Below are 72,089 nucleotides of genomic sequence, written 5' to 3'. Positions count from 1 at the left end.
ACTTCATTGGCATTCTTTCAAAGAAGCTTCGCACCTTTAAAATAGCTTCAGAAAGCACAAGTTTGGGAAAACTGATGTATTACAATTTTCTTTGCTGGCATGTGCACCCCTCAAAATGGCAGTTTCTTTGAAACATCTACAATACACTGCAAAACTAGAACACTCAAAATGCTCCTTTAAAGCAGGCCTTCACAGAGGTGTGATGCACCAAGCTGAATGTTGCCCACCATGGCAAAAGTGAAGAACCATTTTCATCCCAAAGGCCACATTCCTTTCTTGGCATCCTTCTGAGGGCCACATGCCAGTGGTGGGTGGAGCCAGAGACAAAAAGAGGGGAAGCAATGAAAGTAAGTTTTACTTTGTACAGTAGGGCAATTTCTACACACATTCACACACCCGTCTCTACCCTCCATCGGGCAGGCAAGTGGCATTGCTGGAGTTCAAGGACACATTCAGCCAGGCAAAAATACTCAAGGGGAGGGGCTGTAAAACAGGGATCATGAGCCTTGTGGCTGGGGACAGAATGTAGTACGGCAAGGATCTGAAGGGCCAGGTAGAGAGATTGGAGGGCTGCATTGGACCCCAGACTTGAGGCTCCACTCCTTCACCAGAAGTTCAGTGAGCCTCCTGTTGCCTGTCAAGAGGTGGCAAAAATAGTGGGGCCAGGTGGCATAGAGGGGCTCTCAGGCTGTTGGCAAGCTACCAAACATGGTTGGTTGCCTTTGTTCAGGTTGGTAGTCATAACGTGCTGTAAGGTGACAAAGGGCCATTCCTTTCAGGGCCATTCCTATAGGCAGCAGGCAGAATCCCAGATGTTCTCTAACACTAGGACTCTAAACCCACCTTGCATGTGGTCCTAGCTGGGTGGATTGATCTGTAAGGGGGTAGTTGTGGTTGGTTTTAGTTTGGTTCCTTCCTTCTAGCTTTCCGATTATTTAAGAGCAGCTCTCACTTGCTTTTTCTGACCTCACAATACTGCATTTTGTTGTAGAGAGGTTAAGGAACTCAAACTTATACTGGATCTAGACAAAATACTGACTGCTTCAGTGTTCCATTATCTGGTTCCTTTGAAGCAGGTAACATAATTTTTTATTAAACAATTAATTACTGTATTTGTTTATTTTAAACTTAGCAGGACTTTTCCACCCACCAGTGGCACCACATAGGATGGTCCAATTAAAGCTGCAGGACCAATTTCCTGCTCACTTTTGACATCTCTGGATAACCCTGGGCATGTTGCAAATCTCCTAGCATCAATTCACGATGAGAATAATTGTGCCTTACAGAATTGTGAAGACAAAGAGACTTGCTGAAAAGCATTTCCTACATTACAAGAGAGGCATAAATGGCTTATGGTTATGACAAAAATTATCTGTTTTGATTATGATTGTATACTCCAACTTTATAAGCAGAAGGGCTGGGCAAAGCCATCACAAAGGATGAAAATAATTTAAGAAGAAAATGAAAGAGAGTTGAAAGAGAATGTTTCAGATAGAAGTGAAGCAGGAAAATGGCTGTTTTAAAAAAGAAAGGAACAGCTGTTTCACATACATTCAATAGACAAGTTCCTTCTCTCAATTATTATAGTCAGGTTTTTTTCCTCATTTGCCATAGTGAATACCTTTTAACACATCAATTTTCCTAGAAACACAAATACTTATTTACAACCCAAGCCTATGCATGTCTACTCAGTAAGACCCATTGAATTCAATGTAGGGACGGACAAATCAGTCTATTTCAGTCTTTTCTGGTCCATATCAGTTTCATATGTGTACTCATAAATCTGTTCCATCCCATCCCATTCCATTCTGTGGTTTTTAAAAAAATAATACACACAAAACCCCACATTAAAATTGTACACATTTCCTCTAAAATATGTACTTTTGGATGCGTTTTTGAGTTGAGAACTGCCTTGCAAAAAAATGGAGAAGTGTACAGTCTGGAGGATAACTGCTTTCTAATCTGAATATTATACGGCCACGAGAGTGGCTGTATACTATAGCCAGCATGGATTTTTCACATTCCACAATATTAAATTGAAAATACACCCCTATGCCATTCTGATCCTTCCCATAAACTCAATTCAAAACCAAACTTAAAAAATTTATAGTCCTGAACTCAGAAGCGCTTGTTTACCAACCGTGTAAATTTTCATGGCGATACACAGAACAGTCAGAGAGAATTGAGAATTCGAAGTCTAAAAAGAGGGGGGAAGCCCAGACCTCTTTTGGACTTTTTTCTGTCAGAGTTCTCATAATCTGTTGAAATTCATTAAAAATCAGCCATGTTCACAGAGTACCTGTAATCCTAATACTGACCTTGCCCCGTACTCTGACCTTCATCTTCTGCAGTTTAAAAGTTAAAAAAAATGCCTGGCTGATTTTTAATTAATTTAAGAAATTTTGGCTTGAACTCAATGACAAGGTCGGGCATGCTCAGTAAGAACCAACTGTCAAGAGTTCTAAAAGCCAGACCCACAGCTGCTGGGCTTGGCTAATCAGAGGGCCACACACACACCAGACTTCTGTGAATTTCTGTGAATATGTGAAATACAGCAACACTTTGCAAAATTTACACTAAACAAACTCCAACTAATTGTGGAATAATGGCACTGATTATTCTGCAGAATAGTCTCCATTGGACATCAGGAGTGTCTCAGTTTGCACAAGATAAAACAGTGGGAGGTGAAATATATTCTAGCAAAATTCTAGGTGTGCTCTATGTTTTTAATTGACCGTGCCCACCATGCCTTAAATGAAGGCATTTGTTCAGAAGCACATGCTACCAAATTCTTCCAAGCTACACAGGAAGTGGATTGGACTGTGAATGACGAACCCAAATTGTGTTTGCATTTTGACAGATTTGTAGGGCAGTACAATATCTCTGAGAGGAGGTCAGGTCTCCTGCTTCCCTGGTGCATTCACTATAGCTGCCCAATTTCCCTGCTTTTTAAAGTTTGATAAAAATATCTGTTGGCTATAGGTACATTCTTAAACCTCAAGGTTTTTTGCCTATTAGTGAATTAATCTGGGATGTGCAACTTAGGTTGGTTTGCTTGAAAATACATACCAAACAAATGTTTCCTCTATTCCTAGTTCAACGAGACCTTCTTTCAGGTAAGGGTGTATAGGACTGACACCTTAGTTACATTTGTGTTTTTCACAATAAAAATAATTTTATCTTGCTTTTCAGTCACTTATTGTCTCTCAAAGTATGGCCCACATCAATAAAAGAGAGAGCAGTAGCAGAGGGACTTCAGTTCTTCAAGACCAGGACAGAGTAGAGAGCTATAGAGACCATTTATAACTAGTTTAGTCTAGGCCAATCTTTCATGACTTGTATTCTTGCTTGTGTAGCAATTGGTGGCTCTTCTTCCTTAGGCTGATGGCTGGGGCCAGAGTGTTCATTTCCTTTCGCTTTGGGAGTCTGTTGGAACTGAGTGTTCTTTCAGGGATGGGGAAAACAATCTCTTTCTCTAGTCAGTGGTTGAGCCTAGGTTGGTCTCCTTCTTGATTTGATGTTATGCCATGTCAGTAGCAAGGCAGTGGCAAGGTCAGTGTGGTGCAAACACATCAGCAGGAGTGCTGCATTGGCTCCACTGGTAAGTTTGCACTATGCCAGCCTTGCCACCACTTTGCCCCTCCCTCTCTACCTCCCAGCAGGCAGCAGCAACACAACCAACCAGAGGTCTGCTGAAGAGCACCACCACTACTGCCCAATAGGTAAAAACATATATTAAACTCCCTCCCCTATACCATGATCCTGATTCATACATGGAGAGTAGGGCCTACTGGTATATTAAGAAATAGATTTAAAGTGAAGGAGGAGCATTTCTATCTCTGTCACAATATCCAGTTTGGCCCTTGGTGATTATGGCGTTAAAGCCCCTTGATACGTTGCCACAATGGAATTGCTTCTTTGCTGATACTTCATACACAGACATTTAATGTTTGAAAGTCCAGGAAAGGCCAATCATGCTGCTCCTCTTTACTTAATTGTCATCTTCCCTTCTTGTCAATTTATTCCCCACACACACACACAGCCATCCTTGGATTTCAAATGGATGTTCTAGCGGAATGGACCCCATGTGACTATAGCAGCATATGAAGACTACAGCAAGATAAGAAGGGTCCCTTAGCCACAGCAAAAAGCTGCATCTTGTCAAAGAGGGATTCAAGCAAGGAGCTGGTCAAAGATGCATAAGTAAAATCTGAAGAAAGATTGTGCACGTTTCCTGACAGATTTCATTCGCTTTATCCAAACTCTTTTGGCTTTCCTTGAAGCTCTTCAGATGTTTTTGCCTGAAAGGAAAACGCAAATTTGTTTTTAATTTGCCTTAAGAAAAATTTTAAGGAGCTGAATCTTGTTTGGCCATGGGGAGAGTACCTTTCCCTCAATATGGGCTACTCACAATTAGTTAATAGAAGAACAGGAAAGGCATCTGGGTCAGAGGATGCAGCTTCAACTTCAGCCCTTATGATGTAGAAATTCATGGTAGCAGCCTAGTAGCAGTGCAAGAAGTCTGTCCAGGGCTCTAGGGTTTTTCCTTTAGTCTGAAAGCTTGGTTACTCCCACTTTTCCGCCAGGGCTTCAGATCCTTGATTGCAGACAGTTTATTTCAATAAATAATAAATTCTTGTAGTTATTTATTTATTTAAATAATAACACACAAGTAGACCCCCAAGGCAACTGACAACACATTAAAAAGGGAAACAGAACAGTCCTAAAAGCTAAAACAAGGATGGGGAACTTGTGGCCTTCCAGATGTTGTTGAACTCCCATTCCCATCAGCCTCTCTTATGTCTTTCAAATCCCACCCCCAATCCCACCTCTCCTGTAAAGACTTTGGCACACACCTCAGTCCTGATATATTGTAACTAAGGCTAATTATGTGTAACTTAAATAACTGTGGCTTCTTCTCTTATTTGTCTCCGCCCACATTTCCAGCCCCTTCATCTGTTGTATCCCTTGTGTGTCTATTCTTAAATTATCCCTCGAGGCAGGGACCTGTGCTGTCATTCTTGGCAAAGTAGCATGAGCATAACAGTGGTGGTGGTCAAATTTGGATGCAATAAACCAAAATTAAAACTATGTAAGAAAATAAATGTGTACATATGGATACACTGGGAAGAGTTTTGTTCCTTCTGTCTTTTGCAACATCTTACATTTTCAGAGACATGGTGTACAGGATGCTGATGTCTTTATTACCCCTTTGGTTCCATGTCATTCTTATATTCTCCTCCATTTCCCTGCTCCATTTCCCCCCTTTCTTATCTCTTGGAACTCAAGCCTTGAATTCAGAACCTGATCCAGTTGAGATTCTCATTTCCTGGAACAAAACTATCAGCTGTTCTCTCTGTAGATACATGTTGATAATATATGTATCAAAAGGACCAGACTTTTTTTATGTAGAAGCATGCACAGAGTTGGGCATCCCATTTATAACCCACATATGGACCTGAGGTCTAATAAGGCTCCTGAATTCTCTCTTTTCCCTATTATGTCGAACAGCTTTCTACACTGACTCCTGCTTGCCAGACAATGAGGACAGTCACCCCAGACCTCATATGCAGAAGGGTCTCTGCATCATTACTGAAGTATACTCCAATGCTGATGAGAGATGGATAGATCAATCTACTTTCAGTCTGTGTTAGTTTTGCATGTATTAGTTTATGGGCCCATTCCATCCAATTTCTGAATAAATATGAAATTTTTATTTTAAAAAATCTGCATAAATATTCATACTTAAATGTGTATTTAAATATAATTTTTAGCTTAAAATGTATATTTAAATTAGTATTTTATCTCAATGTACACATTTCTAAATGTACTTTATCTTTATATATGCATTTTAATGAATTTTGTTTGATACAGTTTTGAACTATATGTACAGTTCAGAACTGTATTGCAAAACTTATGTGCAAAATCTGAAGCATAATTGGCAGCAAAGAGCAAAATACTAAAAACATCTTAAAAACAAAACATCTTAAAAGCATTTTAAAAATAAAAGCATCTTAAAAAGCAACTCCAACACAGACGCAAACTGGGATAAGGTCTCTACTTAAAAGGCTTGTTGAAAGAGGAAGGTCTTCAGTAGGTGCTGAAAAGTTAACAGAGATGGCACCTATCTAATATTTTAGAGGAAGGAATTCCAAAGGGTAGCTGCCAGAACACTAAAAGTCTGCTTCCTATGTTGTGCGGAATGGGCCTCCTGATAAGATGGGATCTGCAGGAGGCCCTCACCTGCAGCCCACAGTGATCGACTGGGTATATAAGGGGTAAGACAATTTTTTAGGTATCCTGGTCCCAAGCTGCATAGGGCTTTGTACACCAAAACTAGCACACTGAACTTGGCCTGACAGCTAATGGGTAGCTAGTGCTTTCAGCAGCAGGGTAGCATGTTGGTGATATTCTGCCCAGGGAACAGTCGCACTGCCACATTTTGCATCAGCTGCATCTTCTGGACCAACCTCAAGGGCAGCCCCACATAGAGTGCATGACAGTAATTCTGCCTGGAGGTTACCAGTGCATGGACAAGAGTGCTACTCTGGTCCAGAAATGGCTGCAGCTATCTTACCAGCTAAAGCTGGTAAAAGGCACTTGTATTGTTGTTGTTGTTGTTGTTGTTATCTTTATTTTTATCCTGCCCTTTTCCCAAAACTGGAACTCAAGGCGGCTTCCAGATAAACATATAGTTACAAACATACAAAACTACCTTAAAAGCAGACTATTTGCAATATTAAAACCAATTAAACATACAGTTAAAATGAATCAAACTCAGTTAAACAGTAAACAACAACAACAACAAAACACTTGTAGCCACTGAGGTCACCTGGGCCTCTAGCAACAAAGATAGATCCAGGGGCACCCTCAGACTATGAACCTGTGGTTGTAGAGGGAGTATGACCCTATTTGAAGAATGCAATTGACAAATTATCTGAACTCAGGAGCCACCTATCCACAGTGTCTCCGTCTTGCTAGGATTCAGAGTCAGTTTATTGGTGCTCATCCAGCCCACCATCAGTAGATGTTCCAAGCCAATCCAAGACTTATCTCAGACATTTTTCCTACTCCAAGATATTAATGGAACCATTTGTTTGTATAGGGATTGGGGGGGGCACTATCGACTAAAGTGTGTGTGGGGACCAAAAGGTAGAACCATTCCATTAATAACCCATAGGGAGGTGGCTTTTAGCCTCGTATCTGATTTTGTCCCCTCCCCAAATGTCGGTTTCCTATCTGCATAGGCCCTATTCCATAGGAGTGGATGGAGGCATTCATTCCTAAGGGATTGCTGGGGAAAACACTGCAGGAGTAAAATCCATGCAATCTAACAGATCTGCATTAGGGTTGCCAGATCCTGTATCTTTAGGAGAAGAGAAAGTCAGCCAAGTGCAGGTGTTTTTGCAACGCTGTAATGGGAAAAACTACAAGGTGGAATTCTCCCTTCCCCCTGCACAACTTTTAAAGATACAGACTGCATTGCTTCATTTGTTTGAATAGGAGTGTGGGTAGGGTGGATCAATGTCGGATGAAATGGATTTTGCTCCTATAGTTCTTCTCTCCCCAACCAATGGAAACTAAAGAAGCAAAGTCACTCTAGGGGGCAGGGGGAACCTATTTTATCTATTGAAAGATCTGTTGGTCTGGAAGCCACTATTTAATATTTAGGTATAACGGAATGCCCATTCCATAAGGGGTGGTGGTGGAGTAGCAACCCGCACTGGGAGCCACCATTTTTATCTGGCAGCTTCCGCAAAAATGTCCTTCACAGAAATCTAAAATGGTTGCTGCCATCATACTTCATCCCCTCTTGAAAAAAATCTCACCCAAACTTATCAGTCTTTTGAAAGTGCAACCCAGCTCTAGTGTGAATACTCTCCATACATTACATTGAACTTTGCTGTATCTATAAGACTATCTATTGGATTTATGGCTGTATTGTGCCATGAAAGGTTAAATTGGTCCTCAAAGGAGCCAGGTTTTAGCTCATTACCCCAAATTTAAAGAAAGAGGGGCTAGTACACTTTTCTATCAAATGACAGCACTCTGAAGGAATGCCACTGGCTAAAGTTTTTGGAGGGAAATAAAGCAATTGCATTTCACTGGAGTTTCCATGGCAGCAAATGACTACATTTATGTTGTTTAAATGTGAACAAGAGTAACAATGGTGAGAGGAGCTCGGTGAGGGTGAGCAGCAGAAATTGATTTCAACCTCTTCCCCCGCAACAGAGAAAGAGAGCACAAAAAGGCAAGAAACTGTTGAATGGTTTGCAAAAAAAAGGGGGGATGGGGAGATGAAAGAACACGGTTCTCTTGTTTTTGTGTCCCATTTAGCATTGTGCATGTTAATCTACAGGGTGAGGGAGGTCATTCCCTAAGACAGGGGTAGTTTGCCTGTGTAACAGTTCCCAGTTAAAAGCAGTTTAGAAATTATCATTATCATTATCATCATCATGATCATCAACCCAAATTAAACCTCTCATCCACAGTCCAGATTTAGCCTAGCATGGGTCTCAATTTGGTCTGCTAAGCTGTTTTCTAGACACAGTAAAGAGACACTGATGAGAAATAGACAGATTCACCCATTCCCAGGCTTAAATGTCCCTTCACCACACCACAAGTGGGTTTGTTTATTTGTTGTATTGAACTCCTTGGATATCAAATGGAATACAAATGCAATTAATTCATCACAAACAATGTGGGAAAACCCTTTGTAAAAAATCTGGATTTGTCTTTAGTAGTGAAGTTTACCTATGGCCTTGGTTAAGTCACACTTTTGTTGTGAGTATAAATAAGGTGTGAATTGTAAAACACTTTATACTTTTTAAAGTCCTACAGAAGTGACCAGCTCTCCTAATCTGATTCATTGTGTGCATCAGCAAGGAATAAATGTGAGTCTATCACACGTTTAACCTCTGGCAATAAAGGAAGGTCTGCTTTGATAGAGACAGCAAGTTGTTTGTGAGCTCAAGGCACATGGGCCTGCACAAGGGCATCTGAAAATTAATGATGTGTTATCTTGAGTATTCCTGCAGCGATATACAAAATAACTGAAACATACTACTAAGCTGAGACCACAGTCATTCATATCCACTTTAAACTCAGTTTGCCTGGTTCAGACTACTTCGCAGGATTAAGAATAACAAGCACATTGGTTTCATTACAGATATAAGGACTAAAATGTTATCATGTTTGGTAAAGTTAATGAATGGGGCACGCAAATTCTGCCAAATATCATGCTATTTGGCAAAATCAGCAGAGTTTCAGCCAGTAGGGTTGTGTGTGAACACTGAGAGAAATAGAAATCTTTTTCAGATTCTGTTGAATTTCCTCCCATTTTTTCCTCCTAGGGAAGAATAGCTCACATTCATTTTCAATTTTATTTTTGGCAAACTTTTGGTGGTGGCAAATAAGGAAATTTTATTTATTCATTCATTTTTTTGTTTTTTTTAAGTATTGTCCTCCCTTCGAAGGTTCCAGGGAAGGTTCCAGTAAAGCATCCTCTAAAACACTAAGCAGCAATAAAATGGATAAGCAGACAAAACACCTCATATGAGCACAACATGAAATTATATAACATAATATCCTTTACAGTTGAAACGTTAAGGTCTGGCATAATTCCTGCTTGTCGCCAGGAACAATGCGCTCTGGGGACAGAGGGCCTTTGCGGCCATTCCATAAAGGGAGCCATGACCGGAGCTGCGTTGCCTGCCAGCACATGCAATGTGGCACTGGGGGGTGGGGGGTGGCTCCCAGGCTCTATTTAAGGGTAGTACACCCTTCCTCCCGGCTTCTTCAGTTTTGAGCAGCTCCTGCCCACCCTCCCTGAGCACAGTGCAGGTCTGTCTGGTTGCCTTTAGAGGGGCCAAGTAGGAATGCTTTGCTAAACTGCGCCTTAGCAGATCAGTTGTTTTGTTTACTCTGAAATGCTTTCTCTTAAATTGGTTTGATTAGGCTTATCTGGCTGTTTAAATAGGTTGTCACATTTTGGTTGGTATATGTGGGAATTGGTCATGTTAGGGTTGGATGAGAACCTTTTGACACCTTTCAGGTGATTGGTGAGACCCAAGACCTGCCTTCCGGGTATGTGTGGCTTGTTGGTAGGGTATGGTTCACCTTTGGGGCTAACCTGTGACACCAACCTGGAGTTGTGGGGGCCCGGGAGAGGGGTAGAGCTGGAAAGCCTCCCAAACCACCCTTTAGGTGTGGGGCTGGAGAGAAGGGGTGGGGTTTTATACCCCCCTTTTACTGGGCAGGGTAGTCCTTGCCCGTGTTGTTAGGATCCATTTTCCAGCATATCCGCACTGCAGATAATTGGCTTTAATCCAAACTAACATGGCCCATGTTTCTCCCAAATCTTACCTGTGTCATGCCTCATTATTTCATGGCTGTGGCTGCAAATAACCATGCTTTTATCTGGTGCCTAAATGAGAATAGTGTATGGTGCCAGTCAAATTTCAGAGGGGAATATCATGTTGATGATGTTAACAGCAATAATTGTTAGTGTTATTGTTGTTACTGTTATGATATACACCATCATTGTTCATAACACTTTACAGAATATGAAAGGTCTAGGCTAGATCTCTGTCCTGAGGAGTTTACACTCTAAAATTCAACACAAGGGGAAACAGCAGAGGCAAAGAAGGAAAATGGTGTCATGGATAAACAGGGGAAAATATGTCATTGCTTAATTTATTTAGACTTCGTTACAGTAAGGTATGGGAGAGGAGGGTTATTCCCAAGCTTTCACAGAATAGGTGGCTTTTCAGGAAGGTCGTGAAGATATGGAGAGAGGTGAAATAATGCAAGTGGTCTAGGAGGCACTCCCAAATGTATAGAGTAGCAAGGAATGGGAGAAAGGGAGCAGGAGAGCTTTGAACAGGTGAAAGTAGATGAGCAAAGCGAGGGACATAGAAACCTGCCTTGTGAGTAGGGATGGGGGATAAATTTGACTGTTTACATTTAAAGGCAGACTGATCTAATCCACACTTTCTGAAACAATAGGCAAACCAAAATTCACACTTCTCCGAATTCTTCAGTGCCGTTCTCCAGCCAAGTAATGTGTACAAAAGTGCATATACTAGGGTACAGTGTGCACAAAAATGCACATAATAGTGAAAACATACAAAAATGCATTATATAAGGATAGTTGGTTTCCTAATATACACAAAAATACACTAAATGCTGATAAATTTTCACGAGTACTTTTAAAGAAATATGCACATTGAGGTGGAAATGTGGAGAACTGAATTTAAGATTGGATTAATGAGAAACGGAAAGAAACCAAAATGGCCAGATTCATCCATCCCTCTTGTGATCCATCAAGCTCATTATTATCAACGTGTTTAGTATTATCTACACAGACAGGCAGTAGCTTTCCAGGATTTCAGACAGGGCTCTCTCCCAGCCCTACCTGGAGATGCTGGGGCAAGAATATATCAAGACAGAAGCGTGGAATGATAAGGGGCAAAGCCATGGAGGGCTTGGAAGATGAGAACAAAGAGTTTGTGCTAGGTCCTGGAGAAGAAGGGAAGCCAGTGTTTCAGCCAGGATTTAAGGAAGGGTGTCATATGAGATAGCTGGATGATCTTGGCAGCAGGATGCTGATGGCATCTGTCAAGGTGTTCTGTCAGTCTCAAAGAGAAACATTCGGATTAGAGCATTCCCACCACAATTTGACCTAGCTACTTATACACTTGAATCAAGCTTAGACTTGCTTAAATCACTTTTAAAGTGATATGATTTAAGTAAGTTAGGACTATATACATATAAACCCTGTGAGTATGTAAATGTGTACTGCCTTCAAGTCGATTCCGATTTATGGCGACCCTATGAATAGGGTTTTCATGAGGCTGAGAGGCAGTGACTGGCCCAAGGTCACCCACTGAGCTTCATGGCTGTGTGGGGATTCGAACCCTGGTCTCCCAGGTCGTAGTCCAGCACCTTAACCACTCTCGCTGTCCCCTGTGAGTATATATTATATATATACACACACTTCTCTTCTCCTGAACCGCTCTGACATTAGAACTTGCAGTACAGCTATACAATAGTTGTTTGTAATATCGAGGAAACAGCTTGTAATATATCGTTGCTCTCCTAGGCCATTGCTCAATGGACAGATGTTGGTAGGAAAATAACCAGCAATCACCACTGGCATTAATTGGTTCTCCTGATGTTTTTTTAATGCAGATGCCAGGCTCCAAATGGAACATAGTGTCTCCCTTGGCAGTGCATATGTTGTAAAAAAGGAAAGCCTCAGGGCTGAAGTTTTTCATGGGAATATTCCAACTCAAAAACACCCCCCCCCCAATTTCCCTTATCTGAAATTAGTAGTGGTTCTGAGAGGATTTTAGTCTGGATGTGCTCAGATGTATGTTTTTTGCCAGAAGCAGAAAGAACTGGCCCACTCAACAGAATGTGAATAAAGTCCCGAGGTCCAGTATTGGTCTTTGATGCAGATTCTAGGGTCCTACACCAATAAGCATGAGCAGAAATCAATCAATGAAACTAGTTGGTCAAGCTGTGATAGTGATCTGATTACATACATCTAAGCAGAAAACATGTTAACATTCTTGTAAGCTTGAGACCAATGAAACAGATGCAAAGATTCTATTTTACACTATATTTAAGTAAATCCAGATTCTGTGTATTCCATGACTATTTAGCCATACTAGTTCTAGCTCTTAAGGTTACAAGGATAGATATGAACAATGCCTGAGTTGACCTGACAAACCAAAAGTTGCAGGGAAATTGAGCAGGATTTCCAGTGGGTTGGGGGAAGATGGTGTTCAATACCTGCAAACTTATGTTCCCTTCTCCATGGGTAGCAGAAACAAAATCATGGAGAATAAACAAAAATACAATTGTGCTTAATTTGCATATTTTTTCAAGTCACTGAATTTAGCTTTTCCTGGTGCAGAATTTGGCTTAGTTTGACACAGCAATCTTTATTTTATTTTAAATGGAGACCAAGTGTATACTGTATCCTTGCTTTGTAAAGGTCATTTCAAATTATAGAATATAGTTTCAAAATTCACAGTTGGGTAATAATACATTAGGACTAACCACCAACTAAAGAAGGGAGCAAACTCTCCGGTCCTTAGAAAGGTTATATGTTGACTTGACACACAAACACACACCCCAAATAAGTGTGAGGGGAGATGGCTTTAGAAAAGCCACAGAGTCTGTGTATGATCACAGTCTTAACTTGAAGCTGCGTTATGTTTCCCACTGGTGTGCTGTGATCTAAATCTAAAGTCAGGTGAACTTCTAAAGGAAGCCATTCTCTATAATTTCTCACTCTTGTATGTGTGCTTCTGGATCCAGACACTGCTTTCTTGGGTTGGGGGATGTTTGCCGGCAAAATATTGATAATGTACTCAAATGTGATACACATCTGGAAAAGCAATGTAGTGGTTAGAGAGCTGGATGAGGACCCAGGAGGCCAGAGTTATTATTTATTATTATTTATTTATTAGATTTATATCCTGCCCAGGGCTTGGAAAAGTTCCTTTTTTGAACTACAACTCCCATCAGCCCAATCCAGTGGCCTTGCTGGCTGGGGCTGATGGGAGTTGTAGTTCAAAAAAGGAACTTTTCCAAGCTCTGATCCCGCCCTTCCTCCCAGTAGGAGCCCAAGGCGGCAAACAAAAACACAAAAACACTTTAAAACATCATAAAAACAGACCTTAAATATATTAAAACAAAACATCTTTAAAAACATTTTAAGAAAAACTTTGAAAACATCTTATATATATAAAAAAGGTTTAAAAACATGTTAAAAAGCAATTCCAACACAGACGGAGACTGGAATAAGGCCTCAACTTAAAAAGCTTGTTGAAAGAGGAAGATCTTCAGTAGGTCCCGAAAAGATAACAGATATGGTGCCTGTCTAATATTTAAGGGAAGGGAATTCCAAAGGGTAGGTATCACAACACTGAAGGTCCGTTTCTTATGTTTTGGGGAATGGACCTCCTGATAAGATGGTGTCTACAGGAGGCCCTCACTTGCAGAGTGCAGTGATCGACTGGGTTTGTTGTTGCTGTGCCTTCAAGTCGATCATGACTTATGGCGACCCTATGAATCAGTGACCTCCAATAGCATCTGTCATGAACCACCTTGTTCAGATCTTGTAAGTTCAGGTCTGTGGCTTCCTTTATGGAATCAATCCATCTCTTGTTTGGCCTTCCTCTTTTTTACTCCCTACTGTTTTTCCCAGCATTATTGTTTTTTTCTAGTGAATCATGTCTTCTCATTATGTGTGCAAAGTATGATAACCTCAGTTTCATCATTTTAGCTTCTAGTGATAGTTCTGGGTTAATTTGTTCTAACACCCAATTATTTGTCTTTTTCGTAGTCCATGGTATGCACAAAGCTCTCCTCCAACACCACATTTCAAATGAGTTGATTTTTCTCTTCTCCGCTTTTTTCACTGTCCAACTTTCAAATCTATACATAGAGATAGGGAATACCATGGTTTGAATGATCCTGACTTTAGTGTTCAGTGATACATCTTTGCATTTGAGGATCTTTTCTAGTTCTCTCATAGCTACCCTCCCCAGTCCTAGCCTTCTTCTCATTTCTTGACTATTGTCTCCATTTTGGTTAATGACTATGCCAAGGTATTGATAATCCTTGACAAGTTCAATGTCCTCGTTGTCAACTTTAAAGTTACATAGCTCTTCTGTTGTCATTACTTTTGTCTTCTTGATGTTCAACTGTAGTCCTGCTTTTGTGCTATCCTCTTTAACTTTCATCAGCATTGGTTTCAAATGGGTGGGTGAGCAGGGGGGAGTCAGTCTCTCCCAGCTATGTTCACCAGAGTACCTGGTTCAGCATCAGGGTAGACCTGAGGGTCGGGGAGGGGGGTTGCTGTGGTCTATAGGAGCTCCATCTCCCTCTGCAAGCACCCTGTTCATGTGACTACTGGTCTGGAGTGTTTGCACCTTGTGTTGGGTCAGCAGGACAGACTGGGGATTCTGTTGGTGTACCGCCCACCCTGCTGCCCAACAGACTCCATAGCTGAGCTGACGGAGGTGGTCTCAGGTGTACGGTTGAAATCTCCCAGACTGTTGGTCACCTTATCCGGGGCGGCCATGCCGTGGCCACCTTATCCGGGGCGGCTCAGGATTTCATGGTCTCCATGACAACCATGGGACTGTCCCAATATGTCATTGGCCCAACACATGTAGCAGGGCATACTCTAGATTTGGTTTTTGCAACTGGACATGGAGATGATGATCTGAATGTGGGGGGGGGTTACATCAGTCCTTCTGTCATGGACAGATCACTGCATGCTGAAATTTAGACTTACAGCGGCTTTTCCCCTCTGCAAGGGTGGGGACCTATTAAGCTGGTCCGCCCCCAGAGACTAATGGATCCGGATGGTTTCCAAAGGGCTCTGGGGAGTTTTCCGGCTGATAGGGCTGGCACTCCTGTCGAAACCCTGGTTGAACTGTGGAATACAGAAATGACCCAGGCAGTTGACATGATTGCTCATGAGTGCCCTCTCCTGTGTAGAGCTCGTACGGTTCCATGGTATACTCCAGAGCTGAGAGCGATGAAACAATACAGGAGACAGCTTGAGTGCAGATGGAGACGAACTCTTGGTGGATGCTGTTACACACTGGTAAGTGCCTATGGTAAGCTGTATTTAGGGGCTGTGAGGGCAGCAAAAAACCCTAATATTTTGCCGCCACTCTCAAATCATCAATCTGCCGCCCAGTGGAGCTCTTCAGAATTGTCCGGGGGGCTATTACACTTTGGCCCCAAGGACATGGTAGAACCATCTGAGGCCCACTATAATGAATTTGCTAGACACTTCCAGGATAAAATCTTTAGCATCAGCCAGGACTTAGACTCCAGTGTTATAGCAGGTGACTCAAGTGGGGTATCCAGTGTACAGCCTTGTCCTGATTTCCTGGATGAGTTTCAGTTGGTACAGCCTGCAGACATTGACAAGGTGCTTGGACAGGTTCGTGCAACCACTTCTGTGCTGGATCCTTGCCTTTCTTGACTAATAAAAGCTAGCAGGGATGGAACAGCTGGCTGAGCCAGGGAAGTGATTATTGCCTCTCTGCGAGAGGGGGTGGTCCCTGGCTGCCTGAAAGAGGCAGTAGTGAGACCACTCCTGAAGACTCCCTGGACCCAGAAAATCTTAATAACTATAGGCCGTTAACAAAAGTTCCATTCCTGGGCAAGGTCCTTGAACGAGTGGTGGCAGGCCAGCTCCAGACACTCTTGTATGAGACCGATTATCTGGATCCATTTCAGTTGGGTTTCAGGCCTGGTTCTGGCACAGAAACAGCCTTGGCCGCCTGTATGATGACCTTTGTTGGGAGAGACACAAGGGGTGTGTGACTCTGTTGATTCTCCTTGATCTCTCAGCGGCTTTTGATACCATCGACCATGGTATCCTTCTGGGAAGACTGGCTGAGTTGGGAATGGGAGGGACTGCATGGCGGTGGTTCCGCTCCTACTTGGCGGGTCAGCTCCAGAAGGTGGTGCTTGGGGAACATTGTTCGGCACCCTGGATTCTCCAGTATGGGGTTCCACAGGGGACAGTTCTGTCCCCCATGCTGTTCAACATCTACATGAAACCATTGGGTGCAGTCATCTGGAGCTTTGGAGTGTGTTGCTGTCAGAATGCTGATGACACGCAGCTCTATTTCTCCTTTTCATCTTCTTCAGGTGAGGCTGTCAATGTGCTGAACCAATGCCTGGCTGCGTCAATGGACTGGATGAAGGCTAATAAACTGAGGCTCAATCCAGACAAGACTGAGATGCTTTTAGTGGGTGGTTCTTCTGACTGGATGGTGGATGTCCAACCTGTCCTGGATGGGGTTGCACTCCCCCTGAAGGATCAAGTTTGTAGCTTGGGGGTTCTCCTAGAACCATCCCTGTCACTTGAGGCTCAGGTAGCCTCAGTGGCCTGGAGTGCCTTCTACCAACTTCGATTGGTGGCCCAGCTGCACCCCTAACTGGACAGAGATAACCTGGCTTCAGTTGTCTATGCTCTGGTAACCTCCAAGTTAGATTACTGCAGTGCACTCTATGTGGAGCTGCCTGTGAAGACGGTTCGGAAACTGCAGCTTGTGCATAATGCAGCGGCCAGATTGGTAACAGGGACCAGATGGTCCGAACATATAAAACTGATTCTGGCCCGCTTGCATTGGCTGCCTGTATGTTTCCGAGCTCGATTCAAGGTGCTGGTTTTAACTTATAAAACTTTATATGGCTTGGGACCCCAATACCTGATGGAACACCTCTCCCGATACAAACCCACCTGTACACCATGCTCAACATCTAAAGCCCTCCTCCGGGTGCCTACTCCGAGGGAAGCTTGGAGGGTGGCAACAAGGGCGAGGGCCTTCTCAGTGGTGGCCCCCAAATTATGGAATGATCTCTTTGACAAGGTGTGCCTGGCACCATCACTGTTATCTTTTCGGCACCAGGTCAAGACTTTCCTCTTCTCCCAGGCATTCTAGCATGTGTTTTTAAATTGTTTTTAATTTTTTTAAAGATTGTGTTTTTTAATTGTTTTTTGTGTTTTAAAATGTGTATATTTGTTTTTATTGTTTTAATTGCTGTAAACCACCCAGAGAGCTTCGGCTATGGGGTGGTATATAAATGTAATAAATAAATAAATAAATAAATAAATAAATAAATTAGTAAATAAATAAGTAAATACTGGTTTCTGCTAGTAGTATGGTATCATCTGCATATCTTAAATTGATATTTCTCCTTCCAGTTTTTACACCTCCTTCATCCTGGTCCAATCCCACTTTCGTATGATATGTTCTGCATATAGATTAAACAAATAGGGTGATAAAATAAACCCATCTCACACCCTTTCCGATGGGGAACCAATCGGTTTCTCCATATTCTGTCCTTACAGTAGCCTCTTGTCCAGAGTATAGGTTGCGCATCAGGACAATCAGATGCTGTGGCACCCCCATTTCTTTTAAAGCATTCCATAGTTTTTCATGATCTACACAAAGGTTTTGCTGTAATCTATAAAGCACAGGGTGATTGACTGGGTATATAAGGAATAAGACGGTCTTTCAGGTATCCTGGTCCCAAGCTGTATAGGGCTGTGTACACCAAAACTATAAGCTTGAATTTAGCCAGATAGCTAATGGATAGCCAGTGCAATTTTTCTGGGGCGGGACAACATGTTGGTGATACCCTGCCCCAGTGAGCAGTCTCGCCACTGCATTTTGCACCAGCTGTAGCTTCTGGACCAACCTCACAAGTAACCTCAAGAGTTCAAATCCACACTCAGCCATGAAGCACACTGTGTAACTTTCGGCCTGTCACTCTCTTTCAGCCTAATCTACCTCACAGGATTGTTGTAAGGATAACATGGAGAGAGCCATATATGCCACCTTGAAGGAAAGGAGGAATCTAAATGTAATCAAATAAGTATGTCATGTTTGTTTTGGAATTGGCATGTCACAGAATATCCCCAGCTTCCCTAGTGTTGTATTTCAGTGCAGAAGGCTGGGGGAAATGGGGAAAAATATTACTTAGCAGCACCAGAAAACCTGTTCTATATCTCATCACATAGCAAATCTTGCCTAGCCATTATTTACATCATTCATACTGATGATGTTGTTGAAAGAATTGAAGCACAACATGCTACTGCCCTTTTAAACCTTTTGTTTATTTACTGGGGAGGGAGGGAATCAGCTTTCCATCACCGCCTTTCCTTCATTCACCCACAAAGTTGGATGTCCAATTAAACATGCCAATAATTTCAAATCATCAACTCACAAGGTATACACGGCAGACTCATCCCATCCCGTTTCTGTCTATCCTTCACCACAATATCTTCCTACCTGTTCCAGCCCCACAGCCGTTTCCCCATCCCACACCCCCTGCAGAGTTCTGCACCATCATCTATTTCGTTGCTGTAGACTGTCGCTTCTTTTTCTTTAATTTAATAAAAAATGAGTGCTTGGGCTGATTTGCATATTCATGCAGCACTTGATTAATAATTGATGAGAGGGCCTGGGGCAGGTGGCTGAGAATAAAAAACATTTAGCAGAGAGCAGAGTGGAAGGAACAGATCCCTGGGCTGGCACGTGTGTCCAAGGGGGGAACTGAACTGCTGGAAGGAGAGGGGGAGTGAGAAGAACGGTAGGCTCAGAACTGAATGTCACAGGCAGAATACAATTTTACCGATTTAAATATTTAATCATGTTCCAGGAATCTGAAGTATTTCAGTCCCAGGGGCTATCTATGAAGGCTGTAATCCAGGAAAAATGGAAGGCTCTTCTCCTCATACGGAGAAGATGGGGATGTAAAGGTGAGGTGGGGCCATAACTAGATCTCAGCTGAATTTTCGTGAGTTTCAGTTTTTGTATCCAAATGTGCACATTCAATGAGGACGAACCTTTCATCAAGCACCTAAAGAAGTGCATGAAAGCTGAAAGTGTTTGTCTGTTTTTCATCCACTAGTTACAGCTCAGGTGTAAACAATGCAAAACCCTCCCCCCTCTAGATCTGTGTGTGTGTGTTTGCTTTTAAAAGGCTTCTGGGAACTGTGGAGTTTACATGCGCAGGTCAGGGAAGCTCCCACACTTTGTGAGCGAAGAGAACTGAGCAATTCCTGAGTCTGTCTAACCAAGATATCTATACCCCACCTTTATGTGTGTGTGTGTGTGTGTGTGTGTATTTATTTATGTATATAAGGAAATGTCTACTGTTGTAAATTAAAAGGTCAGGAAAACAGAAGTGGCCTGGCTTGGCAGGTAAAGTGCAGTCCCTCTGTATGAAGGAAGGCCCAGAGTCAGTCAGTCACACACACACACATGCACACGTGCACACAAACACGCGCACACTTACTTTTTAGTAGCCATCGGTATAATCTTTGATGGCAGATGAACCCAGAGAAATTTCTCTCATGGCTGGTCATAACTGACGGTGCTTTCCAAATGTTGTTGGATTGCCTTCATTACTGGTCATCTGCCATGCTGGTTGGGGCTGATTATTATTTTTATTACTGATATGCTCAGAGGCACATGTTACCAAATTCTTCCAAGCTACACAGCAAGTGGATTGGACTGTGAAAGACCAACCCAAATGGTGTTTGCATTTTGACAAATTTGTAGGGCAGTACAATATCTCAGAGAGGAGGTCAGGTCTCCTGCTCCCCTGGTGCATTCACTATAGCTGTGCAATTTCCCTGCTTTTTAAAGTTTGATAAAAATATCTGTTGGCTATAGGTACATTCTTAAACCACAAGGTTTTTTGCATATTAGTAAATTATTACTATTTATTGTATATATCTTTTGTTTTTTCACAAAGGTTGTTCAAAGTGATTTACAATGTAAAAAAACAAACATTAAAAACAAGAGTAGAATAAGAACCTGAAATGTTCATCTGTTATATATATAACTGGGCAGATCCAACTCACTGCACCTCACTAAAAAGATGAGCAGAAGAGCCCAGAAACACACTTAAGTACCTTGCAAATGAAGGGTCAAGGGCCTGGGTGAATAATTTTTTTCCTGGTTCCTAAAAACAGATAATGATGGCCTGTTCTCTTGTCAGCACCCTCTACACCTCCCTTGTAGAAGGGCTTCAGATGGCAAACATAGGGTCTGGTTTGGCCGGTGCAGGAAAAGGTAGTCCTTGAGGTATTAGGGCTCTGAGCCACATAAAACTTTCTAAGTCAAAACCAGCACTTTGAATTGAGCCCAGAAACTAATTGGCAGAAATGCACTTGTGCCAAGGTTGTTGCTATATGCTTAGACCATCTTAACCCAGTCAGCAAGTTGGCAGCTGAATTCTGCATCAGCTGTAGTTTCTGAACCATCTTCAAAGGCAGCCCAACGTATAACACGTTGCAGTAATCTCACCTAGAGGTTACCAGAACATAGACAACAGATGTTAGGCTATATCTGCTCTCATAAGGCCATAACTGGGCCACTAGCTGAAGCTGATGGAAGGCAAAAGCGATGGGTCCCACAAAACAAAATACCTCAACTGCCAAAGACCAGGGTAAAGAGGTGTATCTTTAGCATGTAGGTAAAAGCTATACATCTCTCTGGGGATATCCAGCAACGTATAGAGGGCAGCACACTGGCTATCCTGGTATAAGAGATAATGGCCCTTTAGACACACTGATCACAGACTTTGCTGCTTGAATTGTGCTTGTAAACAAATTAGGATTTCCAGTACTGGTGAAATATGACAATTGTAGCAACCACCAGTCTTACTTTTACTACTGTATTTTGAACTATTTGAAGTTTACAAACACATTTCAAGGTCAGTTCCATATAAAAAATGCTCTGTAGCAGTCAAGCCTGGGTGTTACCCAGAATGTAGGACTTTGACAGCATCCCTTATATATACTCTCTAAGGCCTCATTCAGCTAGGGCTGAATTGATATGAGCTTCTCCATTTGGCCACCCAGTTCATAAGTCAGCTTTTGTTTGGAGTGAGGGTACAAATTCAGGGATAAGACAGGGATGGGAAAGTAGCTTCAGTGGCCACCATTTTCCCCAACCCCCTAGAACAAGAGTGGGGACCGTTTGGGGCCAACTTTGACAGATGGACAGGTGGCTGAGAGTGCCTTCCTCAAAACAGCCTTGTGGGCCAAATGGGGAGGGGCCAAGATCTGGAGGTTCCCCAGCCCTGCCCTTGAACAATGCTACTCTTTAGGCTTCCCTCAAAGTTCTTGGACATTTCTCTCAAGCATATCTCCTTTTTCAGGTGAAAAATAATTATGAAATGAATATTGCACCCATTCAACATCACCAGTCTTGATATTCCAGCAGCGCAGGGGTGTTTTGGCGGTTTAAAGGAGCACAAATAAGTAGGGTTCTGTTCACCTCATTTTTGAAGTTAGCACATAGAAATATAGGTAGCTGCTGTATACCAGATCAGAATATTTGTCCATCTAATCTAACCCAGATTATCTACTTTGTCTGGCAGTAATTTCAGGGTCTTGACCAGAGATCTTTCTTACTGCCTCTTCTTTGCAGTGGATAGGGATGGCCGAAATCTGTCCATATCAGTTTCTTTCCATTTCTCATTTTTTCCAGTCTGAAGTTCTTTTCTCCACATGGCCACTTAGGTTTTTTTTAAAAAAAATTCATGAAAATTCACCAGCATTTTAGTGTGAAATTCTAATCTACACATTTGTATGCGATTTTGCCTAATTTTTGCAAAACAATGTTCCATAATATAACGCATTTTTGACTGCTATTTTTATAATATGTGGGAGGTTTTTATACCCTAGTACATCCATTTTTGCACACATTACTATTGCTGGAAAATAGTAATTACTATTACTATTGCTGGAGAATTGTGTTGCAAAATTTGGAGATGTGCACATTTTGAAGTATGGCTGTCTTTCAGTTCATGCATTGTTTTGGAAAGCTTGAGTTAGGTAGATTTGCTTTTAAAGGCAAACTGAATTGAATTTCTGCACTACCACAACCACACGTCTCTAAGTGGAGATATTAGGAATTAGACCTGGTACCTACTACATGCAAAGCATGCACAGTGTTCTGCTGCTAAGCTCTGGCCCCTTCCCACGTTACACAATCGACGTAAAAAGCATTCATGCTTTCTCCACATTAACTCAAAGGAAGCTTATATGATGAATATCAACAGTGTACAGATGCTGATGCTGATGTGTAGTAGTAGTAGGAAAGTGGAAGATGTGGTTTTGTGCCTGTCCGGGTGTTTGTCCATTTAGATGTAGTTGCTTAGTTCTCCCAATTAAGTGGCTGACTTATTTATTTATTTAATTAATTAATTAATTACATTTCTAGACCGCCCTATAGCAGAAAGCTCTCAGGGCGGTGTACAACAAGGGCGGTGTACAACAAATCTCTCCCACAGTGTGGCATAAGCAGGTTTTAGCACAAGAACTGAAACTGTCTTCACCGGAACTGAAATCCTTGGATGGAATGGATCTCTTACAAAGTTTGAACTGAATCTCGCCTAACAATAAAGTGTATGTAGAAATTTGTAGGGAGATCAACATAACTTTGATAAAATTAGCAGCATAACCTGGGGATTACATCTCCACATTTGGATATAGAAATATCCCTTGGGATTGCATGATCAGGGTTTTAAATCACACGAGAATCCTGTGCTCGTACAGCAGGGACCTCCAGAAATCCTGGAGAGATGTTGCCAGTCTCTATACACAATACAGAGCAGGCGAGCATAATCAGCGCCCCGCAGTATGGAATCCTCTTGTCTTTCAGCTAATAAGTGGGAGGATTCCATCCTGCCTGTTCCCAGTCACTGCTATTTTGCAAGCAGCTTCATTGCATGCAGAGGAGCCACCTGCCAACAAGAAGCAACCAGTACTGTACAGAATTAATCCTCCCACTTACAGCTGATAAGCGAGAGGATTCCACACTGCGGGGTGCTGCTCCTTTGAGAGCGGCTTTCCTACATGCATGGAAGCCACTCACAAAGGGGGTTTGAATACCATGCGGAGCTTGGGGAGGCCTGGTGCCTCTTTTTCCTGGTTTTTATTTCTTCCTGCACATACCTGTCTTACCTTTCTGCCTGACATCCCACCCCATTAGCCTTGGATCACTCTGGGCCACCCAACCCCTCTGGTGCTATCTCACCCCAACTTAGCTGAGCCCCAAATGCCTCTGAATAGGCCCAATTTGGCTCAGACCTTGGCTGAATCCAATGCACAGCCTGACCATTTATGCACATGCTGGCAGACCACAGCTGACCTTGGGAATGTGCTCATCTGAACAGGACAGACATCATTTACGAGTCGAATGATCAGGAATTACGGTCAAGTGATCAGGAATTTGCTTAGGGATTGCTTTAAATTGCATAATGTAAGATATTAGAGTATATGTCTGTGAATCCCCTGTTCCTGCATTCAGCTTGCGCATAGCAGTGTGCACTTACCAGAAACTGAAATGCCTTGCATGCACATAAGGCTATGGGAAACAGCTCTAGAGGCTGAACATTATAAGAAATATGAAGCTGCTGCCAAAACTGGTAGCTCCATGTTTAGTTTTCCCCTTCCTTTCTGAAACATGTACAGTCTACCTCGTGTCCTATGACTGTTACTCTTTATGTTTAGCTGCCCCTGCTTGACATCACTGGCTGCTGCTGGCAGGGTGGGAAAATGCTCAGAGTAATAACGCTAGGACATGCAGTACTATGTAGAAGAGAGAACAGGATACAGGTTTGCCATTTTCATCATCAGCCTTGCGTTTGATATAACATGGAGTTCCACCCTGAAAGGAGCAGAAAGGGATTCCTAGAGTGTTTCTGTCCCTCTTAATCAGCAAGCCACTATGCCTTACACAGCACACTTCCTATAGTGAGAGCTTTTCTGGCCAAACCACCACCAGTTCACCTTTCTCTGGGTTTCCAATTTCCTTAGTTTTTCCTGCAATCAAAGCAACAAGAGAACACACAAGCTCCCTAGTTCCGTGTCTACTGTCTTTTCGTTTCTCATTGACCGCTTTGTTCTGGGCACAATCCCACGCTGTCAATTTCAGGGCATCAGCTTGTAGCCCTCCTGTGGCACTGAAGGATTCAGAGTCAAGCAACATGTCCACATATGCACACACATACACACACACGCCTAGCATCTAGAGTCCACCAGAGCAGTGAAGAGCCACATCAGCTCTCTCTTGACATTTGGATGATGCAAAGATTCCATTGACAAAACCCTGTGTGCTCCTTTGTTGTAAACATGTCAGAGAAGACTGTGAGATATGTCCAGCCTTTGCCCTCTTCAGACTGCTTGATTGAGGCAAAAGAGAATAGCAAAATAAGCTTCAAGATTTGTCCATAGAAAAACTTTAGTGTGCTGTTGCTGCCCCTGATCCGTCATGAGTTGGTGTCTCTTCAGTAATTGCATCTGGCAGACCCTGTCTGTCTTGGGAAAGCTCCAGAAAGCTTCTGGGTCAAAGCAGTAGCCACAGCCGTGGATGTGTCTATGAACCTTATTGCCTATGCCTGTAAAAGCAAATTTGGTGGGAACTAGTTTTCTGCCAGTACTGTCTTGTTTTTCCGCCCCTCTAGTTTCATGCTGGCCTATGAAAAACCTTGAGGTGCATGAAAAACTTTAAAAGGGAAGCATGGAAGTTGGGCTGTGATTATATAGTTTTCTAATAACACAAAGACCCATTGAGAAACACCCAAGGGGAGTGTAAAGGTGTCCAGCATGAAAGGAGTGACCTCATAGAAGGGAATACCAGACATGGTCTTGAAATTCAGTGGTGTGAACTCTAACGTTCTGTTGATTAACATATGTTCTTTGGTGGGAAATCAATAATTGAAAGCAAAGGAAAATTAAATATGGGCTTTTGGGAACACGGAAGATTGATGGTCATTTTATTTTTAGGCAGGGTTTCATTTAGAGATAGTGTAGGGAACATTTCTACCGTGCGGGGAGGGGTTGCACCAGTCTCAGGGGGGAAAAAACTGGTGGAAAGGCACTAAAGAAATTGGTTAGTATTTAGTTGGAAACACATTCCAAGTTCTTATTGTACCTAACACATGCTCCCCCCAAGATGAAGTAGAAGCCCTCACTGGCAATACAAGAGGTCTGTTATACTGAAGAAGACACATTAGGTGTACTAAGTAATTGAAGTGTGTTTGCAAATGAATGCAGACAAATGAAATATGATTTGAGACTTTCAGACCACATGTGAATATTTCTCTGGAGCACCTGGACTTCTGGTCCATTCGCTGGTCCTATACAATGAGAGACAAACAGAGGGAAAATAGATGTTATGAGTGGAACACAGGATTCTCATCCTTATCTTTCCTTTGTAACATTAATAAGGGGCAGGGAAGGCACCTGATCAGGTGAATTAGAAGTGAGGGTTGATTAATTCTTCTCTCCCCCATCTCCAGCTGACTTTCCCTGCAAACTCCTTCCCATACCTTTTTTGGCTTTTCACCATGTGTAGTCTAAAACAACGGGTGGAAACTGTAACTAGAGCACATGCTTGTCCCAAATTCAAACCCCAGTATCTTCAGGAAAAGAATCTTCTGGGTAAAGAATCCTGGAGATCTGTTGCCAGAAGTATAGACTGTACCAGGGTAGATTGACCAATGGTCTGACTTGGAACAAGGCAGTTTCCTATGTAAGATAGAGGAGGAATTGAGAGATTAAACATGCCTTCCTATAAGTGCCTCCACATTCTCCTAACCGCAGCAAATCTGGATTAAAAAAATTCAAAGAAAACTTTACTAAAACAAAATATATGGTTACATACAACATTTTCCAGGACCACTTTTCATAATGGATACATTAATCATAACAACAAATATTAATTAAATAATGCAAGAGGGAGAAGATTGTCATCTGTCTGTTGGTTTATGGAGTCTGATAAATCATGGCTCATTGTGTGTTTCAAGTGACTCTGAAGAGAACAAGCAGCTGACATATTGGTTTGGTATAAGGGATGTGCTTGAATTTTGTAAAATTTGAATTTAACACCGGATTTCCCATTTATTTGCTTTTCTTGTGTGTGCTCACGAGTCGGGTTTTTTTCTAGCAGTTTTCCACAGCTGAAGTAGATTTATTTTTAAAAAGTCACCTCAAAATATTGATATTAATATTTTCCTCAAAATATTATTAATATTGATATGATGAAAATGATATTTAAAAAATATCAATAAAAATATCAATAGTTTTGTGGGGGGAAACCTGAATCAGTGATTATAGTAAATAGCGGGCATTAATCCCTGAGGACGCAGTACTGGAATAAAGTTCAACGGTGTGAGAATCAAACCGGTACTAAAATGCAGATCCCATTTCTACATGTAAGTGCGTACCTTACTGATGTTCTTCTGGGATCATCCAAGTTTGCTATATAATTAGGGAAGCCAGACCTGGATATTGGAACACATATTTGTTGGGATAAAATCTAGATCTGCCATAAAGCAGGTCTCCTTCTAAAAAGGACCTTTGCTTTCACTTTCTGCTTTGGATCATTATTAAGGCAGGGTCAACTAAATTTTGGCTGCTTTGCTTAGCTCAATTACATTATCTACTTCAAGGATGGGGAATATTTCTTCAGCACAAGAGCCAAATTCCCTCTTGGACAACCTTCCAGAGGCCACATGCCAATGGTGGGTGGGGCAAAGAATGTGACTTGGCTGTGTACAGTAGGCTACATTCTAGCCATGTGAAGGTTAGGGGTTTCTACAACACAGACACACCTCCATCCAGGCAAGCAAGAATAGCACACTTCAAGGACACAGCCAACCAGGCAAAAGCACTTGGGGAAGGGTTGAAGCAGGGCTGGTGAAGTGTGTTGCTTTGGAAGAGCCCCAAGAGCAAAACAGTCAGGCCTGGAAGACCACATAGGGAACTTGCTCCTCTGAGTTATGTTATTTTTCCAGCCAAAATGGCACTATCCATGCACTGAAGGAGGAGGTATCAGGAGGCTTGGTGGAAACTCGAGGCTTGCAGAAGTAGACAGAAAATTGGGGGAGGGTCCTAAGGGGAGACCCCATAAAACAGCCCAACCAGGCTGTGCATGCCCAATGAGGAGTTGTGGGGGAAGGAGGGGAACCAGGAGAAGGGGAATGGAACTGACCACCTTGGAAGAAGACAGGGTTCCAGGTAGCTAGACGTTAACAGGACCACTCTACAATACTGCAACAGGTCCCATTTATCTTCCTTTATAACCCAACAGCTTGAACAGCTGTCACTATGTCTTTTGTCATTTTCCCACTTGGACTTGTCTCCTTTTGTGTGAGACACTTTGGATCTAGAATATCAATGGTAATATATTGATATCAGATCAAGCCCAACATGTTGGTGATTTTATTTATCCCCCCTCCCCCCTTAAACTGACTAATCATGAAGAGTCAAGAAACAAGGGAACAATCCATCCTTAGCGCTAATGGCCAGACTCAGAAATGCCCAGATACTAGAATGGCAGCAGTGATCAGCGTCTGTGACTCTAAATGACGCAAATGGAAGAAGCCTGTGAACTCTGCATGTATATAAGGAAATGGGACACCCCATCGCAGTGAACCTAGATGCTTGCTGCAAGATCAGCTGTTTGCTCTTATACTTTTTCCTTCAACGACATGCTATATGATATTGTCCTTAACTGCACAATGGGCAACCCTTTCTGGTTTTTTAAAATAAATGTATGTGTGTGTTTCCTTATTCTCTCCACTCCTTCTTTGTTTTTTATCTTTCACTCTACATGTTTTTATCTTTCACTCTACATCTTTCACTCTACACTCTACATGTTACTCTCCTTTCTTCCTTAAAAAAGTGAAAGTAGAGGATTTTTCTTGCCCAGATCAGACCATTTTACTCATCTATTTCATTGTCTGCCTCCCACCAAGTAGCCAATATGACGTGTTTTTGAGGAAGGCATGCAAATGGCTTGCAATTGTATAGTGCCATTCAAGGAAGGAGGAGGGGAGAGAGAGAAAAGGCGAGGGAGAATACTTTAACTGGGTCTTGATCCCTGGGAGCTGATTTGATTTCCCTTATCAATTTAGCTTCTGATATTGTTAATGGTTATAAAGTTATCCAGCCACAGCATTTAACTTGGCACTAGTGATGGGAGAGAATTTTGATTCAGCTTGCATTTAAAGCCGAATCTATCAAATTGAATTCGCACTTTCCAAAACAATATGAGAACCGAAACACACATCTGAATTTTGCGATGGCAGTCTCCAACCACAGAATGTTTACAAAAATTCATATACAATATTTGGGGGAAGTGAGCATAAAAATGAATATATTAGTGAATATGACTTACAAAATGCATTATATTAGGAGAAATGGCTTGCAAAAAGGTATGCATTAATCAAAACTGCATACTAAAATGCTGAAGAATTTTCAGGAGGATTTTTTTTTTAAATCCACAAATTGTTGCAGAAATCTGGAGAACTGAATTTAAGGAAAAATGAGAAACTAAGAGTGTCAAAGAATTGTCCCCCTGGGGTCCCTTGTCCTTAGTTCCCCAAGGTGGGTTCTTTGCTTCCAAGAACAGTCCCAACTCTCCTGGGTCTCTGCTTCTCAGGCAAAAGCTCTCCCTCCTTCAGGAGTAATGACTCAGGGTAGTACTGCCACCACCCTTCCTCCTGGTTCCTTCCTCTGAGAGAAGGGATCTCAGAGGCCTTTGTGAATACCGATGGGATTAACCCTCATTAATAAAGGTATTCAGTAGCGTTAGCAATCAAGGACTAGATTTAGAATCTTTAGTTCCAAGCCAATACACACCATTTATAAAAAGATAGTTTATTTAAAAGTAAATAAGAAAGTATATACAGAGAGCAGCGATTTGTTTCCTTAAAGCTAATCACCCTCAGACGGGTTACACGAGGTACACTAGCATAACAAAGGGGAGAGGTTCAATATAGACAAAGGAATACAACAAAAGTCTATCTAAGCTAAGATCCTATACTTACTGCAGAGCTGCCTGGTTCCCAAAAGGCTTCTCTCTGTCAACTTCAGCGAGTCCAGGTAGATGGAAAAAGGGAACTAAGTCTGAAGGAGCATCCTTCATTTTTGGGGGGGTTTATCGGTCAACAAGGAGGGGGGAAAGCAAAAGGCCATATTCCACCCCTGCCGGGATCTACTCCTTTGAAGTCTTTGAAGATAAGGGAGCTAGACAGCATCACTCAGGGGTCCTGATCTACAACACCCCCTCTTCCTGACTTTTAATCTTAGGAAGCCGATAAGGGATAACGGCTAAGGATCAGTTGCATCTCCTTGCAAGGTTGCAAATTGACTGTATGACACTGAGCTTCGGATCTTCCCCAGTAGGGAGTCCTAGGGAACCACAGGCTCCCAGAATTCTCTCTGGTTGATCCATTTCGGCTTGACCAAAGTTAGCTATTCTTGACAAAGAGAACCAAAACTGACAAAGCCTTCCATCCCTACTTGGCACTGCGAGGCTCCAGTGGCACTGGATGCCACTTGTTGACCAAAAGCCTAACTGAGAGCCCCACATTCTTGCAGGAGACCAATGGAACCATGAAATTGTGGGGCCATTTTTGGTACCCTTTATCTTCGAGATGGATTTCTGTTCCCAGATCAGCCTGGAGGATCTGCTGCCTCATTTTTATTTGAAGTCCTTGATAGTCAACGTTCATTTTTGAATGTGAAAATCTCAAACCTTTTCATGGTCATTCCCACTATATAAAATACTGCTAGCATTTCCTCCCTTTCTCTCAGCTTTTGATTGTTTTTTCTGTGTAGAAAGGTTGCCTGGATAAGACTCCTGCCATTGTTTTTCCCCTTCTGCTTCATGGTGACAGGGCAGGGATTTTTTGCTTAAGGATGGACTGAGCAGCTATTTCTGTCCCATTTTGATCTCACACTGGCACTCAATTACAGGTTTGTTCCATCACTCTCCACCTAGCTGCATGCTATTTTGTCCTATTCCATCCCACTGTGTGCCATTCTATTCTGTTGTACACATTTTGTATGCACTTACTTAAAATGTACACTTTTCAATGCATTCACGAGTAAAATACACATTTTGTATTCACTTTTCCACATCTTTTCCATAAAAGACATATTTTATATGCACTTTTTGTGCACCAAAAATGCATTGGAAAACTCTGAGAACCTATAACATGGCTGGGAGTTGTGTTCCGATATACAACCAAGTTTGAGAGCATCAGGTCAGGACAGTTCCCTGTGAAAAGCAGACCAAACAAGTTCCTTTCCCATCCCTGGTCCCCATGAAGTGCTTAGTTCCTGATGGAGACACTATGTAGGGCATAGATAATTCTGCCCGCTCTAACCCAACTTATCTGAGAGTAAACCCTATTTAATTCAATTGGACTCATTTATGAGTAGACTTGGTTAGGATTGCATTATTAGTCATCAGTCTATCATGCTAGAGTCCTTCTGCTATTGGAATTTCAGCATTTGTAGAGAATTAAATAAGGAATGTCTTTGGAGTTGTGAAAAAGACAGATATGAAAGACAGGGATGAATTAGGTTTGTTGCTTCAACTTTCTCTTAGTTTCTTTTTTTGTAATCTTTGTAGAAGTTGTGTTGTACAACAAAATGCAGAATTACGATTATTTTAGTTATATCTAGTGCACAGCACCAACACAACAGATCAGCAACATGGTGATGGGAAATGCAATTTCTTTGACACACATTCATGTCCTTGACACTTTGTTGACATATCAGTTAGATGTTTATTCTGACCATCTCCTTGATCTCAGCTAATTTTGACTCTCATGGCCTTGATGCAGATGGGTCTTCCTTAGTGCTTCAGGCAAAATGGAGTCTGACTCTATAGTAGAATAAATATTTTAGTTTCCTGACAGCTGCTATACTCCCTTCACGACTAGAAGATGGAATCTGAAGGTTTCCTCTATAAAAAAACAAGAAACTCAATGAAAGTGTGGGGATGTGATCTATTTTCTGATAGCCTACAGCAGTGAGATAGCTCATTTGGATTGAATCTGTAAGGTCAGCCTCTTCAGCTTATATGAACTAGGGTCAAATCTATGAGGGACTGATGTAGATTTACAAATTGCCTATTCGAAGTGCCAAACAATTTGGCTGATTGATTTCTACAATGCCTATTTCTCATCCATGCGGATATGACCCCTGTATGGGTCACCAAGATGTATTTTGAGGGTGTTGTAACATTTTTAAAATACTGTCTGGAAGTATAAAATTCAGAATTTGTATTTCCTGAATAAAACCATCATAATCTAAACAGCTGCTGAATCTGGATCCCTTATATAGCATTTGTGCAACACTTATTGTTCATTAAAAAGCAGTGAGAATGTATACATCACACTTGTTTTATATCTATTAAATTGTAAGATACATCAGCACTCACAAGCTGAAAAATCATTGGACCTTGTTGTGTTCCTGTTGTTAGCAACTGAAAATTGCACAGACACAGACTTTACCTTATGGAAAAGGCTACTAGAAAATATAAATGTTCCAAATGTGTTGATTGTTTGCATTTAGATGAAACTGCCACAGCTCTTTGTGTAGACAACAGAGTTTAACAGAATTGTAGTTATTGTTGTTATGTGCCTTCAAGTCGATCACAACTTATGATGACCCTATGAATTAGTGACCTCCAATAGCATCTGTCGTGAACCACCCCATTCAGATCTTGCAAGTTCAGGTCTGTGGCTTCCTTTATGGAATCAATCCATCTCTTGTTTGGCCTTCATCTTTTTTACACCCTACTGTTTTTCCCAGCATTATTGTTTTTTCTAGTGAATCATGTCTTCTCATGATGTGTCCAAAGTATGATAACCTCAGTTTCATCATTTTAGCTTCTAGTGATAGTTCTGGTTTAATTTGTCCAATTATTGGACTTTTTCACAGTCCATGGTATGTGCAAAGCTCTCCTCCAACACCACATTTCAAATGAGTTGATTTTTCTCTTCTCTGCTTTTTTCACTGTCCAACTTTCACATCCATACATAGAGATAGGGAATACCATGGTCTGAATGATCCTGACTTTAGTGTTCAGTGATACATCTTTGCATTTGAGGACCTTTTCTAGTTCTTTCATAGCTGGAATCACCAGTCCTAGCCTTCTTCTGATTTCTTGACTATTTTCTCCATTTTGGTTAATGACTGTGCCAAGGTATTGATAATCCTTGACAAGTTCAATGTCCTCATTGATGGAGAAATTTTTTACTTTTTTCCTGTGGGATCTTTGCTGGGGGTCCTTTAAGTAATCAATGACACAGGCTTAGATCAAAAAGGTAGGCCTTTATTAACGTACAAGCATATGCAGGGTCAGTTCTCCAGAAATCTGAAGAGGACTGCAATGAGGTATGGTGTGCACAGATCTTTTATACCTTAAAATTACAGCATGTGACAGTAATTAACCAATCCCCCAAGTTCTTCCCCATGTAACATAACAGTTTCTTCCCTCTACAATCATCCCAAGCCAATCAGAAAGCATTATTAAAATGAGCATATGTATATTCATACTTTTGCAGATACCTCACTATCTTGTCTCTTCTTTGACTAATATCTCTAATCTATCTGCTGTCTACTTGTCCTGGGTTACCAGTATTCTTCTGTGTACATTCCATTCCATCATAGCTTCTGGTCAGGAACATAACGGCATGTTCCTTGGGTGAAGCCATGATGAAAGACTGAGATTGGCTCACCTTAGAGTAACTGAAAGCTCATGAAACACCCCACTGCTTTAAGCCTCCTTATTTTCTTATATTTTCTATTATAAAATACATAGCTTAACAGAAGTTTACATGCAATACATACTGGCCTGCATTTCAGCCCAGAAGAGGCCATAGCAAGAATAAAAGATACCCACTTGCAAAGCTGCATTCTACTTCTCAAGAATGCGTGCCAGAGGCAAACTTTCCTTTTTCTCTATAGCATACAAAACCAGGAATCTCTAATAATCTATTCTTCCTAAAATAAAATAGTGAAATATATGAATCAAAAGATACACGCCTCTGGTGTAGGACAATGTACCCATTAGAGGTAGTCACTCACAATTAGGTGAATGTGACCTTTGCCAGCTAACCAGGTTTCTCTCACAGGATTCTAGGATTTTTATGATCCTCTGGGTATATTTCTTAATTTGTATATCTATATAAAAATAAACATATAAAGGAGAGGATATGTGAATTCTCCATAATCTAACCCCCTCATTTTTACCATGAGAAAATCTAAGCAGCCCAAGCACTTACTATGTTTCCTTACTAGGCATGCATGCTTGCTCATAAACAATATACCTCCCATCATACATTAATCATATACCCGGGCCTACCACTTCCCATGAGCTATTTATTTATTTATTTATTTTTAAAACTTATATACCGCCCGACTAGCAATAGCTCTCAGGGCGGTGAACATAGATACAATAAAATACAATATAATACAAAAACATCAGTCTAAAATCAAATTTCACAATCTAAAAACAGCAAAGGCTAAAATCAAATTACAAACATTACAATCATTAACAAAAAATTAAAATGCCTCGGAGTAGAGAAAGGTTTTAACCTGGCACCGAAAGGATGATAGTGTCAGCGCCAGGCGAACCTCCTTGGGGAGACTATTCCATAGTTCGGGGGCCACCACTGAGAAGGCCCTTGATCTTGTCACTGCCCTCCGGGCCTCCCTATGAGTCGGGACCCGGAGGAGGGCCTTCGTAGCAGACCGTAGTGTACGAGCCGGTTCATAGCGGGAGAGGCGTTCCGACAGATATCGAGGTCCCGCGCCGTATAAGGCTTTATAGGTTAATACCAACAGTTTGAATTTGGCCCGGAAGCGTATTGGAAGCCAGTGCAAGCGGGCCAAAACAGGTGTTATATGGTCAGACTGCTTCGTTCTTGTTAGCAGTCTGGCTGCCGCATTTTGCACCAGCTGTAGCTTCCGAACCGCCTTCAGAGGTAGCCCTACGTAGAGCGCATTACAGTAATCCAAACGTGAGGTTACCAGAGCATGTACTACTGATGTAAAATCCTCCTTACTCAGGTAGGGACGTAGCTGGGCTACCAATCGAAGTTGGTAGAACGCATTCCGTGCCACCGAGGCTACATGAGCCTCAAGTGACAGGGAAGAGTCTAGAACGACTCCCAGACTACGAACCTGTTCCTTTAGGAGGAGTGTAACCCCATCCAGGACAGGATATGTATCCACCATCTGATTGGAAAAACCATCCACCAACAGCATCTCAGTCTTATCAGGATTGAGTCTCAGTTTGTTAGTTCTCATCCAGTCCATTGTCGCGTCCAGGCAACGGTTCAGCACATTGACCGCCTCACCTGAGGAAGATGAAAAGGAGAAGTAGAGCTGCGTGTCATCAGTGTACTGGTGACAACGCACTCCAGAACTCCTGATGACCGCACCCAATGGCTTCATATAGATGTTAAAAAGCATGGGAGACAAAACCGAACCCTGCGGGACCCCACATTGGAGTACCCACGGTGTCGAGCAATGTTCCCCAAGCACTATCTTCTGGAGACGGCCTGCCAAGTAGGAGTGGAACCACTGCCACGCAGTGCCTCCAACTCCCAACTCCGCAAGCCTCTCCAGAAGGATACCATGGTCGATGGTATCAAAAGCCGCTGAGAGATCAAGGAGAATCAACAGAGTTATACTCCCTCTGTCTCTCTCCCGACATAGATCATCAAACAGGGCGACCAAGGCCGTCTCAGTGCCGAAACCGGGCCTGAAACCTGATTGAAATGGATCTAGATAATCGGTTTCATCCAATAGCGCCTGGAGCTGGTCAGCAACCACTTGTTCCAAGATAAGAACATAAGAACATAAGAACATAAGAAGAGCCTGCTGGATCAGGCCAATGGCCCATCTAGTCCAGCATCCTGTTCTCACAGTGGCCAACCAGGTGCCTGGGGGAAGCCCGCAAGCAGGACCCGAGTGCAAGAACACTCTCCCCTCTTGAGGCTTCCGGCAACTGGTTTTCAGAAGCATGCTGCCTCTGACTAGGGTGGCAGAGCACAGCCATCATGGCTAGTAGCCATTGATAGCCCTGTCCTCCATGAATTTGTCTAATCTTCTTTTAAAGCCATCCAAGCTGGTGGCCATTACTGCATCTTGTGGGAGCAAATTCCATAGTTTAACTATGCGCTGAGTAAAGAAGTACTTCCTTTTGTCTGTCCTGAATCTTCCAACATTCAGCTTCTTTGAATGTCCACGAGTTCTAGTATTATGAGAGAGGGAGAAGAACTTTTCTCTATCCACTTTCTCAATGCCATGCATAATTTTATACACTTCTATCATGTCTCCTCTGACCCGCCTTTTCTCTAAACTAAAAAGCCCCAAATCCTGCAACCTTTCCTCGTAAGGGAGTCGCTCCATCCCCTTGATCATTCTGGTTGCCCTCTTCTGAACCTTTTCCAACTCTATAATATCCTTTTTGAGATGAGGCGACCAGAACCGTACACAGTATTCCAAATGCGGCCGCACCATAGATTTATACAACGGCATTATGATATCGGCTGTTTTATTTTCAATACCTTTCCTAATTATTGCTAGCATGGAATTTGCCTTTTTCACAGCTGCCGCACACTGGGTCGACATTTTCATCGTGCTGTCCACTACAACCCCGAGGTCTCTCTCCTGGTCGGTCACCGCCAGTTCAGACCCCATGAGCATATATGTGAAATTCAGATTTTTTTGCTCCAATATGCATAATTTTACACTTGTTTATATTGAATTGCATTTGCCATTTTTCTGCCCATTCACGCAGTTTGGAGAGGTCTTTTTGAGCTCTTCGCAATCCCTTTTTGTTTTAACAACCCTGAACAATTTAGTCTTGTCAGCAAACTTGGCCACTTCACTGCTCACTCCTAATTCTAGGTCATTAATGAACAAGTTGAAAAGTACAGGTCCCAATACCGATCCTTGAGGGACTCCACTTTCTACAGCCCTCCATTGGGAGAACTGTCCGTTTATTCCTACTCTCTGCTTTCTGCTTCTTAACCAATTCCTTATCCACAAGAGGACCTCTCCTCTTATTCCATGACTGCTAAGCTTCCTCAGAAGCCTTTAGTGAGGTACCTTGTCAAACGCTTTTTGAAAGTCTAAGTACACTATGTCCACTGGATCACCTCTATCTATATGCTTGTTGACACTCTCAAAGAATTCTAATAGGTTACTGAGACAGGACTTTCCCTTGCAGAAGCCATGCTGGCTCTGCTTCAGCAAGGCTTGTTCTTCTATGTGCTTAGTTAATCTAGCTTTAATTATACTTTCTACCAGTTTTCCAGGGACAGAACTTAAGCTAACTGGCCTGTAATTTGCGGGATCCCCTCTGGATCCCTTTTTGAAGATTGGCGTTACATTTGCCACTTTCCAGTCCTCAGGCACGGAGGAGGACCCGAGGGACAAGTTACATATTTTAGTTAGCAGATCAGCAATTTCACATTTGAGTTCTTTGAGAACTCTCGGGTGGATGCCATCCGGGCCCGGTGATTTGTCAGTTTTTATATTGTCCATTAAGCTTAGAACTTCCTCTCTCGTTACCACTATTTGTCTCAGTTCCTCAGAATCCCTTCCTGCAAATGTTAGTTCAGGTTCAGGGATCTGCCCTATATCTTCCACTGTGAAGACAGATGCAAAGAATTCATTTAGCTTCTCTGCAATCTCCTTATCGTTCTTTAGTACACCTTTGACTCCCTTATCATCCAAGGGTCCAATTGTCTCCCTAGATGGTCTCCTGCTTTGAATGTATTTATAGAATTTTTTGTGGTTGGTTTTTATGTTCTTAGCAATGTGCTCCTCAAATTCTTTTTTAGCATCCCTTATTGTCTTCTTGCATTTCTTTTGCCAGAGTTTGTGTTCTTTTTTATTTTCTTCATTCGGACAAGACTTCCATTTTCTGAAGGAAGACTTTTTGCCTCTAAGAGCTTCCTTGACTTTGCTCGTTAACCATGCTGGCATCTTCTTGGCCCTGGTGGTACCTTTTCTGATCTGCGGTATGCACTCCAGTTGAGCTTCTATTATAGTGTTTTTAAACAACTTCCAAGCATTTTCGAGTGATGTGACCCTCTGGACTTTGTTTTTCAGCTTTCTTTTTACCAATCCCCTCATTTTTGTGAAGTTTCCTCTTTTGAAGTCCAATGTGACCGTGTTGGATTTTCTTGGCAATTGGCCAGTTACATGTATGTTTAATTTAATAGCACTGTGGTCACTGCTCCCAATCGGTTCAACAACACTTACATCTCGCACCAGGTCCCGGTCCCCACTGAGGATTAAGTCCAGGGTTGCCGTCCCTCTGGTCGGTTCCATGACCAACTGATCTAGGGAATAGTCATTTAGAATATCTAGAAACTTTGCTTCTTTGTCATGACTGGATCACATATGCAGCCAGTCTATGTCCGGGTAGTTGAAGTCACCCATTACTACCACATTTCCTAGTTTGGATGCTTCCTCAATTTCATATCTCATCTCAAGGTCTCCCTGAGCATTTTGATCAGGGGGACGATAGATCGTTCCCAGTATTAAGTCCCTCCTGGGGCACGGTATCACCACCCACAACGATTCTGTGGAGGAGTCTGCCTCTTTTGGGGTTTCGAGCTTGCTGGATTCAATGCCTTCTTTCACGTATAGAGCAACTCCGCCACCAATACATCCTTCCCTGTCCTTCCGATATAGTTTATATCCAGGGATAACCGTATCCCACTGGTTTTCTCCATTCCACCAGGTCTCCGTTATGTTCACTATATCAATGCTCTCCTCTAAGACCAAGCACTCCAGTTCTCCCATCTTGGTTCGGAGGCTCCTAGCATTAGCGTACAGGCACTTGTAAGCAGTGTCTCTCTTCAAGTGTCTTTGGCACTTGTGGTTAGGCCTGTGGTAATTTTGCTCTTCTTAATTTTTATCCTGTGCCCCTGCTTTCACAATGCCTACTTCTAGGCCTACCCCTTTTAAAATTTCATCATTTCTTTGGTTTTTATCCCAGGGGGGAGGTTTATTCCGAACCGGACCTTTCTCAGCTCCTGTCGGGTTTCCCCCCTCAGTCAGTTTAAAAGCTGCTCTGCTACCTTTTTAATTTTAAGTGCCAGCAGTCTGGTTCCATTCTGGTTCAAGTGGAGCCCGTCCCTTTTGTACAGGCCCGGCTTGTCCCAAAATGTTCCCCAGTGCCTAACAAATCCGAACCCTTCCACCCGACACCATCGTCTCATCCACGCATTGAGACTGCGAAGCTGGGCCTGTCTGGCTGGTCCTGCGCGTGGAACTGGTAGCATTTCAGACAAAGCCACCTTGGAGGTCCTGGCTTTCAGCATCCTACCTAGCAACCTAAATTTTGCTTCCAGGACCTCACGGCTGCATTTCCCCATGTCGTTGGTGCCAACGTGCACCACGACCACTGACTCCTTCCCAGCACTGTCTACCAAACTATCTAAACGACGGGCGATATCCGCAACCTTCGCACCAGGCAGGCAAAACACCTTGCGCTCTACACGCCCATCACACACCCCACTGTCTATGTTCCTAATGATCGAATCACCCACTACAAGGATCCCTCCACCCCCTGGAGATATATCCTCGGCACGAGAGGATAGCTGCTCATCCCCCAAGGAATGGGTCCCTTCTAAGGGATCGTTTCCCTCTTCCTCAGCTGGATGCTCTCCTTCCCCGAGACCATCGTTCTCCATGATAGCAGGAGAGCTATCATCATTGGAGTGGGACACAGCTATAACGTCCCTGAAGGCCTCCTCCACACACCTCTCTGCCTCTCTCAGCTTTTCCAGGTCCGCCACCTTGGCCTCAAGGAAATGAAGTCGTTCCCGGAGAGCCAGGAGCTCATTGCACCGAGAGCACACCCACGACTTCTGTCCAACAGGCAGATAGTCGTACATGCTGCAGGCGGTGGAAAACACTGGAAAGCCCCCACACCCCTGCTGGCTTCTTACCTGCATAGTTTTGTTTAAGGTTTATTACGTCAATGGGTTGGAAACTGCGGTTTAGTTGAGGTCAGGGAACAGACGGGCAGAGTGGGGGGTCCTGGCCTCCTCGCCCTGCTGCCAAACTCGCTCTGCTGCTTAACTCGCCTTGACGCTTCGTCAGATCTTGCCGAGATATGGAACATTTGCCACTGGTCTGTAGCTGCTGAAATCCTCTGGGTCCAGGGAAGGCTTTTTCAGGAGTGGTCTCACTGCTGCCTCCTTCAGACAGCCAGGGACCACTCCCTCTCGCAAGGAGGCATTTATCACTTCCCTGGCCCAGCCAACTGCTCCCTCCTTGCCAGTTTTTATTAGCCAAGAGGGGCAAGGATCTAGTACCGAAGTGGTTGCACGTACCTGTCCAAGCACCTTGTCCACATCCTCGAACTGAACCGACTGAAACTCATCCAACAAAACATGATAAGGCTGTGCACCAGACACCTCACTAGGGTTAACTGCTATAAAATGAGAGTCTAGGTCCCGACGAATGCGTAAGATCTTATGCTGGAAGTGCTCAGGAAACTCATTGCAGCGGGCCACTGAAGTATCTACAGTGTCCTGAAGGCCTAGATGGAGTAGCCCTCGGACAACTCTAAAAAGCTCTGCTGGGCGGGAGAGAGATGCCTTAATAGTGGCGGCGAAATATTGTTTTTTTGCCGCCCTCACCGCTCCTATATACCGCTTGGTGAAAGCACAAACCAGCGTATAGTTGCATTCATCAGGAGTTCGTCTCCATCTCCGCTCAAGCCGCCTCCTATCTTGCTTCATCGCCCTCAACTCTGGAGTATACCAAGGAGCTGAATGAGCTCTGCAAAGGAGAGGGCGCGCAGGAGCGATCGTGTCGACAGCCCGGGCCATCTCCACATTCCACAGATTAACCAGGGCTTCAACAGGAGCGCCAGTCCTATCAGCCGGAAAATCCCCCAGAGCCCTTTGAAAACCTTCAGGATTCATTAGTCTCCGGGGGCGGACCAATTTAATAGGTCCCCCACCCTTGCGGAGGGAAAAGGTCGCTGAAAGTCTAAACTTCAGCAAGCAGTGATCTGTCCATGACAAAGGGAGAGATGTAAAACTCCCCACATCCAGATCACTATCCCCATGTCCAGTAACAAAAATAAGGTCGAGTGTATGCCCCGATATATGTGTTGGGCCGCTAACATATTGGGACAGCCCCATGGTTGTCATGGAGTCCATGAAGTCCATGAAGTCCTGAGCCGCCCCAGACAAAGTAGCCTCGGCATGAATGTTGACATCCCCCAGTACTAATAGTCTAGGGGATCTCAACAATACCTCTGAGACCACTTCCGTCAACTCAGTTAAGGAAGCCACGGGGCAGCAAGGTGGGCGGTACACCAAAAGGATTCCTAGTCTGTCCCTCTGGCCCAACACAAGGTGCAAACATTCCAGACCAGTAGTTGTATGGACATGGTGCTTGGTGAGTGAGATGGAACTCTTATAGACCACAGCAACCCCATCTCCCCGACCCTCAGATCTACCATGATGCTGAACCAAATACCCCGGTGGGCAGATCTGGGAGAGACTAACTCCTCCCTGTTCGCCCACCCAGGACTCGGTTATGCATGCCAGATCGGCTGCCTCGTCCATAATCAAATCATGGACGAGAGGGGTTTTATTATGAACCGATCTGGCATTAAAAAGCAGCAGCTGGAGATCTGAGAGTTGGCTGAGAGGACAACCAACAACCCTGCGGGTATGAGAAGGACCGGAACAAGGCACAGCCACAACATGTCTGGGCCGCGTTCCCCTTACCTGGCACGTCCTTCTCATAACACCATACCTCCCTCTGCCCGTCACTACGGCAATTGGGGCCCCCTCATGTCTCCCCGCTAGATGGAAAGATCTCTTCCCCAGCTATGAACTTCAAGCTGAATTTGCCTTTTCTTATGATCCCAAGGCCTGTGGCCTTTTGCTTAATTTCTTATTATATATTTGTATGTTTGAATTATAGAAAAAATCCATTTTTTCTCCATCATACATTCACCCTCCCATACTCTGCCTTCCAGTACCATCTTTAGCACTATAGACACTGGTGGCTTGGAAGAACTTTGGGTGCTTGTTAAAACCTTGCTTAAAGGAGACACAAGCTTTAAGCCCTTCTAATTCTTCTCGAGCTTGGATTGAAATCTGAGCTGAAAACAAATTTTTAGTTTTGTTTCTACAGAGGTTTTTCTTCTTGCCCTATGCAATGTAATGGAGTAGATAAGATCTTTTGCCTCTAGTGGGGAGGCAATATGTTGGCAGGGATGAAATTCCAGAGTGTAGGAGATGGCCCACTCTCCACTGGTCCTCAGTAGAGAGTGGCCCCTCAACCTGAAAAAATCACTTCAAGGTTACCCATTTCCTTGCAAAGCTCCTCTATTTGCATGTTAATAGGGCTGATGCGAGTTGTAGTCCAAAACACCTAGAGGGCGTCAGGTTGGGGGAAGCTGCCGTATAAGATGGGAATAGCCACGGTGCCCCCATGGATTTTACCCCTGCTGTATTTCTCATATGTGTAAGCTTTGGTCTACTCGCTGGCATAGGGTCAGGAAGATAGGTGAGCAGTGTTCCCGTTTGTATTGTTGTTGTTGTTTGGGAAGATCGTGCATCATTTCTTAATTAATCCATGGCAAGCTAACGAGCGTTCATCTATATTTATTTAGCATGTATCTGCCCCTTTCAGCAGTTTCTGCATTGCAAATCCTGGAAAAAAACACCTGCAAATGACTGGACTGCATATTTCGGTAAATGGTGACTGCATGCCTCAAACACAACTGAGCTTTCTCTTGAAAGTCACATGTTCCTGTTCAAATACAATAGCACAGAATGGTGTAGGAGTGTGGTGGTGGGGAGCTGCATTGCTAAGCACCATTCCCATCAAAGGCAATATCCAGTAGGTCTCCGTGAAACTCATTCTGCATGGCAGTCAGAAAAGCAGTGGGATGTGAGGGGAAGGCTTGCATTTCCATACATAATTTCATACAAATTATAATGCATCCAAGTATTGCATTTGACTCTCAAATAACTTTCTATCATGCCTAATGTTTAAATACATTTATTGCTCTGCTGGCTCCAGGAAACAGGTGATATAGAATAGGTGAGGCTGATCTCTTGTATCAGGTGAACATCTGTTGGGGAATGTAGAATTTGGGCTGACATTTTTTGAATTATTTGTTGTTGGTGGTGAGTTTATAAATGGAAACCTTCCTGAGAATGTTACATTTCTTGCATTTGCAGGTTGATAGCTTAGAACAGGGTGGGAGACCTATTCATTCATTTCATTTGTTAGTCGCCTCATACCAAACTCTAGGTATCTGCCTCATACTCTAGGCAACTTATACCAGATTCAAAATCATACAGTGTAAAACAGATTTTAAAACATACAATGTACCACAAATTTTAAAACATACAATATAAAAACTTAAACCCCAATTGAAAGAAAATCATTATTATTACTGCTACATTTATATCCCACCTTTCCTTCAAGGAGCTCAAGGTGGTGTACAAACATGGGTTTCCTCCTCCCAGCTTTGTCCTCACAAGAACTCTTGGGGTGATTTAGGCAAAAGGCATTATCAAAGCTCAAGAATATGTTCTAGCAAGACAAAAACACACAAAGAGAATACAGAACAAGGCCAGTGAGGCATGCAGCCTGGAGAGATGAACTGGGGAGAGTTCTGAGGGCCAGATAGAGAAGCCTATTTGGCCTCTGGGCCTGAGGCTCCCCACCCCTAATTTTAATTCAGCAACAGGCATTGATGCAGTAAAAGTTGGTTTGTGTTTCTTATTTACAAGCAGCAGCTATGTGTAAGTGGAAAAGGAAGAAACACCATTAAAAAACCACACATTTGTATTTCTGTGGCAATAGTGTGTTTGCGTGTGCTGTGAATGCATGCACATGCCTGTGGGTGTACCTGCCCATGTATGTCTCTGTATATTGGAAAGAATCAGGCATTCCCATAATGACATGAAAGTTGGCTGCTAGACTACATGGACCATTGATTTATCCTAGTACAGTAAGAATCAGAAATTAATGGCCTAGAACAGCACTAAAGTTGAGATCGCCTGATATCCTTTAGTATCCTCTGGGAATGGTATAAAAAACTCTCATCTTCAAAAAGCTTTGCAGAACTAAAGGCTGCTTCAACAGAGATATTTTTGTATCTGGGTCTTATGCCCAAGAACAAAATGCATGCATGCTGAGTCAGATATGAGTCAAATACAAAGCGTACACGTTCACATTTCAATGCTTTGTCCCCTAAGTTACACATGAATGGTGATTTGGGAAAGAAAGGCTCCACAAGTGTGTATTTTAAAAGTACACACAATAACTACAGCACCCAGGTCTCCACATCACACCTGATGTAGCACTTTGTACATGGGGTCTAATGCACCTGGGCTCAAAGGCACGCTCAGCCATCAAGGTCACTGGATGGCCTTGGACTATCAGGTCGGGGAACTTTACTTTTTATTGTTTTTGTTAACCTTATACATATATGTCTCCAGGTGGTTTGTATTCATATAATAAAAACAGCCCATGTAATTTTAAAAATGGTTTCAAAAGCAACTAAAATAGATTTTAAAACAATGCAGAATGAACACCTAAGGCAGAGATCTTTTCATCCGGCTGCAGCTACCGCACAGGGCTGTTGTGAGGCTAAAATGAGATTACCCCATGTATGTCAGCCTGAACTATTTTAGGAATGGTGGGATAAAAATTTGATACAATATCTTGTGGTATTGGGCGTTACTTTTATGTAAACAAGTGCAGGGGTGGGGCAAAATAAATTTGGTAAGCAAAAACAACATTCCACTCTGGTGATAAAATAAAGGTTGGATGAAAACAGTAATGAAGAATGAAGATTTAAAAAGATTGCGATTTTGGCCATGGCTAGTTTTATGCCAGGCCATTAAGTATGCTATTATCAGGCCCAGCTGTTTCTGAACAATTAGCTGTATGACAGCCAGGCAGGCAGATCAGCTGCTTATAATTTCCCCTCTTGCACTCACACACACGCTGTGCACACACGCATGCACACACACACACACCTACCTTTCATTTTCTATTTTTTTCCCTTGGGGAAAAATAGCATCTAAATTTTTGGCAAACCAAAAATGAAATCCTAGTTTTTGAAGCTAAATTTGAAGGTGAAAATTCATAAAGCAATACTTGTGATCTTTGTCAGTACAGACCTTATATGCATCTTCTTTTTGTCATGTTGTGCATTTGGGAAGATCAGGTTCTTGTTCTGTTCTCACAGTGGCCAACCAGATGCCCATGGGAAGTCCACAAGTATTTCTGTTCTGAAACACAGTATTTTCTAAAGTTCATTGTCAGCCTTTAATGACTGATGAGTTTATTTTTTTGTTCTGTACCTCTCAGGTAGTGATGGGTGAATCTGTCAGTTTCAGTTTCTCACTTTTCCAATTTTAACTTCAGTTCTCATATTTCCTTATCAGTTTGTGGGTTTTTTAAAAAAGTGCAAATTTCTCCCAATATACACATTTTTGTATGCAATTTTGCCTAATATACTCATTTTTGTCAAGCAAATCTCCCTGTTACAATGCATGTTTGGAAGCTTCCACTTTTAGTTAACTGGGACTTCCTATCTTGTCTGAATAGAGAACTATGGTTAACATCAATTATGGTTAATTTAGACAACCCAGCCTCATTGTCTATAGTTTGAAACTGACCATTAGTCCCTGAGTTTGCTTTTTATATCTTCTCTTCCCATCCATTTTTCCTTTACTATCTTGTCTTTCAAATTGTAATTTGAAGCTGGGACTGTCCTTTAACAAAACAATGATCACTAAGCCAGTAATGACATAAGAGCATGAGGCTGCTGGTCACGCCAGTGGCCCATCTAGTCCAGCATCCTGTTCTCACAGTGGCCAACCAGATGCCCATGGGAAGTCCACAAGTGGGACTTGAGTGCAAAAACACTCTCCCTTCTTGAGGTTTCCAGCAACTGGTATTCAGTAGCATACTGCCTCTGATCATGGAGGCAGAGCATAGCCATTGTGGCTAGTAGCCACTGATAGCCCTGTCCTTCATGTTTCAGTCATGACAAAAAAGGAAAATTTCTAGGTACCGTAAATGACTGCGCAGGGGGAGAATAGAACATTCCCCGTACTAAATTACTTTCGGGGGTCAGTATCACCACCCAAATCAATCCTCTGGAAGAGTCTGCCCCTTTTGAAATTTATAACTTGCTGAACTCAATGCCTTCTTTAACGTATGGAACATGACCACCTCCATTGCATCCTTCCCTGTCTTTCATATAGTGTTTAAATCCAGAGATAACCCTGCCCAACCAGTTCTCACCATTCCACCAGGTTTCCATTATGTCCATTATATCAATGCCCTCCTCCAAGACCAAGCACTCCAGTTCACCCATCTTGGCTCACAGGTTTCTAGCATTGGAATATAAACACTTGTATACAGTGTCCCTCTTCCAGTTTCATTGACAAGCATTTGGCCTGTGGTGATCTGGAATCCTTACTGGCTGTAGAGTGATGTAAAAGTGCTTTGACTGAGTATGTACATAAATAACCCCCAAGAAGATAAGCCATATTTGTCCCAACTCTCACCGACCACAGCTTTGTAAAGTTTCTTTTTATGAATCTTTTAAAAATTGATAAGATACTAAAAGGGATGGTGGGAAGGTGGTGGTAATACTAGTTTGTTTCTCTCTATTCTCCTTCCTGTTCTTTAAGGGCTTTGGCTTTATTCCCCACACAGAGGCAGAGCTCCGTACACACAGAAACACATTTTGCTGGTCCCTGTACATGCAATGTGGCTGGACTTCCTCCGGCACAAGTGCCTGCCTTATCGAGCAGCCCATATAGGCACAGTAAAATCTGCAGATTCGCCCCATGAGCGAGGCATGTGCATTAGCACAGAGAGACATTAGCAGCTGTTGGCTCCATTAGGCACAGCAGAGGCCAGCTCCTCTGGCCCAGCTGCTGTTTGGCATGCTGCGGGTGACAGGCTTCTCCTGGCTTCAGCTCGAGCTTCAGATGGGGTTTTCGAGATGAGGGATGTGAACTGAGCGGTGGGATTTTACAAGGCAATAAAAAACAGAGACATAATTGCAGGTGGAAAGGAAGTGCCGGCATTAAGTAACTGGTATGATCATGAGCACAGCCTCTCCATTTCATGTCAGAAAAAGCAGCTGCATGCCCTCCAAAGGGTCACCAGCTCTATGGGTAGGAACTTTGGAACAACTACTATCTGCAGAGTTTTCAGTCACTCCCAAGATGCTTAAACTTGGAAGCGATGCAGTGTATTCTCATGCAAGTTCCCAAATGAGTGCTTCAGCTGAAAACGGCCGTGGTGCATCTTGAAACAATAGTAGGGAGCCAGCTTCTCTTTGACACAGATAGGTGGGTATTAAAATATTGATGTTGTCTCCTTCCTCCACCTGTGAGCGCCTCCAGGCACAGTTTATCTACTAGTATCCAAATGCATCTGTCTCTGCCTGGACACAGTTGTCCACACCAAGGCAAAATCACTTAGCTCTTGGCACAGCTGCCCACTACAATGTGCATTCAGCCTACCCAAGGGTATGTTAAGTGTACAGCTGTCGGTTCTCAAATATTCTCTCACCTCTCCTGTCTATGGTCACATGTTGCAGACTGGCTGGGACAGTGGCCCACTAAGCGGGACAGCCCTATTGACAAAGCTGTCAACAAGTGGGTCCAGGTTCTGTGACTTGCCCTCCTTTAAAACACCTTACTCAGTGGAGGATGGCACACATGGAGGGGAATGGCAGCCGAGGTTTGCCCATGAGGCTATAGCTTTTTTGGCCTGATATAACTGCCATACATGCCCCTATTGTGAAATAAAATGTTGAGAATCTAATAATGATTCTGTTACCTGGGTTATGGGGGGGGGGTTGAGGAGGGGGAGGTTATGGAACAAAAGTAGTACTGCACAGATCTGTTCCAGCTGAATGTATCAGTCAGGGGGATCTGTTTAGATATGTTTTGCATGAGGATCTCAGCAATCAACAATTCAATCTGTGTTGTTTTTCCGTGGGTTTGTTCATAATGATCCATTTACTGCATTAATCTGTGGGGTTTTTTTAAAAAAAAAGCTCAAGAATTCGTATTTAAATATGTCTTTTTAAATTCTTGCAAAATAAGCCTTTTCAGAATGTCTTTTGATATGTTTTGTGAATGTGTCAGAACATTTGGGAAGCACAGTGCGGCACCAAATTCTGCTTAGGGCATTAGTTCAAGAGGTGCAGTTCAGGTCAATTTGCATCAGGAATCACAAAGTTATCACAGCCAAAATAGTAATTGCTCACAATTTGAAAGAGTTTAAGACAGTTACCCTAGACTCTTGGTACCATAGAGTCTGGCAGGTGGCACTACAGACACATTTGCTGCAGTTTGGAGTAAATGTATTGATTTCGCGAATGTTGAAGATACAGATGGCTCCCCACTGGAGCCATATACCCACCTCTGGCTGTCTTAGGACTGCCATACTACCATCTGAAAAAGTGCTGTATACAAAGAAAGATGATCACCTGTAAAGAAAACAAAAAGAGTGTTAGAACCTACTACACTGTGGGCATCAGCCGCAAATATATATATTTACCTGGTCTTGTTAACTCCTATATACTTAAGATTATAGTAAGTTCTGCTTGCAAAGAGCTCTTCCCAAAAGTTCTGTGTAAGGATAATGGCTAATTCTCTCTGCTTTATGTCAATCCTAAGGAGGAGGGGGGAGGGGGAGGGGAAAAGATTATAAAAGGATAATTAAAAAGTTAAACATAAAATGAAAAAAAGAAATCACAAAGTTATCATTATTTGTGCATACATAAACATGCACATACTTGCCTACAGGCTAGAGACGTGCAAGCCCCCTTTGACTTGCTCCTCAAACCAACTGGGCTTATGAAGGACTGCCATGAAATATTTCCACAGTCCAATTGTTTAGCGTAGCTCTGTCCTCTCCTGATGGTCAACCCCTCCCTGCTCACCTTCCCTAAGGTATTTATTTAATTAATTTATATCCCACCCTTCCTCCGAGCAGGAGCCCAGGGTGGCAAACAAAAGCACTAAAACACTCTAAAATATCATAAAAACAGACTTTAAAATACATTAAAACAAAACATATTTAAACACATTTTTTAAAAAAATCTTTCAAGACATCTTTTTTTAAAAAAGGTTACAAACATATTAAAAAGCAATTCCAACACAGACACAGACTGGGATAAGGTCTCAACTTGAAAGGCTTGTTGAAAGAGGAAGGTCTTCAATAGGTGCCGAAAAGATAACAGGGATGGTGCCTGTCTAATATTTAGGGCTAGGGAATTCCACTGGGTAGGTGCCACCACACTAAAGTTCCATTTCTTTTGTTGTGCGGAACAGACTTCCTGATAAGATGGTATCTGCAGGAGGCCCTCACCTGCAGAGCGCAATGATCGACTGGGTATATAAGGGGTAAGACGAGCTTTCAAGTATCCTGGTCCCAACCTGTATAGGGCTTTGTAGACCAAAACTAGAACCTTGAACTTGGCCCAGTAGCAAATGGGCAGCCAGTGCGGTTCTTTCATCAGCGGGGTGACATGTTGGAGATACCCTGCCCCAGTGAGCAGTCTTGCCACCGCATTTTGCACCAGCTGCAGCTTCCGGACCAACCTCAAGGGCATTCTGTTATGTTCTAACAGAAGTATTATGTGAACAACAATGCATTTGCTAGTGAATGACATTTGATTTAAAAAATAGCTGAAAGTTGATATTTTGCTATATTTGATAGTTCACATGCAATGTTCTTTTGTATTTGACACTACTGATAGATGATAGGCAGTGCTATATCAACATTTCAAGCTTTACACATCAACATCTGCAAAAGGACCACTAACAGCCTGCATATCTCCGCTGCTTGCTCCAGTACTGGTGCTAAGTCCCCTTCCCAGTGTATTGGTGCTCAGTGGCTGACACCTGTAGTCCCTAATTTTCCTTTATAGCTCCTCATTGCAGAAGAGATAAGTAGTATGAGCAAGCTATATTTTAGCTGTGGTTATTTGTGGATCAGAATTTGAATTTTGCTACAAAATTTGTTTGGCAAATTTGAACATTCATTTCCAATCGTTGCAATACTCATTTCTTTTTTAAAAAAAAATGTATTTTATTGTTTTTCAAATTACTACTACAAAACAATAAAATTACACATAAAACCAATAACACAAGCACCAAAACTAGGACAGAGATTGGCAAGAAAAAGAACAACAGCTAAGAATTGTTTTAAGTTGTGTTTTATGTTTTAGAGTTGTAGACTGCTCTGATATTTTATAATAAGGGAGTATATAAAAACTTTCCCTAATAAATGAGTATTGGGACATTGTACAAGTGCTTATCTGACGTTGCCTGCAGATTCGGGCATACTTCCACCCACTGGAGACCGATGGCTCCAATGTCAGTGGGACAGTGAATCCACTCTGGGTTTTAGTCCAGATTTTGAAGGAGCTGTGCAAGGCACTGAAACTAATGTACTGAAGCACCTTGGACAGCTCCTAGAAAGTTCAGGCTGAAACCTGGAGCGGATTCACTGCCCCACTGACATTACACAGTCTCTGTTTCTTATGCTAGTTCGCACACTGTGCTGAAGACAGAGCCAGATAAGTCCCTCCATATCCTCCCATGCATCCATGGTGGCCATTGATCTGATGCTCTAATGTTAATGAATGCAATAAAGCTGTATCAAATGGCTCTTCAGAATATTAATCCACAGGGCCCTTCTCCCATTGTGACCATCTCTTGAACATAGATTTGCTGTCCTGAAATTCACATTACTTTTGGCACTGTGGATAAACCTGCCACTGTGGATGAACACATATAGGGACTGGGCTGTGACCAGAAATCTCATTTGACATGGGCAATCTTAACTGGCGGTTGCATCCCACTTATGAAAGGCTGATAACATAGCCCTGAACTTCAAATAGCCTGCTTGTCTCCCCTCCCTCTCCAATTCTCTCTTCCCTCGGCTGGAAGGAAGGCACATGCCAAATGTTATACATCTTGAGAGTCTCAGATGTTTGTTTCAAGCTGATTGTGACTCTAAAAAAGGAGCTTTATTTAAATACCACATTTGAGCTGGTGATTTAAAAAAAAGAACAAAAAGAAAGAAAATAAGACAATAATTAGAGAGAAGAGGGTGAGAGAATATCAAATATTCATGTACTTCAAAGAAAATGCAATCTTCTTAGCTGTCCTGTAGCTATGGAATGTTCTGGGAATGAAATGTGCTGCAGCAGTTCACTGAACCCCCCCTCTGTGTGCAGTCGCCACTCTCACAGAACTTGGCCAGGCAACCGTAATGCAGTTTGAGATGTGGCGGTGGGGAGGGGGAGATAGAGGCTAGATAAAGCCCGTGGCAGAGGAGGAGAGAGGGAAAGAGAGAGAGAGAGAGAGAGAGATGGTGCCTTAAGGGAAACAAGAAGGGGAAGCCAGGGAGAAACTGATGAGGTGCTGCTGAGGCTGCAAGTGAAAGTGAATGAGAGAGATAAGACTGCCGAAAGGAAAAGAGAAAGCAATTTGGAGGGGCAGAGTAAAAGTGGTGCAGAGCAGAAGGCTAATATATTTGGCCCAGGCCTTCTAAATGGAGAAACTGAGATGAAGTGGCAGGCAGAAGGTGGTATGGAGTGGCAAGCAGAAGGTGGAATGGGGCAAAGAGAGAGAGAGAGAGAGAGAGAGAGAGAGAGAGAGAGAGTATAATGGCAGGTGGAAGCTGAGCTGTGGGTGATGTTTCAGTCTGATGAAGAAGTCATTGTGCGTCTGAAGCTGTGGAGCATTAGCAGCATTGCTGAGAAAAGCAGTGCCCATGAATGCCACCAATGTAGGCCCTGGAGGGAAAATTCATTGGCTGTTGCACTCTCCATGTGTGCTGATCCATAGGGAAGGGAGCGGTCCACAAGGCATAGCCAGATGGCGAGCAGCTCTAATGTGGCATTATTTATAGATGTCTTCATTAAGTGATGTCCACTCCACACCGGAGAAGCCTTCCAGACTCTGGCAGAATGAGCATGGGACACAAAGACAAAGAGTGAATGTAACTCAGAGCAGAGTGAGCGAAGAGAATGCCAGAACAGACTGGTGCAGGGCAAGAGGAGCAAAGTGTTCCATAATCAGTCTGAAATGTAGATGGCAAAGGGTTCTGGGAAAGAGCAATCTGCGTTAGAAGAAGTCTTCCCTGTGCCAACAATAAGGCCATAGCTCAGTGGTAGAATATCTGATTTGCATGTGGAAGGTCCTATGTTTAGTGCCCAGTATCTCCAGGCAGGGCTGGAAGAGATCCCTGTCTGAAACATGGAGAGCAACTTCCAGTCAGTGCAGACAGTGTTGAGCTAGATGGACCAATGGTCTGACTCAGTACAAGGCAGCTTCCTGTGTTCCTATGTTGTGTTGCTTTCTTACCATTTTTATTTATGTATTAGATTTCTAATAAATACTGCTTTAGGAGTACTGCTTTGTACTTATTTGGCGCATTTATCTTTCATGACGGCTGCCACCAGACATGAGAAAAATGAACAAATCCACTCATAAGAACATAAGGGCCTTGCTGGATCTCAGGGCAAAGGCCCATCTAGCCCAGCATCCTGTTCTCCTAGCAGCCAACCAGATGCCTATAGGAATCCCATAAGCAGGACCTGAGTGAAATGGCACTCTCTTCTATTGCTTTGCTACTAGGGATGGGGGACAAATTTTGTTTGGTTTGAATGAGAACCTACCTAATTTACACAGTATGAGAACCAAAACGTAGCTATCCCTTCAAAATTCGCACTTCTCTGAATTTTCCAGCGCATTTCTTCAACAACATAATGTGCACAAAAAGGTGATTAAAGTGTGCATAAAATACATATTTTTACTAATATATGTTATTTTTACTAACATAAAATGTATTATATTAGGGAATGATGCTTGCAAAAATGTATCAGGCAAATATGCATACAAAATATGTACATTCTGACATTGCTTTCTTTTTTGTAAATCATTTTTATTAATTTTACAATAAAGACAAATACAAGTCCCCCCCAAATTAAAAGAAACAAGCATGACAAGAAGCAAACTCCAGTACTATTCAAGCCAGTCTCTTTACAACTGAAGTGGGCTGTGCTTAAGGAAAAGAAAGAAGACCAAAGCCACCACATACCTCTCCCTTCGTGGCAATCACAAGATAACAATCTCTCTATAAAAACTGATATTAAGGGTGCTCTGATAGTAGAATCCATAACAAACAATTGGGACACCAATACAAATGATTACTATGAAAATCAAAGACCTTGCGACTCTCACGCATTCTGTATTCAGGCAGAGTACAACAGTGGTCCATGTCCATGTTCTAATTGACTGATTTATTCTACAAACGAATACCATGTGTGCCACCCGTAATTTAGATTTCATCTTTTCCATAAATGCTAAGTCCAGGCCTTTTGAGACCAATAATAAAAGGTGGCACCAGTTAAATCTTTCCAATGAGTTGTGAGAGTGATCCTGGCTGCCATTAATAAATGACCTATCAAGGATTTATTTTCTAATGTTTTATTGGCGACATCAAAAGTCCAAAACCACTGGAATTGGTATTGCACGGTATTTCCTCAAAAATCTGATTCCAAAAAAATTGAACCCAAGCACATTCCTACGACATGTGGTGATAAGTTCCAAGTGTGTTATATCCCCTTCAGCAAAGGGTTGGGTGGGTTGGGTTGATTCTGGAAAGGTAAACAGGAGTTAATATCACCTACGTGCCACTTCCATCATAGCTTCCCAAATTTGTGCAGAGAATGTTTAACTAATGGTTCATTCCAGAATATTTTCCATTCTTGATTGTCAGTTCTAACATTGCTTCTATCACCATTCCCATGTCTCCACTCCTTATAGGCTCTGCTCTCTCTATGGTCTCTTGTTGCTGCCACTCAAGCCTTGACTGTATGACTCTTTTTTCCACAGCTATCAATGGTTTTCTGAAGCTGATGTTCACCCTCACCTTGTTGTCCTTCACAGTTCCTCTTTTGCTTTTCTTTTTTACCACAATCTATCAAGAAACCCCAAATTCCAGTATAAACAGTTTACAAGTTAACTGTTTTGTCTTTTGCTTTAAACTTTGCTAGTTGTTTACACACAGTCTGTGCTGAGATTGACAAACAGCCATACTGTGTTTATTTGGTGGCTTATTTTGCACAAAAGTGTAACTTTTCACCACTTCTTGTGACCGAGAAGACACCCTGAGATGTTTGCAATGTATGCACTACTAGAATTGTATTATTAAATTGCAAGTAAATAGATGCTAATTATCTGATTACTGATAAGCAAAGGTTCATGAAATTTATGGCAGGGTTGCTCTCCTTGGTTCCGCTGGCAAATACAATAGCGGTATTCATATGTGACATCCAGTGAGTGTCATTGATGTGACCTGTGTACCGAAATAGTTGAACTGTACAGTAATTCACATGTAATGTTCAACAAGTGTACAATCTGTGTTAGGGACGGATGAATCTGTCAATTTCAGTTTTCTTTCTTATTTTTCCTATCTTAAATTCAGTTCTTCCCATTTCTGCAGTAATTTGCATTTTTAAAAAAGCCTCATGAACATTTGTAAGTATTTTATTGTGAGTGTCTTCTAATAAGCAAATCAACTGACTTTTATATGTAGCTTTAGCTAAGATACACATTTTTGCAGGCAGTTTCCATGAATATAATGTATTTATTATATTTTACTAATGTATGCATTTTTATGAACATGTTTCCCAAATACAATCATTTTTGTACCAATGGTATAATATGGAGAAGTGTGAATTTTGAAGGAAAGTTGTGTTTTGGTTCATGTATCAGTTTGAGAAGTGTGAATTAGGTAGTTTCTCATTAAAATGCAAATTAATTATGCATTTAATTTAATTTATTTAATTTATTAAATTAAAAACTTTTTCCCCATCTCTAGTCTATGTACACTATAGCAGAGATGTACAAATGAAGAAGTGTATATCACGCAAATACTTGTATGTGTGTAGAGACAGCTTGTGTTCGGTGTAATATATGAACAAGCGTATACATAGAGGCTAATAACAGCTGCCTCTGATGCTAAGATCCTATCCGCGCTCTACATTTAAACCAATACCATACCACTTTAAACAGTCCTGGGAGCTATAATTTGTTAAATAGTGCTGAGAGTTGTTAGGAGACCTCTATTCCCCGCACAGAGCAACAATTCCTAGAGTAGTTTAATAATCTTTCTTCCCAGGGAACTCTGGAAATTGTGGGGAACCACAAACGTTGCCATGGCAGGAAGTGCTCCTGCCAGTGGATGGTGACTGCAAGCTTCTTCATAAGCCCTTTTGCATGATGTCGCATCGTTCCATAGTATCAAGCTAGAGGGTTTATGTTTGTGCAAAAAGGCAGCCAGTGTGAGCAGCACTGTTGCTGCTACCTGTATAAAAATGGCTACAGTAGTGGTGAAAGGGTCAAAACCTAAGCCTCATACCACTCACATGTATATCCCCCCTGCCCCCAGCCTCAAAATTTGATACGAAGATTCAGATGTGAGAACTTTGAGCTCAGGCTTACCACAATATATGTATTACTGCAAAATGTTTCATTTCAGACAAATCATTTAATGTAGCTGGAAAGGTCAAATTGTCTGTTTAGATATGCACATACATGGGTACATGTTTTTCATATACACAGAAAGACATATAGCTTCAGTTTGATGGTCAGCATACTTCTGGGCCCATTCAAAGTTCTGGTATTTGAAAGGTCTCTGGATAAGAAGCTATGAGACTTCTAAGATCTGTCATGGATGCCTCAGTGATGGTGCAGTTAGCATGACAGTTACAAAAGGAATTCTCTCTTGGTAGAGTCTGAACTCAAATGTCCAGATTGTTTGAAAATACACTTTCAAATTAAGACAAATATTTGTTACCCTTGAAAATAATGTCTGGGCATTGCATTGCTCAGACCTTTATCTGTGAATTTTCTTTTCACTACACCTGCATCAAAGACTGGATGTTTTAATGTCAAGGTAAGCTACCTCTGTGGCGCAGAAGATCCTCCGTGGCACAGAGTGGTAAGCGGCGGTAACGCAGCCGAAGCTCTGCTCACGGCCGGAGTTCAATTCCAACGGAAGGAGGAAGTTGAATCTCTGGTAAAAGGGGTCGAGGTCCACTCAGCCTTCCATCCATCCGTGGTCGGTAAAATGAGTACCCGGCATACGCTGGGGGGTAAAGAAAGGCCGGGGAAGGAACTGGCAAACACATTCCATATATACCGTCTGCCTAGTAAACGTCGCAAGACATCACCCTAAGAATCGGAAACAACTCGCACTATAAGTGCGGGGACACCTTTACCTTTACCTTTAAGCTACCGTAAGACCCTTAAGGCTGGGTGGAGCAAAACTGAAATGAATATAAATGCAGAAAGTTTGCAAAATTTCCTTTATATAATTTAGTGTGCAATTCTATGATCCTTGGGAAGGCATCCCAGGGTCTATAGGACTTTTGCAAATCTCCTTCTCCATAAGTGGGAATGAATGTCTACAGTTGGAAGCCCCCTGCTCCCAGCTGCCATGGGAAGTACCCCTGCTTCTACCCCTCTGCTGTCAGTGTTCTGATGGTGAGAGCAAAAAGGGGACATTCCTGGGGCAAGTTCGGGGCACATTTGTATCCAGTGGATCCAAAGCTGTTCCACTCCCCTGACATTTATTTATTTATTTATTTAATTAAGCTTATATACCGCCCGACTAGCAACAGCTCTCTGGGCGGTGAACATATTCCCCTGGGATAGAGGGAAAAGTATGTCAGCCTGGAAACTTCCCTATAGCAGCCTCCCACTTTCTGCCTGACTAGTGCAACACTGGCAAAACATGGGATTTGGTGATTCCACCACCACAGATTCTCCCTCCTCTGCCCTTCATTGGCTGGCTCTGATAGGTTTGCCCAAAGCAGGAATACAAGGGTGCCTCTTACCCCAGTTAAATTACATGTAGCCAGCACTTAAGCTTACAGCTGAGGAGAGGAAAATTCAGCAGTTATCTGGCCAAAGCAAAGTGTAAGATTCAATAAGTACGTCCTTTAATTCATCATGTTTTTCTAAACCAGGCTGGTTCTCCATTCCTCTCCAAATGAACTGGTGAAATTTGACTGCCCATTTTATATTTTATGCACATCTTCTCTTTCCCCCCCCCTCATTGTTTGGAAAGATGATTTGCATCTCTGTGCTCACAGATATTTAAAAAATAAAATTGTTTGGGACTTTTTTGTTCCATTGTGAAACAAATTCATTGTTTGATGTTTCCCTGGCTAGGAATTTCTTTGTTTGTGTGAAGGTTTACAGTGTAATTTTCTTTTAGGGAAACAAACATTTATATATGTTTTCACAAGCCAACGGTCCTGTCTTTATTCTCCTTAAAGCTGTAAAGGGCATGGCATAATCATTGATTTGTGTAAATAATAAATAATCTTATGGCAGGTGCTTTAGGGAAATAGTTAAAATCTCTGAACACCCTCATATCACAGAAAGATTCATACAATTTAACAATCTTTGTCCATGTGGTTTGTAAAAAACCACATCTTTGTAAGCTTCTTCTAAAACACTGATGCTACATTTCCCCAAGACATAATGAGTTTTAATGGGCCATAAACTGCCACCATTACTAACGTGCAAGTTCTCATTTGCTTAGCTCCTGAAATTGTGGATATGATGTATAAAGATATTCCTCCCGCTCACCATTAAAATATGAAACTGTTCATATTAGCAGCATTTTCTTTCAACATCTTATATATTATTTTCATCCAAATCCTCATCTCCCTCCCCTAGGAACTTCTGTAACTCAACACTCACCAAAGTTTCTTTCACCATCAAGGAACACAATTTTGATCATTGCTAATTTGGCCCAATTTGGATAATATTATGGTATGTTTGCTGTGGCTGTCAAACTACTGCTCGTGTGTGATGGGGATACCACACCACAACCATGACAGCTGTAACTGGATTCTCACATGAGTAGGCTTCATTGCATGGCAAACATACATGATAACACCACAGATGAACTGTCACTTTCCACTCGGTGGAACTATCATGAGCATGAACACTTATCACATAATGCTTGAAATCACATCAGCTTGAAAGTCACTGGCTCACAATTAGCTACTGAATTAGCTACTCAGAGGAAGTGACCCTAGCTCACTGTGAACTGGCCTGCCAAGATGGAACAAAACAGAGTGGTTAACAGCATTGCCAGTGCGCCAGAAACCTCACAGGAACAAACCACGGCCCACATCTGTCTCCAGAAAGAACTTGCCGCAAGGACAACTAAGCAGCAAATGAGCCTGAGGAATCTCACATGGTTCCCAAATCCATGCCCTTCCTTTCCTGCCTGGTGCTTTGCACTAGAAGCCACCCCACATGTCCCACCTGCTGCTCCTACCTTGGAAGGTGATCCCTGCGTAGAGGCACAGGTTCTCCTCCAACTGGATGTAATCTACTTCTCCTTGCGAGGTGAAGGGGATGGCCAAGGATGGATAGATGCTCCAAAGGTCCAGCCGCCGATTAGGTGTTTCTGCAGTTGCAGTGAAAAACCTCCTATGAACGCTCCCCACCCCAATCCCCTTGGGTGGCAAACAAGGACCTTTTGGGCATTCAAGGCACAGGAGTCATGGAGTTACAGCCACCCTGACCATTGTACTGTCAATGTTTAGTGCTGTGCTGCCTGGGAATACCAGAACTCTTGATAGGGGTTGGGGAGAGTTTAGTAAGACTGCCCCCATGGGGGGAGGGAGGTCAAAATGCTGAATTCATCCTCGCTGCACCATGAACCCCCTTATCAAATTTTAAAAGAGAGAAGTCCTGATTTATGCGCTCACACCCACACACCAGCTAAACCCTATGGGATATAGGACTTTCATCTTGGAATGAAAAGACTCCAAGTCCCTTCCATTAGTAGTCCGATCTTGATAAACGTAAAAAGAGCTTGCTATCAGGCCAGTGATCTATTGGCTTTTTCTTCTTTGCACTTATGTATGTAAGTCTTGATTATTTCTTTTGTAATATTGAATTTATGTTACATTTGCTAAATTGTTTACTTTTGTCTTATTTGAATGTATTGCTATATTTTGTAAACTGACTCCTCTCCCCGACCCCAGTGCTTTTATTTTGAATGTTTGTTGTAAGCCACTTTGGGCACAGGTCACTGTGGAAAGGTGGCATATCAATAAACCCAATCAATTAATCAATCAACCAACCAATCACAAGATGTTGGTATTGGTGTACACAGCCTTATACAGCTTGAAACCCTATTCAGCTGATACCTACAATATAGTTTCATCTTTATATACCCAGTATATATGTTCTACCATCTCATCAGGAGGTCTGTTCTGTATGATACAGGAATCAGGCCTTTAGTGTAGTAGCACCATCTTTGCGGATTCCCTAACATTATGTGTCAGACAGGCACTGTCTCTGTTGCCTTTTCAGCACTTATTGAAGACGTTCCTTTTTCAACAAGTCTTTTAAGTGGACATCTTTATTCCGTCTCTGCTCAAAGTTGTTAGATGACCCCTGTTCCTCTCACAGAGCTACAATTCCCAGAGTTCCATGGGAAGAGGGATGAATATCAAACTACAGTTCCTGTGATTCTTTCAGGGAAGCCATAACTGTTTAAAGTGCTATGATACTGCTTTAAATATATGGTGCAGATACGGCCTGTATCCATTTTGGAAGGACATGGAGGACATATTGGAGGCGGTGTCACTCTATATGTGAAAAAGGGCATTGAATCCCGCAAGCTAGAAACCCCAAAAGAGGCAGATTTCTCCACATAATCATTGTGTGTGGTGATACCAGGCCCTAAGACTAATTTAATATTGGGGACATTCTATTGTACGCCTGATCAAAATGCTCAGGGAGATCTTGAGATGAAAAATGAAACAGAGAAAGCATCCAAACTAGAAACATCCGGACTTCCGGGAAGGGTGACTTAGCCTGTGCCTGCTTTTGAGACGGGCTCCTGCCTCAAAAGAAGCTTATTCAGATATATCAGTCAGTTTTTTCTTTTTTTTTGACTGATTAAACTTCTCCCGGGTAGGGAGAAACGAAGAGATTAACCTCAAAGCCTATTTTTGTTGGGACGACCAGATCTCATTAATTTATGGGACGAGGTCCAGCCGACGAAGGTGGGACGGATTTTCAACAGCAAGCTCTATCTGTTAAAGCGAACGTTCATCTTATCTTCTAAGAGAGAACGCATTAACAGGCAAGCACCCTTCTTTCTATATTTTTCTTTTACTTGACTTAAATTGTTGCTGTTTAAAAGAGATTTGCCAGATTGATCGGTTTTTGACATCTCACTGGGGAGCCGTAACTTCTCTCTGCTACGCACTAATTAATAGCTTATCTCTGTTTTTGTTGCAAAAAGCTGTCCTGGATTTGCATTCTAAAGATACACACAGAAGAGGGATTTCTATTCCAGATTTTTATTTTGAAAAATATTATACTGTTTTGAGACTACTCTCTTTTTGGTCTATTTTATTTTGACGAATCTGTTTCTTGACGATTGCCATTAATTGTTTCGATCCTGGGAACTGCATTTTGTTTACTTAACTATTGGAGAGATAAGGCTGTCTGCTCTGTTTATACTGTGATGTCACCAAGTTTGGAGTATTAACCCAATTGTTGCTGAAATAAGAAGTGGTTTTCCTATATTTTTCTTTTAAAATGGCAATTAAGAAAGTGGCTGAGAATCTGGAAATAACTATGTTTCAGAAAATAATGGATGAGATTGAGATAACGAAAATTGAATTGAGTAAAATGAAGCAGGAGATTAAAGATATAAGGGTCCCTGTGAGAGAGGTGACCCTGGAAGGGGTCCCTGTGAGAGAGGAGACCCCGGAGATTGGAACAGGGGTCCCTGTGAGAGAGGAGACCCTGGAGACTGGAATAGGGGTCCCTGTGAGAGAGGAGATCCCGGAGATTGGAACAAACGTGGAACAGGAACAAGATTTGGAGTCTATGGACTTTAGAAATAAAATCTATTGTTTGGAACTCAATGTTATCTCTGAAGAAATTAATGAAGATTCTAGAGATAAAGTTATCAATGGCATGGATTATCTTCTGGACTGGAATGATGTGATGGAGCCCAATATAGAGAAAATCTATGGAATTAACTGCAGCCATGTGACAATGGAAAAACTTTTAAGAGATGACCCAGTGTATTTTGAAAAAAAGAACAGAGATATGATTTTACAGCAGTATTTCAGCAACCTATTCAGAATGGATGGCAAGAAAATATTTGGGATAGAGGTAATTCCCATCAGACTCTTACTATATGACTATGGCTTTGACAGCAAGATTATTATGGAATACTGATAATGGAAGATTGGATATTGAAATTACTGGACTTAACAAGACTACTGAAGATGGAAGATGGAAAATGGAACTAATAGAGATAATAGAACAATGGCTACTGAAATTACTGAACCTAACAGATTCTGATGTGATGGATTAATTGAAATGTTTATTTTGACTATGGTTATGACAATAAGATTATCATAATTAGTAATGAGATGGATTAATCGATATGCTTATCTGGAAAAAAAAAATTGATAGATATATTTCTTAAAGAATTGAAATCTCTCTTTGACTTTTTGTGGAAAGAATAAAGTAATGTTTATGAGATTTGATGATTAAGTAAGATAACTACTGGAGGAAAGTGATTTTATAATATGACTTAAGAGACAGGATTGCTATATATTATAGACTTATAACTGATTTGATCTTTGACAAATGGGAAGTCAATATTTTACTCTTTATTTTTTATTTTTGTTTTTTTTTTCTTTTTTTCTTTTTGTTTAACTATTTTTGATTTTGTTTTTTGTCTTTGAATGTTTTATGATTTTGTCTTGTATGTTTTATGAAAATTTGAATAAAAATTATTGAAAAAAAACAAAAACAAACTAGAAACATCCAATGAAGCTGAATGCTGGAAGGTTCAGGACAGACAAAAGAAAGTACTTCTTCATACAACATATAGTTAAGCAATGGAACTCGCTCCAAGAGGAGGCAGCGATGGCCACCAACTTAGACAGCTTTAAAAGAGGATTAGACAAATTTATGAAGGATAATGGTATCAAAGGCTGCTAGCCACAATGGCTGTGCTCTGCTTCCACAGTCAGAGCAAGTATGTTTCTGAATGCCAGTTTCTGGACACCATGGGTAGGGGAGAGTACTGTTGCATTCAGGTCCTGCTTGATGACTTCCCATGGGCATCTGGTTGCCCACTGTGAGAACAGGATGCTGGACTAGGTGGGCCACTGGCCTGATCCAGCAGGCTGCTCTTATGTATATTTAATTTGAAATTGTTTTGTATATACAGAACTGATTTTAATTGTTTTAATTGTTGTTTTTAGTGTGAAATGACTCTGAGATTTTATGGGAAGTGATTCATAAATGGAAAAAAGTAAAATATAAAACCCAACTGCAGGTATTATGACTGCATCATGGAGTCCCCACCACACAGGAGTGGTTTTTCCATTGTCAACCACATCATATTTATAATTTTTGAATTCATTATTTTTCTTTCTTTGTCATAGGCGGCATTAGTAGAATTTGCATACTGAATGAACTGAACATTTAGACAGATAAAGAATTCAGCCAGGGCACACAAATGTAAGCCTCTGGACTTATTTTCCTAACTTACCAAACTATTCCCAGGTCTAAGACCCTGCTTGCATAACTTTGTCATGATTGCTGCCTTTGCGGACCCATAGGAATCGTGAGTTGTGATTATGTCATAGAAAATCATGTGACCATTGTAGCCACCTATCTGAGGTCATCACCAGCCATGAATTATGACAGAAACCCTGTCATAGTATAGAGAAACTTTCAAGTAACTTTTAACTCACTAGTTGGTTAGAGTGGGAGATTTGGGCTTGTATTTTTCAAATAGTAAATTGTTCACATTTCATAGAGATCTGCATTTGAGAAGCAATATGGGATGTGATGGCAGGGATAGGGGTAATGGGAGGGTCTTCTTTCCTGATTAAAAAAAATCCCAAACCCCACTGTGCTCTTGCAAGGCATTTGTCTTGTTCAAAGTAGTTCTCTGGATTGTGCCTAGCATACAAAATGCTGATTCCACTAAGCCAGCCTTATTTTCCCTGTACAAAAAAAAGAGCATTTGAAAGGACTTTCCTTGGCATTAGTAACTTCCCTTGAACTTGCAAAGAACTCAATCAACAGGCACATAATCATTTACGATTATAGGAATCATTTTGCTCACATAGAGACTGGGCAGAGGCTGAAATGAGCAAAAATTTGTTTGAAACCTGGGCTAGCACCGCCATTTGAAAAATTCAAATTCAGAGGTGAAAGGCTATCCTTGCTCTTAGGCTGCCACCAGTATACATCTATGTTTCTCTCTTATCAGCAGAAGGCAGGGGATATGCCTCCTCTCTTACATCCAGAGATATTTCAATGTTTATTTCAAAACTGACTGAATGTGCCTTCAAATTTTTTAAAAAAGCTTTATTTCCTTGAGAGTGAGAAAAAGTTAAGTCTGTTGCTTTCAAAGAAGAAAATGAAAGAATCAAATATGAGTGAGAATCAAATATTTATATGCTTCAAAAGCAAAAGAATATAATTTCAGTGACATGGTTGCTAAATGGCTGCTCTTCACCAGCTCTGTGTGACAGATAAAACAGGCTTATGTCAGCTTGCCGTGGTTGCTCATCTCTAATTTCTCCTTTGCAGTCTGGCCGCTTGCTTCAGCTCCTTTGCGGAGTGTGTATGTGTGTGTGTGTTGGGAACAGGGGGCGGGGGAGGTAAACTGTCAGAACAAAAAATATCAGCCATTAATTTTGTCCTTTGTTGTTCTTGTTTTACTGCTGTGGACAGTGGTGTTACAGACTTGTTTCTGGATCTTGAAAAGATTGCACATAAGTAGTAGTAGTAGTTGTTGTTGTTGCTGAAGAATGGAGAACTGCTGAGCTCATTGCCCCTCCTAGCTCCCACAACAAGGGACCAATGATGATGACCTTACTCCCCAACCTTGGTCTTGTCAGAGAAGAAGATGCAGAAATGATGCTGTCTCCTTGCCACACTGGATAGAGGTGCTGCTTCCTCCCCTATTAGCTGGACATCCCAGGGATTGGGATGTAGCATGCCCCTTCCACTTGATCTTCACTCCAGCTACATGGAGGAGGCTACACGGAGGAGGAGGGACGCTCGGAGGATGGCAACAAGGGAGAGGGCCTTCTCAGTGGTGGCCCCCAAATTATGGAATGATCTCCCTGATGAGGTGCGCCTGGTGCCCACACTGTTATCTTTTCGGCGCCAGGTCAGGACTTTCCTCTTCTCCCAGGCATTTTAGCATGCGTTTTAAATTAAAACAATTTAAAATGTTTTTAAAAGATGTGTTCTTAAATTGTATATTTGTTTTTAATGTTTTTAGTTATTGTAAACCACCCAGAGAGCTTCAGCTATGGGGCGGTATATAAATTAATTAATTAATTAATTAATTAATCTACTTCCTACCAAACATGGCCAAGGAGCATCATTAGAGCCAAAACAATGTTTATCACATTTAGTTCAGCTGTTCCTTTAGAGCACAGAGCAGTATACACATACCTGTTCCCATTATCCTCACAACAGCCCTATGAGGTAGGTTAGGCAGAGAGACAGTGACTGACCCAAAGTCACCCAAGCAAGCTTTGTCATTTTGTGGGATTTGGACCTGACCCTCCTCCCATCAAGGGCCAGCCACCGCAAAACTGCACTATTTTGCAAATCTTTCAAAATGTCATTCATATCAACATCTAGAATTGGACAGAATGTGAATGAATTTATTTATTTATTTATTTATTAAATGCACATCCTACCCTTTCTCATGAAGGAGCCCAGGGCAGCATACACACAAACGATAAAACTAAAACATCTAATAACAATTCCAGCAATGGAGGGCTGACACAAACTTCATTAACAGTGTAAAATCTACACGTTTCCTATTTTGAACATATGGCTGAATATCAAATATGTACATGTCCAGGACACATGTTTGAGCTAAAATACATAATCTTCCCAAGTTATAGAATTGTTTGGCTTCATCACGTATGTTTGAGTATTAGGTCTGTAGTTTATACCATGTGGAGGTTGCCACAGTACTGTTACACAAGAACAGATGAATTCTTCTGATTGCTTCTACAACTGTGCTGTAAGCTCTAGCATTTTCCTTTTATTCCTTTTCTTATTGCCTTTGCTTCAGTCCTGTAACACAGAGCAATGAATCACTAACCACTGGGCAAAAATGTATTTGTGCTAGCAATGAACTAGAATTGCATTGCACAAAAGCAAGGCCCCACTGAGCAAAGACCATCAGACCCAATCTAGAATTGCATAGCTACACTTATGCTTCATTTTAGCTCATGGATATTTCAGGGGGTAGGGGGAGGATGATCTGCTTGCTACTGGCAACAGTGAGAGATGTGTGAAACCTCTCCATTGATTCCTATGGGTATTTCCCCCTTCATACATACTGGAGTGGTATATCTGGGGCACATCTCCCAAAGCAGATATGTGATTTTATTTTATTTTATTGGCAATGCAGATCCAAATCATCATTATACACTGTATTTATTTATTTTAAAATATTTTTCTCCCACTGTTATGCCTTAAGACAAAGCCTCAAAGGAGGTTCAGTGTAATTTAAAATGAAATGGAAATGGACTGCCTTCAAGTCAATCCCGACTTATGGCGACCCTATGAATAGGGTTTTCATGGTAAGCGGTATTCAGAGGTGGTTTACCATTGCCTTTCTCTGAGGCTGAGAGACAGTGACTGCCCCCAAGGTCATCCAGTGAGCTTCATGGCTGCATCAGAATAAAATTGTTAACAGTAACAGAATAAATAAAAACTGACAACAGCACAGGAAACAGCATAACAAATAAAGTGCCACCCAAAGGTAGATTAATCAAAAGGGTTTTTAATTGGTGTTTATACTGGAAGAATGTAGATACCTGTCAAATGAAGATTAGTACGGCATTCCATATTCTATATGCCACCACAAAAAGGGGTTTGTTCCCTGTGACCACCCATCTTACCTCCAAATGTAGAAGATTTTGCTGTTTAGGCTGCAGATTCATATAGAAGCCTAAGTTTTATTTATTTATTTATTTATTAAATTTCTATACTGCCCCATAGCCGAAGCTCTCTGGGCGGTTCACAACAAGCAAGACAGCAAACTACAATTAAAACCATTTATAGAACAATTTAAACATACTAAAATACAAATATACTAGCATACTAAGATGCTAAAAATAAGTTGAGATGTTAAAATGTTAAAATGTTAAAATTACAATTATTAAATTATTAAATTTATTAAAATGCCTGGGAGAAAAGGAATGTTTTAACCTGGCGTCGAAAAGATAATAATGTTGGCGCCAGGCGTACCTCCACAGGGAGATCGTTCCATAATTCGGGGGCCACCACTGAGAAAGCCCTTTTTCTGGTTACCATCCTCCGGGCTTCCCTCTGAGTAGGCACCCAGAGGAGGGCCTTCGATGTTGAACGAAGTGTATGGGTAGGTTCATATTGGGAGAGACGTTCCATCAGGTATTGTGGTCCCAGGCCGTGTAAGGCTTTATAGGTTAAAACCAGCACCTTGAATCGGGCCCGGAAACATATAGGCAGCCAGTGCAAGCGGGCCAGAATCGGTGTTATATGTTTGGACTGCCTGGCCCTTGTTAACAATCTGGCCGCTGCATTTTGCACGAGCTGCAGTTTCTGAACCGTCTTCAAAGGCAGCCCCACATAGAGCGCATTACAGTAATCTAATTTAGAGGTTACCAGAGCATGAACAACTGAAGCGAGATTGTCTCTATCCAGATAGGGACGTAGCTGGGCCACCAACCGAAGTTGGTAGAAAGTGTTCCGTGCCACCGAGGCTACCTGAGCCTCAAGTGACAAGGATGGTTCTAAAAGAACGCCCAAACTACAAACATGCTCCTTCAGGGGGAGTGCAATCCCATCCAGGACAGGATGAACATCCACCATCTGGTCAGAAGAACTACCCACTAACAGCATTTCAGTCTTGTCTGGTTTAAGCCTCAGTTTGTTAGCTCTCATCCAGTCCATTGTCGCAATCAGGCACCGGTTCAGCACATTGACAGCCTCACCTGAAAAGGACGAAAAGGAGAAGTAGAGCTGTGTGTCATCAGCATACTGATGACAACGCACTCCAAAACTCCTGATGACCGCACCTAGTGGCTTCATGTAGATGTTAAAAAGCATGGGGGATAGAACTGACCCCTGCGGAACTCCATACTGGACAGCCCAGGGTGCCGAGCAATATTCCCCATGCACTACCTTCTGGAGCCGACCCGCCAAGTAGGAGCAGAACCACTGCCAAGCAGTACCTCCAACTCCCAGATCAGCGAGTCTCCCCAGAAGGATACCATGGTCGATGGTATCAAAGGCCGCAGATAAATCAAGGAGAATCAACAGAGTTACACTCCCCCTGTCTTTCTCCTGACAAAGGTCATCGTACAGGGCGACCAAGGCTGTCTCTGTGCTGAACCCGGGCCTGAAACCCGATTGAAATGGATCCAGATAATCGGTCTCATCCAAGAGTGTCTGGAGCTGGTCCGCAACCACTCGTTCCAGGACCTTGCCCAAGAATGGAACATTTGCTACCGGCAAAGTTAGCCTGGTCCCAAGCCATTTAGGTACTGAAGGTCAGAACTAGTGCCTTGAGTTGTGCTCAGAAGCATAATAGTAGCCAGTGCAGCTCTTTAACCATGGCAAAATATGATCAAATTTGCAAACTCCAATTAATGAATCTAGAGATGTCATATTTTGCACCAATTGCATTTTTCTAAACATCTTCAATGTCAGCCCCAGATGTAACACATTCAGGTACTTAGGGCTGTGCCAGCCCTGAGAGCACCTGCCCTACCTCAGATTAATTTGGGAGGGGATGTTTAATTGGGGTTTTTAAAACTCTAATTAAAATATGGCCGGGAAGGGGAGGGGAAAACAGGAGAGCAGAAGGGTTCAGTCCTGTGAGGTGTTGCTCCTTTGTAAGGGCCTTCTCTGCAGGGAAGCCCCTCGCAGAGGAGCAGCACCCTGCACCCTGCATGATCAGATCCTCCACTTACCATCCTGCACTGTGCTGCTTCAGGCAGGAAGGAGGAGAGGCCGGGAGGGGAGGAGAGGTCAGGTGGGAAAGCCTGCGCCCCACATCCAAAGGCATCCACCCCTACCTTTTCCTGGGAAAACATAGCTAGTCAAGTAGGTCCCCCTAGACCCTTTTCATGCCCTCTCCTTCTTCCTGCCAGACACCTCGTCCGCTGATAACCCCAGATAGCTACAGGACACCTGACCTGTAGCAACGCAGGGCTGCCTCAGCCTGACTCGAGCAATACGTAGATCCTCCTGACTCAGTTCAGTTCAGGCTTTGTACGAATCTGATACACAGCCCTAGCAGTAATCTAAACTTAATACAATCAAAGCATGGACAGACATTGCTGAACTGTCATTGTCTACAACTGGATACCTTTCTAATCAGTATAATGAAGAACTGAACCACAATCACACTACAGAACGTTTGTGCATCCAAGTCATTACTTCTTTTTTAATCAAGCACTGTTTTCAGGCCTGTTGCTGGGATCAGCAGCATAAGTTCAAGACACGCATCCATAACAGCAAATATTTAGATTTTTCATTGCAAGTAGAAAATCACAGATATTTGTTGTATCCACAATGGCTATTTGTCAAGATGACTCTGTGGAACATTCAGATTCAGAGGCAGTACGCCAGTAATTATACCAGCTGCTGGGGAGCAATAGTCAAGCTCTCCTTGTGGGCTTCAGAGCCATATGATTACCCAGTGTGGGAATCAAGATCCTTATATTTTCATCCCTTTTAGCAGCAGGTTTATAGTGGGTTAGGGAAAAAAGAAAATAATTTAATTTTGATTAACTCAGTATTTCTGGCTTGCAGAAGTAATATGACAGAATTGAGAGATATAGCTTGACTTACTTGCTGCATGTTGCAGTGACTGTGCAAATTCTCTCATCTTGCGTATGTGGGTGCAAGGCCAATATGCAGAGTTCATCATTAGAGTCCATGACAGGGAATCTATATGTATTTGGAGTTCTGTTCTGCCTTTTCTTAGAGAATATGTATTGACTGCACGTTTGACAAGGAGTAATATCTGAATATTGATCTGGGAATCAAGCAGCAATCTTGAAGGTCATGTACTAATTTTAAGAGGCAAATACAGATTTCAAGTCCATACATTGAGCTAAAATCAGTATTTGAATTTCAGCAGGGATATCTAAACCCTTCACTTGAATGCAATTGTCTTTTAGTGTGGTGCAAAATGGATTTAATATTGTAGATTATTTCTAGCCATATCCTTAATTGGGAGTGGGATTTTTAATGCCCTTTTGAAGTGGTCAATCCATGGATTCATCCTTTTCTGCAGTTAATGGACCTCTGGTATCAAGGTGTGGGGAGTGGAAAAAACAGACATGGTGACCCATGTCAATTACACACACACACACACACACACACACACACACACACACACACACACACACACACACACACACACACACCACCACCACCACCAACAACAACAACAACAACAACAACTGCTTTTATTACTGATGGATTATTCCTCATGCAGACACCTCAGTTCAACAAAAATGCACTCAGCCCGTTGGCTTCCATAATGGAACCCCCTCCATCCTCAAGAAAGTTAAATGAGGTGAATTTTACCTATGTTTAATGTGTCAGAATATTTAGGAATTGGTTATGGTCCCAAAGTTAAATTACCTAGTTAGGGCTTCAGCTGCCACATCAAAACAATTGTGTGAACTGTGACTTCATGTTACTGAGAACTGTGAGGTCAATTCTCACACCTGACCTCACTCAGTTCACAGTTTGGTAGAAGCTCCGGCATGACATGCCAACCTAGGCTGTAGAAAGAAACTTGTGTTATGTGTGCTGACAGAGGAGCACTGGAAAAGTTGCTCTAGCTGCATAGATGCAGCTTTTCTGTGAATGTACAGCTGGGATAATGTTTACATGACCCAACCATATGGGTTCTAATAAGTGGTCTATACAGTTTGTTAAATAAATAAATAAATAAAGTCTGAGGGTAGAGGTAGAGGTAGGGATGGAAGAATCTGTTGATTTTGGTTCTCTCTGTTTCTCATTTTTCCAGTGTTAAATTTGGTTCTCCACCTTGCTGCAGCAATTTATGATTTTTTAAAAAAAATCCTCATGAAACTTATTCTGCATTTTAATGTGACTTGCTCCTAATAAACACATTGTTGTATGCAGTTTTGACTAATGTACATATATTTGCAAGTAATTTCTCCTAATACAGTGCATTTTTATATGTCTTTGTCACTAATATATTCATTTTTATACACATTTCTCCGTAATATATGCATTTTGTAAACATTGTTTTATTGGAGAACTGTATTCATATTGTATCAGTTCTCATATGTTTTTTGGAAAGTGCAAATTTGATAAATTTGGCTTTAAATGCAAACTTAATTGATTCCCCCCCATCTCTAGGAAGGGTAATGGTGATGCCTCCCTTCCATCCCACTAATTTATTCATACTCTTAATGAACACAATGACCAGACTTACATGCACCAGAACCTAGAGCTCTTCTAGGGTTTTACTGATTGCTCAGTCACACTAGGTTGGACTTAGGGAAACACTCATTCCATATTCTAAACTCTCTCTCTGTCTCTGTCTGTCTGTCTGTCTCTCTCTCTATAAACAGTCTTTGCTTTGACCATTGCCCTGCAGTTTCCTATGTCTCTGAAGTGTACCAAACAACTGGAATAATGCCTCATTGTCAGTCTTTAGGCCCTAGGCTAAGACTTTTTTGTTCATTCAGGCCTTTGGCAATTAAGTTATCTCCTATGGTGGTGCTTATCTATTGAAGAGGTGGGTCGGACTTGTCTTTATCAATGTATTGGATTAGCATTCTATGTATTTTGTATAGTTCATTGTTTTACAATTTTCTGTTTTCAAAATGCTTTTAAATGTTTTATTTTAAATTGTTTTGATACTTTTTGTCTTGTATAAAATTGACAAATGTAATAAGCAGCAGCAGCAACAATGTGTATAATAGATTCTTTAATGTTTCAAATCTAAATTGTGTCTATATACTTTTGTGCCCAATTTTGATTACCTGATCTTTGGCTCATGCTCTCCTGTAGACTTTGCTCTCTTTCCAGGAGTTTCTGATGCTCTGGTTAGCCATTGTCTCTCAAGACCACCAGTGTACTCCATGTTCTAAAATCTGCATGTAAGCCTGGGGCATGTATCCTGCTGCTACTATTCCTTTGCTTCTTTCCTCCCATAACACACCAGTGTTAGCGCAAGAGGTATTGACATTCCACTTTCAAATAACAATTTTCTTTCCTCTGGCTCCCGAGTGTCCTGGCTCCCAACCAAAGAAGCAGACTCAGGACCAGAAGACTGGATTTTTCTGCATGAAGCTTTATTCAGAAAGTCAGTACAAGAACACAGTATCACACTCTAGGCATGAATCAGAATACTGGAACATCTTTCAAGATACCAAACAGTTTAGGCTTATCTCTGGAACAAGGAATGGAGGCTACAGCAAGGAGTTGCCACAACAGTGCTAAACACGCATCACCAAACTTTAGATCAGAGGGGGAAATTTTATGGGTTAATCTAGGTCTTTCTTGCTTTTGCTATAAGGCAAAGGCTCTTTCTAGGAGCTGAAAGCATCTTCTGAAGCTGTCTCTTATCTAATCTCCTTGACTTTGATGAAAGTGTAAACTCTGGCTCAGACTGACTGCTTTCACTTTGCTCTCTCAGCTGTTCAGTGAGTTTTAAGTGTTCCACAGCTAAATCTGGGCTGGGTGCCTGGGCAGATTCATCACTAGATAGTTCAAGAGACAGGAGGAGGGGTTCTGAGTGCTTCTAAGCAATTCCACTAGCAATCTCAGATGCCTCTGAAGACCTATCCCCTGTGCCTTCATTCCTTTCTGCAGTACTGGCAACCCCCTCCCCAAGACCTGTACCCAGCTCTTCATCCTTCCACTTTTGCCGAAGGTTCTCCTAGGGGCCCATGACACTGAGTCTATCTCAGCATTCCATTTCTTTTCATGTGAAAGTGTCTGCTTTCAGACCCATTAAAAAAGTGTTATCTCATTATTGTATTTTTCATTGAAAAGGAAGGGTCTGTGTACTGTAACACCAGACAACAGTGAATGGAACTAACCCTTCAATCACTTCCTAGTTTTATGCTAGCCAGGATTCCTACATATGCAGTGAACATTGTAAAAAGAGCATATTCTCTTGGTCTTTTAGTAAGATCTGGAAAAGATATTGTTAAAGCCATAGAAAAGACACTGCCACTTCTAGTTAGGCCTGGGGAAACTGTCCAGTTATGATCTGCATAATTTTTGCATGTTTTGTTTTACTCATAATTCCTTACTCATAATTTTTCTGCATTAATCAGCAATTTAAAAAAAATCTTCTAAAAATTTATATTTAAATAGTTTTAATATTATCTCTCAAAATAGAGATTTAAATCTGTATTTATCTTAAAATATACATTTAAATGTGTATATTCCTACACAACATGTATATAAATGCATATTTTTTTTTATATAGTTTTTATTCAAATTTTTCCAAAAAACAAACAAAACAAAGT

The sequence above is a fragment of the Rhineura floridana genome, chromosome 5 (assembly GCF_030035675.1).
Source record: "Rhineura floridana isolate rRhiFlo1 chromosome 5, rRhiFlo1.hap2, whole genome shotgun sequence".
In the NCBI taxonomy this organism is placed as follows: Eukaryota; Metazoa; Chordata; class Lepidosauria; order Squamata; family Rhineuridae; genus Rhineura; species Rhineura floridana.
The sequence above is the reverse complement of the archived record's forward strand: the minus strand, read 5'-3'. Positions refer to the sequence as shown.